Consider the following 72,089-nt stretch of genomic DNA (forward strand, 5'->3'; position numbering starts at 1 on the left):
TTGTGCACAAGCATTGATTCCTTACGAAAAAGGGTTTTCTCATCACAGGACTTAGTGATTATATCACACTATTTCAAAGGGTTCTTTCAGGCAATCTAGGTACCAAAAATGATGAAGTCTTATCATGAAAAACGGATGTATGTCCACTTGATGGAACCTATAATTGAATGGATTACTAGATGCATTTTCAATCATGTAGATCAGGAGAGGATTATTCAACTTTTAAGAGATTTTGGGGTTCAGCCAAATGAGTGGAAACCAACTCAAAGCATCCATCCAGTTTCTGTTTTGGTGCATTTCTTGTTGAAGCAGAGAATGTTGAGGTGAATGTTTGTGGAGGCGAAGAATGTTGAGCCCATCATTGCTTATCAATAGGTTTTGGAAGGTTTCCATTCCATATTGGACCTCAGAGGATAAAGTTCAGGCTAAATTACAACTTGTTGGTGTATTTGCTCTCACCCTAGCCACTACAGGAATCAGTGTGGGATTCAATTTTCTTGGGCGTGATTTTTATAATGCCCTTGCAAGCAAAGATCAAGAGTAGTTCACAAAACAACTTCTGTATTACCTCAGAGCTTTTGCTGGAGGAGTTCCGGTGAGAAAATTGTTGCACCCTTGTAGGTGTTTGTACTGAGAGATTATGGAAGGGAAACACTTGGACTGAGATGGTAGGCATGGATGTAAAGATACTATTTAGGCAACTATTTTGAGAACTAAAATTTCTATAAGACTCAATCACAATCAATCATGGATAACCTAGATCAGAGGATTGTTGATGACCTCAGTTCTTTCACTAGGACTTCTCTTTCATTTGCATTAACATTGTTTACGGCAGCAGTAGACTTGATATCATTCAGCAACATATTGTTTGGAATTTATCCACCTTTGTTTGTGGTGCTCATTGTTTATTCACTCGGGGAAACAACCATCAGTGTCCTTGCAGGAAAGGGACTTGTAAACCTAAACTTCATGCAAGGAAAAAAAAGAGAGAGGCAGATTTTCGTTATGGGCTAGTGCGCATCCGAGAAAATGCAGAGTCAATTTCTTTCTATGGAGGTGAAGAGAATGAGATGCAACTGCTTCTCCAGCGCTTCAAACAAGCTTTTGAGAATTTAACTCAATTATTGATTTCATCACGGAACTTGGACTTCTTCACCAGTGGATACCGATACCTAATTCAAATTTTACCTGCAACTGTTGTGGCTCCCATGTATTTCTCTGGAAAAATAGAATTTGGAGTGATCAATCAGTCTTACTTTGCTTTCAATCATGTCTTGGGTGACTTCTCACTAATTGTATACCAGTTTTAGGCTATCAGTGCTTTCTCAGTTGTCATTGATCGGTTAGGTGAGTTCAGTGATATTTTGGATCAAAGCAATAGTATTTTGATAGAAAACTCTAAACCAAAGATAGATTTATTGAAGGTTGATCAGTTTTATGGAACTGCTTCAGAATGTAATGGAGCAGATACTTTTGAAGTTTGTCCAAAACTTTTGGAAATTGAACATTTAACATTACAAACACCACAGTACTATTAGCTCTGCCACATAACTATGGTCTTTGAAGGTCAGGGTTAGACTTGATTGTGATTGGTTGTGCTCAAAGGAGGCCTATGATATTCGTCCTCACCTTTTTCCTTACCCTGCTTTCCTGTCCTTTTTGGTTAAAAACCACGTAAAAAACCTTTTTTTTAGACCCCGAGCACTAAAACCCAAAACCTCATGAAACCGCGCCCATACGACTGCGTGCCTTCGTAAATACATCACCATAACCTCAGTCGTTGACCTTCCCCGCTGATCTGATGGCTCCTGTCACGCCCAACCAAGGAATCCACGTGATTAAATCCCCGCCACCCGATCATCTTTGCCGGAGATCCAACGATAGTCGCTCTCCCCGCGCCCACAAAGCGATGAAACGTTAACGCACGATGGACAGTGGTTTTCCTCTCTCCTCCACCGCCATGCGTCACTCACTGAGTGGAATCGCACACCTTTGTTGTTTTACCGCCCGACGATCAAAGGCTTTGCGATCAATACTGCTTATTGCTCTACCTCATGACCTTGCCCGATATCCGTTGTGCACTTTCGTCACCTGACGACCATTGGATATGTCTGCCTGAGATCCAACGGCCCACGTTCATACCGCTCCCACCTCTTCCAATGCCCTCCGCCAAGCCATCTCCGCCGTCTATCCTTCTGATCCGATGGCCGATCTTTCTCCCTCATCCAGCTCATCCATTCGCTACATAGCCCACGTTCCTTGACCACTCCATGCACCTGAAGGACGAAGGTGACCGGCCTATCAGTACCAGTTGCATTTGCTCCTCAACAACCACATTTAACAGACAGTATGGCCGAAGAGAAAAAGGACAGAGCATGAGCATGTAGCTGCATTTAGCAGTTATGGAACTTCATGGATATGGACACTCTAGCTGCCTGAGAGGATAGCAGAGCACCCGAGAAGATCAAATTCACTCACTGAGACAAGTAAACGCACTTAGAGACTCCATCAGGCAACTAAATGCGGTTGGTGGTCAATTATGACCCTTCCATACCTAAAATGGCCAAGTGCCTCTGTAATGAAACTCTATATATACCCAAAAACAAAATATAATCGGGGTTGATGGTTGATGCTTTGATGTAAGGTTCAACTTCTGGAGACTGTAACTATTTTGACACTTGCAGCGTCTCGTCTTCATTTTCAACTAATACAAGATTATTTTGCTGTTAATTGCTCACTTTCCATTTATCTTCTCTTCTAAGTTGTGCCTGATATGCTGTATGCTTAGACTCTTAATGTTTAGCATTAGAGTAGTTGTCATCCTATCTTTGTGTTAAAGTCTTGTATGTATCATTGTATAAGTCATTCAGGTTTCTAGTCATCTGGTGCTAGAGAGCTGTCATCCTGTCTGTGCATTAGTAGATTAGATTTGCAGACTTCTTATTGGTTGCAACGAGCCATCACATGGTCTTGTGCATCTGCTGGTGTGGTTAGTATTCTCCATATTCACCCAATCTTAAACTATGAGTAGTTGGTGGTCTAAAGCCTTGTAGTTTGAGGGTGTTCACGCTTGTCTGGAGTTAAGAAAAGTAGAAGTGGTTATCTGGCTTGGACAAGCATCATTCCTCCCATTCATCCATTTTCAACAATAAGTTGAATTTATATGTTACCCGGCATCTTTGAGCTACAACCTAGGAGAGTTTCTTGGAATCCTAACATAATTGGTGCCATTGTCGGGGAGAGGACATTGAAGCCTAGCTTCCCTGGGAGAATGACACAGTTCCAACTTTGATGATAGACAAAGTCTGGATGCACTTATGGTTGTAATCATCTATCTGGAAACTCTACTGGAGGAACAACATTTGGTAACTCCACATCATAGTTCTGGCTCAGTTTGTGAGGCATACTCGGAGAAATCCTCAGAAATCACCAGCTGACCTAGTGCCTGACCTTGAGAAGATTGTCAAGCAGAGAAAAACATCACAGAAAGGAGCATTAGGATTAGGTAAACCTAATCAATCTTATGTATCTCTGCAAGAGAGGCTTATAGCTGAGAATGTACAGTTTGAAGATATAGAGCCTAGCATTGTTAGTAAAGAAATACCCTCAGAGATTCATAAAGCTCCCTGTTCATTTAGTTCCCCTTTGGATCTCAGTCCAAAGAAAGTCTCCCATACAGTCCATCATATTTCGTCATCTCTATTATCTATTTCACTGCTCCCTACCACTTAAACTGCCAGTATCCTTCCACCTACCCCAGTCATGGTAGGCCAACAAGCACCCACAAAGATGGAAAGAATCATAGCTGCTAGGTATGGACCCTTGGTCTTGCCTGTTCCTTTGAATTCCATGCCTGCAGGAGAGTATTATAAATACATGCCTAAGTTCACAGGTACAAGAGGGAGTAACTGCTGAAGAACATGTTGAGTATTTTTATAGTTATGAGGATAACCTAGATATCAGTGAGGATGATATGTGGATGAGAGTGTTTGTCCAGAGCCTTGATGGTGAGGCTAGAAAGTGGTTCAGAGAATTGACCCCTAGGTCTATAGCAGACATTGAAGCATTAGATGATGTGTTTTTGAAATAATGGGGAGATAAAAAAGATCTGCTATACTACCATACCGAGTTTGTAAACCTCAAGAGGGAAAACGGGGAATCATTGTCTGATTTCAATAAAAAATTCAATCGTATGCATATTAAAATACCGGCTGAAGTAAAGCCTACTCCCACCTCTGCCAAACTCACCTATGCCAATGCTTTTGACTCTGATTTTTGCCTATTGTTGAGAGAAAGAAGATGTGCCACTCTAGCTAAAATGCAGGATTTTGCCCTAGAGGTAGAATCTAACATCATGGCTACCGAAAAGCTCAAAGGTCATGCTGATAGAAGGAGGTAGAGAGGTGAGGCTTCTTCTTCCTCTACTTCGTCTTTAGAGCCTAAGTTAGACAAAATGACTAGAATGATGGAGTCATTAGCTGCTGAAATATCCAAGCTGAAGGTTGAGCAAAGCTCTGGAAAGGCAAGGATTTTAAACACATTTGCTCCAAGAAATCCAAATCCATTCAGAAGAGCAAATGAACAATTGTAAATCATTCAGAGGGGTAAAGAAGCTGGTGAAGAACAAAAGGTTAAGGCTCCTTTCCAAAACGTGGTCATGGAAGAGGAGCAGTTTGAAGAAGAGGATGAAATTCATTGCATGGAAAATAGAGGCAGTGCTGCCTTTTTGACATTGGCTGCCTACGAAGAATCATTACTCCAAGACCAGACCAGTCAAGAGTGGGACAGAGAAGCTGTTCTGCAGACTGATGAACAACAAAGGTATAATTTGAGGTAAAAAACAAGCAATGTCAAGGAGAATCCTGTCCAAAGAGCTAGTGTCCCCACAGAGCATCAGAATATCAAACAGAAGAGGCCGACAGCTAACCCAGTCATCCTCAAGGCACCAACTCAAGAGGTAAGAGGTCCTGACAAGTCCCCTTCCCCTTTTAGCTTTGAATCAAAAGTCCAAAAATTAAAAATATCTGTGCCTCTGATAGAACTTGCAAAGAGTGAAGTTTTTAGAAAGCCTATCCTTGATGCCCTTGAGCTGAAAGCCTCACAAGCATCTCATGACTATGTAAATTTGCAAGATGATAAGCTTACAGTTGTGCTTAGCCCAATGACTGAACCTTCTGATAATAGCTCCCCATCATTCTATGTCTCCTTGACCATTCATGACAAAACCCTCCATAACTGCCTGCTGGACACAGGGGCCAGCCACAATCTGATGCCCAAAGCTGTCATGGAAGAGTTAGGCCTTGATATCACCAGACCATATCATGATTTATTCTCATTTGATTCAAGAAAGGTAAAATGCTTAGGATTAATCAAAGACCTAGCCATTACCCTAACTCAGCTGCCCATGAAGAGCATGATGATGGACATTGTGGTAGTAGATGTCCCTCCTAAGTTTGGCATGCTGCTATCTAGAGGATGGATTAAGAGGCTGGGTGGAACATTGCAGAATGATTTATCTTATGCCACTATCCCAGTTTTTGGAGGGGAGAGCAGGAGATTGTACAGAGAAGCACAACTGGCCTACAACATTAGTGATGAGAAGAATCCTTCTAATCATCCCATCTACACTGTGGATACTGATTTTGGAGCATGTATTCTCCAAATTGAAGAATCCTAGAAGGCCTCGTTGTAGCTCAAGGAACCAATAGTCCAGGCTGAGGGAAAGCAAGGAAGTCAGGCTTGAGAGATGTTCTTTGATGGAGCATGTTCAAGGAAAACTGCAGGAGCAGGGGTGGTGCTGATATCTCCAAAACAAGAAAGCACACATCTGTCTTTTAAGCTAACTTTCCAAGTCACCAATAATATAAGAGTATGAGGCTCTGATATTGGGCCTTAACGCAGCTAAAGATAGAGGAATGAGAAAAATAAAGATGTTGGGAAATGCTGATCTCATCATCCAACAAGTAAACAAAACATTTCAAGCAAAGCACCCAAGGTTGAAAGCATATAGAGATGAGGTATGGAGACTCAAAGACCCTTTTGATAATTTTGGTATCTCATACATCCATAGAGTCAAGAATCAGCTTGCTGATTCCCTTGCTATGTCTGCTAGCATGTTTATTCCCCCCATGCCTCCCAGACTAGTTTATGAAGTTCAGATGAAATATAGACCATCCTTGCCTGATAATGTTCAGCATTGGAAAGTTTTTGAGGACGATGATGAGGTGAATAGGTTTCTACAAGTCATTGATGAATTCTCTGAAATGCAAATTGATCAAGAGAATGAAGCCTTGGAGGAAAACCGCCAACCCCATCTTAAAAACAAAATTGGAAAAAACAGCATCGTCCAACTGCCTAACAATCACATATCTAAAGGCCTAGTTCCTTTAGAAAAGTTGTTTGACCAGAATGATGTGCCTTATAAGGCTACCCAAAAAGAAGACCAATCCGTAGTTTATAAGCACAACATAGGGAGCCCAGAACATCCAAGATATATAAATCTGTCCACTCATTTTTTGCTGCCCAAAGTTCTGAGTACTGCAATTTAATGAAGCAATTTGCTGATGTTTTTGCCTGTGAATATAGCGACCTGAATACTTATGATAAGAAGATCATCCAGCATAAAATTCCTCTAGAGAAAGACACCATCCCTTTCAAGAAGAAGCTGAGACCCATAAATACTTTGCTCCTTCCTATGATTAAAAAAGAGATCAAGAAGTTACTGGCTACTAAAATCATAGTCCCTCTGAGATATTCAAAGTGGGTAGCCAACTTAGTAGTAGTGAGGAAAAAGAGTGGAGAAATCAGGCTCTGCGTTGATTTCAAAAACTTAAACAAATGCTCTAAGAAAGACAATTATCCTCTACCCAAGATGGAGCATTTGCTGCAGAAGGTCTCAGGAGCCAAAGTGATGTCTTTCTTGGATGGATTTTCAGGATATAACCAGGTTGCTGTACATCCAGATGACCAAGAAAAGATTGCATTCACCACTCCTTGGGGCACTTTTATGTACTCCAAGATGCCTTTTGGGCTGATGAATGCTGAAGCCACCTTCAGAGAGCCATGGATAAAGCATTTGTGGGAGAGAAGGATAAGTTTGTCCTTGTCTACCTAGATGATATAATGGTGTACTCTAGCAACCATCAAGACCATTTGCAGCATTTGAAGAAAGTGTTCCTGAAATGCAGAAGGTTTGGGATATCAGTCAATCCTAAAAACTCACAGTTTTCTCTACAAGAAGGCAAGTTTCTAGGACACATTGTTTCTGCTGCAGGTGTCAAAATTGACGCAGAAAGAGTGAAAGCAATACAAACCTTGTCTATCCTAAGGTCAAATAAGGATATCCAATCCTTTCTAGGCAAGATAAATTTTGTAAGGAGGTTTATCCCAAGTTTTGCAGAACTTGTAAAACACATCACCTCCATGTTGAAGAAGGGGTCAGATATCAAATGGACTGATGCAACAAGAAGATCTTTTGAAACCATAAAGAGGGCCATTATGGAAGCTACTACTTTGATCAACCCAGATTATAGCAAGGAATTCCATATATTTTCATTTTCTTCAGGTGACACCCTTGCAACAGTTTTATTGCAAGCAGATGAGGAAGGTTCATAACATCCAGTGGCATTTTTCAGCAAAACATTAATGGATGTTGAGCTGAGGTATGATATCATTGAAAAACAGGCATATGCTCTTATCAAATCTTTGAAAGCTTTCAGAATTTATATTCTGTATTCCACGGTAATTGCATATCTGCCCTCTGCTTCAGTTAAAGATGTCCTAACGCAGCCAGATGCTGATGGAAGAAGGGCTAAATGGATTGCAAATCTTATCAAATTCAACACAGAACTGAAGCCCACCAAGCTTGTCAGAGGTCAGGGTCTTGCTAGATTAATGGCTAAAGAAAATTGCAGAATGCTGGACATGAATTTGATAAGCACGAATTCAGAAGATGGTCAGACAGAAGAGGAAATAGTTGAACCAGGGAAAAACCAGTTATTGGTACAAAATCTATCTTCTTGTGAATGGTATTCCACAATATCTCAATTCTTGCTGAAGCTAGAAGTTCCACCAGGCCTTAGTTCAAGCCAAGCCAGAACTATCAAGTTTAGGGTAGCCAAATACTACATTCATCAAAATCTGCTCTACTGGAGGGACCCCTCTTGGATTCTTTTGATGTGTTCGGACAAAGAACAATCCATAGAGGTTATGCAGTAGTTTCATTCCAGCTTATGTGGAAGGCATCACTATTGGAAAAATATAGCCCACAAGATCCTCAGGGCTGGTTATTATTGGATCACCTTGTTTGCTAATGTCTTTTCATTTGTTAAATCTTGTGACAGGTGCCAGAGGTTTGAAGGAAAACAGCAGTTGAAGTCCCTGCCCTTAAAGCCAATACATGCTAGTGGCCCATTTCAGCAGTGGGGTTTGGATTTCATAGGAGAAATTAATCCACATTCCAGTGGCCAGCACAGATGGATCTTAGTAGCCACTGATTACTTCACTAAATGGATTGAGGCCATCCCTACCAGAAAGGCTGATCATCATGTGGTCATGAAGTTCTTGAATGAAAATATTTTCACTAGGTTTGGCTGTCCACATAAACTAGTTACAGACAATGCAGCAGCCTTCAGGGCTAAGGAATTGGTGGAAATTTGTGACTCTATGGGCATTAAGCTAATCCATTCCAACTCATACTACCCTCAAGGCAATGGCCTAGCAGAATCTTCCAACAAGAGCCTAATATGGATAATTAAAAAGCTGTTAGAAGGCAACAAAAAGAATTAGGATTCTAAGCTCAAGTATGCATTGTGGGTCGATAGAGTGACCGCCAAGAAATCCATAGGGAATTCTCCATTCAAGCTAGTATATGGCATTGAGGTTGTATTCCCAATCTAGTTAACCCTCTCTGTGGCAAAGTTCTTGGAAGAAGAGCAGGATGAGGTAGAGGACATGGCAAAAGAATCACTGACTTGGCAGAAGTACATTAGATTCGAGAACAACAGGTTGAAAAGTCTGCAACAAATCAAAAGAAAATCAAGGAAGCCTTTGACAGGAAGGCAAAAGCAGATAATTTTCAGGTTGGAGACTTGGTTCTTAAGTGGGATGCACTGAAAGAGAAGAAAGGAAACCATGGGAAGTTTGATGCTCTATGGACGGGACCTTTTGTCATCACTCAGATCCAAGGAAACAATACTTTCATGCTGCAAAGTATGGAAGGAGATAGTTTTTTATGACCTAGTTAATGGGTGGTTTTTGAAAATTTATTTTGTTTAAGGTTTACAGGCCTTAAAGTTGTAAATATGTTGTTTTATTAGTTTTAGTGTAGGCTCAATTAGACTCCATGCCCAATGGAATACTAGGAATTTTGGCTGATATGGTTTTTGTAAGAAAGGCAATGATCTGCAGTTCTTGAGACCTCACAGGGAGGATCTCATCCCCAAAAGGAGCCAGTGTTAGCTCTGCCACATAACAATGGTCCTTGAAGGTCAGGGTTAGACTTGATTGTGATTGGTTATGCTAAAAGGAGGCCTATGATGTTTGTCCTCACCTTTTTCCTTACCCTGCTCATCCTCCCTTCATCTCCCTTTCCTGTGCTTTTCAGTTGAAAACCACGTAAAAAACCTTTTTTCTAGACCCCGAGTGCTAAAACCCAAAAACTCATGAAACCGCGCCCATACGACTACGCGCCTTCGTAAATACATCAGCGTAAACTCATCTGTTGGTTTTCCCCACTGATCTGATGGCTCCCGTCGCGCCCCACCAAGGAATCCACGTGATTAAATCCCCTCCGCCCAATCATCTCTACCGAAGATCCAACGACAGTTGCTCTCCCCATGCCCACAAAGCGATGAAACGTTAATGCACGATGGAGAGTGGTTTTCCTCTCTCCTCCATCGCCACGCATCACTTGTCCAGTGGAATCGCGCACCTTTGTTCTTTTACCGCCCGACGATCAAAGGTAGTGCGATCAATACTACTTATTGCTCTACCTCATGACCCCGCCCGATATTCGCCATGCACTTTCATTGCCCAACGACTGTTGGATACATCCGCCTGAGATCCAATGACCCATGTTCATACCGCTCCCACCTCTTCCAATGCCCTCTACCAAGCCATTTCCGCCGTCTATCCTTCTGATCTGACGGCCGATCTTTCTCCCTCATCCAGCTCGTCCATTCACTGCACAACCCACATTCCTTGACCACTCTGTGCATCTGAAGGATGAAGGTGACCAACCTATCAGTACTAGTCGCAATTGCTCCTCAACAACCACATTTAACAGACAATATGGCCGAAGAGAAAAAGAACAGAGCATGAGCATGTAGCTGCATTTAGCAGTTATGGAACTTCATGGATACGGACACTCCAGCTGCCTAAGAGGACAACGGAGCAGCCGAGAAGATCAAATTCACTCACTGAGACAAGTAAACGCACCCAAAGACTCCATCAGGCAACTAAATGCGGTTGGTGGTCAATTATGACCCTTCCATACCTAAAATGGCCAAGTCCCTTTGTAATGAAACTCTATATATACCCAAAAACAAAATATAATTGGGGTTGATGGTTGATGCTTTGATGTAAGGTTCAACTTCTGGAGACTGTAACTGTTTTGACACTTGCAGTGTGTTGTCTTCATTTTCAGCTAATACAAGCTTCTTTTGCTGTTAATTGCTCACTTTTCATTTATCTTCTCTTCTAAGCTGTGCCTGATATGCTGTATGCTTGGACTCTTGATGTTTAGCATTAGAGTAGTTGTCATCCTATCTCTGTGTTAAATTCTTGTATGTATCATTATATAAGTCATTCAGGTTTCTAGTCATCTGGCGCCAGAGAGTTGTCATCCTTTCTATGCATTAGTATATTAGATTTGCAGACTTCTTATTGGTTGTAGCCAGCCATCACATGGTCTTGTGCATCTGCTGGTGTGGTCAGTATTCCCCATATTCACCCAATCTTAAACTGTGAGTAGTTGGTGGTCTAAAGCCTTGTAGTTTGAGGGTGTTCACGCATGTCTGGAGTTAAGAAACGTAGAAGTGGTTATCCAGTTTGGACAGGAATCATTCCTTCTGTTATGCTCCTATACCAATAGGTGTCATATTTCATGATTGAATTGATGAGCTATGAATATGTTCATACCTTTCTTTGTTGCAAAGCTTTTCCATATAGTCAAAAAATCAAAATTTTTTGAAAAAATGTAAAGAGGGTATACCCTAAAAGAAAAATCAAAGGGTGAAAAGAAATAAAATGGTCAAAAAAGTGAAGAAAAATGAACCCCACCAAAAGAAAGACCAAGGAAAGTGTGCAAGTCTAAATGCCACTACTTTTTACTCTTATGTAATAATCAAATTGTGTGCAACTTGTAACTTATGCCACAATTGGTGAACAGTCAAATAGTTTAAGCTTGGCTAGTTCATATTTGAATTTCATGTTTTAGAAGTAGAGAATAAAATCTGACCAAACTGTTTAATCTTGGCAGATAAGTAGATAGGTAGAGTGAATAAAAGGAGCTCAACAGTTTAATCTGAGCCCTTGGATGTAATAAGGTTAGACTTAGATAGATTTCTATATGTAAAAGAAAAAGTGTGATAAGGGTTTGCTAGTCCAAGTGCACCCTAATAAAGAAGAAAATTTTTTAGGCTAAAGTAGGTAGGGTAGGTAGATAGTGTTGTAGAATTACTTGTGATGGATAATGTCTCTAAATGTGTTAATTTTTACTTTTATCACAAGTGCAAGGCAGACATTTCACTTGAGGCAGTTCAAGCAAAACAAGGTCAAATAATTAACTTCCCTTCACATTTTTCCCTAAAGATTTCACTAATTCCCCCTGAAGTATTAAAGTATTTGAAAATTAAAGGGGCTCAAAGCATCTCTCTGACTTTTATAGGGACTGGACCCTCGGCCCAATGATTCAAAAAGCTTAAGTACTTAAAATTATTCATAAACTATTCATTTGACTTCAGGAACTCATTTCCTAAGTAAATTCCTACTTTACTTAGGAAAATACATAATATCACCTAAAAAACCCCTTTTCCACTTTAGCCTAAGTTTAAATGTAAATCTCTAATGTTTACTTAGCGCTCATTCTCATTTTTATGTCATATTAACTTTAACACATATTATATAAATCCCGCCTTATTTTACCCTTTCCCGTAATATGTAAATATACATAAAAAGACCCCAAAATCTTATATAATCCTGCCCCGGTTAAATATAACCATAAATATGCGTCAAAAGGATTAATTGGAATTAATTAACCCTCAAGGTTAATTAAGAACCACCCCCCGACCAATCGCATTGACCCCGATATGATTAAAATATTGTTAAATATATCGGGCCCGCCACAGGTAAAATCCCGCCGTACCTCACTTCCCGTCCACCGCACGATCGCTCCCCCATCATCCGACGGTCGTCGCTGATATCGCTCCCCCCTGGTGACCGCGCTTTAACGTGCGATCACCAGGCGGTTTTCCGCCCGTACCTCTGCCACGCATCGTGCATTCGATGTGATCGCTCGCCCTCCACCCAAAACCGCCTAACTCCAAAAGCGGTGCAAGCACATACCGCTTACCGCCCCTCCATAAAACGACAAAATGTCTTTTCGCCGCTTACGTCACCCGCCCGATAATCCAAAAAACCCCCGCCAACCTAGATTTTGCGAATAAAACCAATGTAATGTCATTTTTCACTGTTATATGCTGTGACTATTTTCCCATGCAAAGCGACGTCCCCGTCAACTGCCAAAGCTTTTCAACCGCCACCTGGTCAGAAAATTTGTAGTGACGCTGTCCAGAACCTGTCATCCATCCCGCCATTGCATTCTTCACTTCCCCAATACAGGTATTTACCCATTTTCACTGAAACCCTGCAAGTTTTGGTTTTATACTGAATATTCCACAGAAAGGACCAATTTCGCTGTACATTCAAGTCATTGTTCACTATATAGGTTCCCAAACCTGCTATTTTCACTATTTTTCATAGAAAACCCAAGTTCCATTCCTGAATCCACAAGAACCAATGATGGAAACTCCTATAGCTCTGAATGTTGTACCTATGAACGCCCCTCACAAAGATTTAGATTATCTTCCCCTAGCCGATAAATATTTTCAGATAAAAGACTTATCAGGTAATGAAAACCACCTTAAGATCTTTTGCCAAGCTAGAGACAGCTATCTTAATGGCTCTGACATCTTAGGACTGTGGGAATCCAACCTTTCCATGTACTTCCTCCCCTCAGTCCATGTTTTCCCAGATATCATTCATCACTGCTATGCTAATTATGACCCTACTCAAAGAGCAGTCCTGTCCCCAGGTCAAGAAGTCCTTTTTCCCATAACTGCTTAGTCCATCAATGAAATGCTGCAATTCCATTCTAGTCATTCTCTCACTCCCCTTTCTATGGGATACTTACTTGAAAGAGCTCCCCAATTGTCTCAAGTTGAACTTACTCACATCTGTTAGATGTTCATGGACCCTAAACATCAGCCTAAAGGCCCACCTCCTTATCTATAGGTTCTCTTTACAGATACAGGAAGGATTATTATTGATATGATAGCCTCAATCATGGGATTTAACTCCAGAGAATATGTTGATGAGATAACCTTGGTATTATTGTCTATTTTTACTCCTGGACAACCCCCTGCTGTTAAATATGATTATGCCTCTTACATTGCCAACAAAATTCATGACCAATTCCTAAAACTGGACAATGAAGGAGTCTTCAAATACACTACTTTCATTTATCATCTTCTGTTGTATTATCAGTCAGACAACTTCCCTTTCCCTGTCAAGAAACTTGATACTAGAGGCAATCCAAGGTCTGTCATTTTTTGGAGCCCCATTTTCCATAGATCCCTTGAGACCCCTTACACCTACAATGAGTTCATTGACCTATTTGTCCATCCAGAAACCACTTTACTGACAGGAGTTTCTCCTCCTAGGATAAATGGTGATATGAAGAAAATCCTCCAGCTCTCCAAGCAGTACAGGATAGGTGACTGGTACCTATATAAGAATCACACTGAAATCATAATCTATGGATTTGAACTTTGCCCTTTCAAGCTGCCAAAATATGTTCCAATGAGACTCTTTGCATTGGAATATTTCAGACAAATGATAAATGCAAACCTAGTCCATTTATGTAATGCCAACAAGAAAGCTCAGCTTAGAATAAAGAACCAACTAGGCCCTTTTGTCTGCAACACTAGGGAAGCATGGAAAGAAGCATAAATTTTTTTAGAACAACAACTTAAGTTACAAAAGAGTTTTGAGTGGAAACCATATGATCCTAACAGTTTTATATGTGATAGGAGAATGAAGAACAGGTTTTCCCCATATATTCACCATAGAATTCCAAAAATTGAAAAATATGCAAATAAGGATGAATGGAGGGAAGGTACCCTAGTAGAGCATGATAGTGAACAGGTCAATTTTGAGAAAGTTATGAGAGATCTTGAGAAAACACTTGACTTGGATTCTTTTGGGCAGGTATCATTTAAGTTATCTCAAAGGTCAGGAGTTGGTGCCTCCAGTGCTGGAACCTCTTAGCAACCTTCACAGGAAACAAGTATACCAGCTACAGGGTCATCAAAGGGCAAGGAATTAGAGACTAGCTTTCAACACACTGAACAACCTACAATGTCCAAGCAACCTGAAACTTCCAGAGAACAAGCTCAAATACAGACTCCCCCCACTCAGGTCAATATAGGAGAGCCTCCAATTCTGCAAACTCTTGTAAATGAGGAAAGAAACAAAAAGAGAGACAGGGAAAAAACTACCCCTGCCAGTGAACCATCAGGGCAGCCTGGAACAAAGAGACAAAGATTAAATCCCCTTTTAGAGGAGGAATTTGCAGAAGAAAATACAGATAGTCAGAGGGAAGAAAGAGTGGAAAGCCAACAAACTTTCCCAACAGGAGGAAGATCCACTAGCTCTTAGAGGTGGGAGCCTCCATTCTATGATTGATCCATGAATAAGGGCTTGCCTTCTGACTTGAAACGAGGTGTTTCACAAACGTAAAGTTAGGGTTCTCTCCTTTCTTGGAAGCATCCCGGATCGAGACGCGAAGTCCATCTCCCGAATTTTGATATCTTCAAAAAGATCTCTGCCTCATGGGGAAAGCAAAGCGAGGTGTATTTGGTTAGGTCGGCAAATTCAGTCACGGAGGTAGTAAAGAATCAGCAGCAACCATTCTACCAGCAAGCAGCATGGGTAGAAAGGCAGAAAATCATAGAGATATCTTCTTCGAATCCACCAGGGGCTGATGCCTCAGACATCAAGAAAACATTCATAGAAATAAAATCCAGAAATGATCCATTAAGGCTGCAGGTTTATAACAGATATTTGAAGATGGCTCCTACAAACCAACAAAGATTGATGTCAGCTTATGACATCAAAGAAGGCAAGATGATAATGAGCTATTTCAAGCCCAAGGTGCAGCAGCCTAGCTCAGCAGCAGATTACCTTAGAACAAATTTCGAAGTCATGGCAAAGGATATTCATCCTTTGGATCAAATTGAGTTGCATAAGCAAAAGGGAAAAATGATTTACTCAACCTTGACTGGCAAGGCAATGATGGCCCATAGGTTACAAAATTCTTTGGACAATACTACTGCTCAACTACACTTGGAAAAAGCCTTCTCTCAGGCCAAATATAACAGAATAAAGTCTTTGGAAGAAATAATTATTGGATTAGGACATGATTCCAAATATGTGAAATGTGTAGAAGCACTAATAAAAAAGAAAGATGAAGATATTGCTACCCTAAGGAAGCAATTAAAATTGCCACCTTCAAGGCACCCACAGATTGATGAGGTTATAAATAAAAAATCTGAAGAAGAAATGATGGATTTGCTCTTAAAGCTTAATGAAAGACTGAATGATACTGAACAAGCACTTGAAAAGGCATTGAAGGACAAGCAGGGAGAGTCGACCTCCCAGCCTCCCAATGTAATCCCAGTAGTATCAACAACAGTCCCATCAACTCTTGGAGCAGCATTGGCACCAAATATCCCAGCAGTCACAACAGAGGCAGTCACAGGTACAACAACAACAGGAACAACACAGGGCAGCAGTGCTAATTTGAGCATAGAAGAGCTAATAAAGGCAATGGAAGACCTGAAACTACAAGTTTTAGAACTAAATAAGCTAAAGGAGCAATATGCCAAAATGGAACGAAGCTATGATCTCTCAAAGGTAAATGTTGCAGAAAAAACAAGAGAGATTAAAATGTTAGAAAACAAAATAAAATCATTGGAGAAGGATCTTACATTTGACAAGCCTCTAACAGAAATCAAGAGAATTCTTTGGACCAACATCACTCAATCCATAAATGATGTTTGGCCATCCATCCAAGTAATCTATGAACAGATTGATCTAGTTGTTATAGCTCCAAATCTCACTCTTATGGTTTGTGATGCTGCACTTATGGCCTAGGGCAACCCCTCCTTCCAGACCTGGTCCAAAAATTTAAAAAACAGTGTTTTATTCCCTGTACGCGACTTTGCCCTGTGTTAAACGCGTGTACACGCGGGTCTGTCATACCCAACCCGCGTGTATCTATTAAAACACTTAAAAAAATATAATTTCCTCTTTTTCGGGCGGTGATCGCGGGTTTACCTGCTGGATCACCTGTTAGTGCCCGTGGCCCAACTGTTCCCAACCAACTCCTAACTAAAAAACTACTTTGGAGAGGGTATAAAAAGACATCAAAGGGAAGGCCAAGGGGAGAGAGAAAGGAGAGCAAGATTATTATGCTGAGATTTTTCCCTTAGACCAGGTCTGAAGTCCTTGGTGCATCCTGCACTTCCCCCATTTTGCATAGGAAACCCTTGTTTCCATGTGTATTGGTGATCATTCACCCTTGACATCATCATTGAGTAAGACTTGGAAGGAGCTCTTGTTGAAGGCTGGAGGCTGGAACGAATCCGGGAGGAAGCTTGCTTGGAGCCTGCTGAAGGTGTTCAGGTGATATCTTTCCGATATATGTACTTTATTTGCCTTTATATATAAAGAAACACGTCTTTGTTCCCAAATAATCTTTCTTTATGCTTATGAGATTCTTGTGGTGAATTCTTATGAAAGTAGTTACTTAAAGATTATTTATAACTAACTTTATAGCATAAAGATGATTTATACATAAACTTCTATACATGTACTGTTGAGTTCTTTGATTTGTTTGTCTTGCAGGTCAGAGAAAGAAGAAGGGAACTCCAAGAAGGGTTTGCACCCTAACGGTCTTCTCGGACGTAGGACCTTAGGTATGTACCCTAAACATTAGAATTTGCTTAAAAGTAAAAAAGATGGCTGTGTGTGTGTGTTTCTTTGTATAAGCAATTTTCAGTCTGGTAGAGTCTCAGCCCAAAGGACTCTAGGGGTACTTTCCCTTCAACCAGAATTGGCGACTCCGCTGGGGACAACACTCTTGTTGTTCCTAGTTTGGGTAGTCCTCAAGCCAATCAAGGCTCAGTCCCTCTGTTTGTTGGTTCTGACTGTCTGATATTTTCTTGAACTCCAAGCTTTTACAGTTTTTCAGTTTGTGTTTTTTTATTTTTCTTGAAACACTTCATATACGCACTTTTTCTGGATTACAGAAGCGTATATACGCAAGTTGCACTAAGTAAACCCGCGTATACGCAGGTTTCCTTAGTTACAGTAGCGTGTACACGCATTCTGCAAGTAATTGCAGGCGCGTATATTCCATAATTTTCAAGATTTATAATTTTTCTTTTGGCTGAATGTCTGTCTGGTGGTTTGGGTCAGTTTAAAGCAGTCAATTCCCAGTGACAGTTCTCTGTTTAACAGGGGGCATCTTGTTTCGAACTCTCTCTAGGAGTGCTAGTCTTGTTTTTCGTTGATTGCAAGCGTCATTGATTTTTGACACACAAGGTTTCTGTTTAAGAATCTTGATTGCTCTGTTTCGGCAGAGTGGGAAGATTGTCTTAAAATCTTTGTGTCCATTTTGTTTTCATGACATTTGTGTTTGCTTAACGAAATCATTTTTATGACCATTTGCTCCTTCGTTTCGGGAAAGTTGTTTGTTACCATTTCCTTGAAACTTGTCTTTTGATTTCTTGGACTTTCATTGCTGCTTTTGATTGTCAAAAGCGACTTCGAACACATTTTATTTTTGTTGAGTTCTCATCATTTCATTGGTGTCAATTCACAAAAGTGTTTGGTTGCTTGTTTATCAATCATTGGTGTCAGTTTTTTTTGAGAGTTTTCCTTTGAAAAAGACTTTTTGGTTTGATTGAAAGAAAATCTTTTGAAAGTTTTTGAGTTTCGCTTTCTTAAACTTGCTTCTCATCTGATTTCCTTTTTGCGAAGTGAAAGTGCTTTTTTTTTTTTTTTTTTTATCTTAAAACTTGTTTTTATTGTTTGGACGAAATGATTAGTAACAAATCATCTTCTATCTAAGCATTTCAGTGGCAAGACAAAATTTGGTAAAGCAGCAACTTTCCTTCTTTGTTTTTAGAGTAGTCTTTGAATCGTGCATCCACATTTAGTTCTTGCATTAGGGTAAGATTTGCATCTCTTTTTAGGCATATTTAGTTTTGTTAGTTTTTGTGAGTGTGGAGTCTGAAAAGAAAAAGAAAAATTTTTTTTGTTTATATTACAAGTGCCTTCTGAACCTCATAGAAATTGCTATTCATCGAAAACAAAAGTGCATGTGCATGTAGCTAGGTTTTATTAATTTCTTTTGCGTCCATAAAACACCACAAGTTTCACCTCCATTACCTTTGACTTAAAGAACAGCCTAATAAAATCAAGCGCTTAATTAAAATCCACTAGAACTTTTTGTTTTAGTTATTACACCAACAAGTTTAGGATTTTAGGGCCTTGGATTAGGCGAGTGGAGAGTTAACTCTCCAAGGCCACACAAAACGTCAAACATAAGAGTCTGATTAAAGAGAGTAAATCCAATAGCGTTAGGGAGACCAGGAAAGCTCCGGATCTGGGAGTTAAGCACGAGGGTCTGTGAAGACAGGGAAGAGAGATACCCCCTCTCCTACTTGTCCGAACTTACCTCACGACTGTTCCGCCTGGCTTCTGCGACGAGTTGGTACCCATAGTTGCCTCTCCTAGGGATCTGCATAGGTGGCTGCGGAGGGGAATCCCGTGGCACCTGAGGTCGACGTTGTATCACTCTCGACAGTACTTCCGGAGGGCACCCTTGCGAAGCTTGGGGGCTTGCACCGGCGCAGACTGTTGTTAGGAGGTCAGCGTAACTTCCTCTGATACCTTCGCTGATAGGACTGGGCCCTCATCATCCCAGACTATCCTCGGAAGGCCCTTTGATTCACTTTCTCGTATTTTGGTGTCCGGTCTCAATCACCCGGAGCGGAAATACTTGAAAGTTGTTTGACTGGCTGTATCTTTAGGAACTTTTAGTGTGTGCTCTGTGCTCCTAGTTGGCCTAGCTTTTAATTTTTTGAGTCTTTAGATAAGATCATAACAAAAAATTCAAAGTGGCTGACCGGTCTCCAAGACGGTCTCGAAGACTTCGTGGTCTCTCGCCACCTAGTTTAGAGCCTTCTCCTAGAAGGCGCAGAGGGAATACTACCGGTGGGGTCCGTCCCACGCCGGCTGACGCATCGGGGATTGATCCTCCTCTCGGGGATATTAGCGGCCAAGCAAGGCCTGGTACTTTTGAACAAGAGAGGGACGCTCCAGTCTTTTCTCAAGTTCGCTTTCAAGCGGAGGATAACGTAGAGGTAGAAGAACTTTCAGAATCATTAGTGATTCCAAATTCGCCACTACCATCTAGTTACCCAGACGTATTGCAATACGTTGGGCCTCCATTATATAGACCAGCGAGTCCAGGTTACGCTACGCGCTTACCATTTATGATCACTACTGGAAGCATGGCTTCCACGAGTGCTGCGACTATGCAAACCCCAACATCGGTGCAAGGGGGAGGAACCATTTCCATCCCCTCCGCTTCCTTGTTTGGATCGTTTGCTAGCACATCTTTGGTTGGGTCTACCTCCATTCCGTCCACGAGTGGAAATGCCCAAACCAATGCTTTTAGTACTGGTTCCTTCCTTTTTGGCACCCAATCACAGGGTATTCCGTCAGTTCCGTTCAATGCCGCTACGTCCATGATGGGCGGATCGGCTTCATTTCAGGGTTTTCCTTTTGGAAGTGGTCATATTCCACATTCCAACCCAACGGTAGGATCCATGCCTTTTTCTTCAATAGGACAAAGCAGCAATCCTTTCCAAGGTTGGAATAACCCTGGGGCTAGTAACGCAGGAACTGCGAATCCATTCATCGGTCAACAAGGAAGTAGGCCGTATTCCACGGTTAGCATGTTTCAAAGTATTCCTCCCCTCGCTTCGGCTTGGAACCCATATCAGGGGTTATCGACTCCTTACAATTCTATAGGAGGAAACTTTGCAAGCTATGGAGCTTATACGGCAGGAGTTGGTCAAACTCCGAATTTTGCTGGACCACAAGGCTTGCCCTTTGGTTCAGCTGGTTCTACTGGTCACTTGGGGCAGCCTGGTGCCTCTCAAATCCCAGGACAATCTTTTCAGAACTTGGGGAGTTCTGCCCAGTCTGGGTGGAATCCCCTAGGTCCTCCTAGGCTTCCATTTCTGGCAACGTTAAACTTGCCAGATCTCACTAAGCTAACGAACGACCCTATCAGATACAATCCAGCCTGGCCTCCGGTCCCAACCAAACTCCCTTCGGACATCCCAAAATTCGAAGGGAAGAGTGGTGAAGATCCGGGCGATCATGTAACCACATTCCATTTGTGGTGCTCATCTAACTCCCTCATCGAAGATTCGGTTAGGTTGAGACTTTTTCAGCGCACCTTGACTGGTAATGCGGCTAAATGGTACATAGAGTTGCCAGGGGGCAGCTTTACATCGTTCGCAGACTTAGCTAATATCTTCTTGAATCACTTTCAGTTGCCTGTCCGCTATGATGCCGGAACTGAACTTCTGGCTACCTTTCGTCAGGATAAGGCAACCCACATTTCTGATCACATACAGGAATGGAGACGGAGAAAAAGGCTCATTAAAGCCGAAATCCCTCCGGAGTACCGTCTAGAGTGGTTTTTGAAGTCTTTGCAACCTGAGATCTCCAAGGATGTCTCCATGTCTGGGGTCTATTCTGAGGAGCAAGCCATTTTCAGGGCCCAGCAGTTAGAACTGATCTACTCTCAGTCTGGGATCCTCCAAAAGTACTTGCCAGATGCTCCTGGATCTAAGGTTGATTTAGCTAAGCCAAAGCCAGGTCCGCATGCGGATGGTATCGTGGGGTCTGTAGACTCGACTACAGTGAACTTGTTGAATCAATTGCAGCAGTTGTCATTACAAACTGCTCCTAACAACCAAGTCACAATGTCTAATCCTCCGGCTTCCCAAAATTCTTCCATTAACGCCGTCCAATCCAATAACCCCAAAGGAAATCAAAATTCCGATGGGAAAAAGAAAGGACGTGGTAAAAAGAAGAACTCGGATGGGAAGCCCGATGCAAATAAATCCGGCAACAACGCTGGTGGTGGTAAGGGTGAGTCGAGAAAGAAAGTCAAGTTTCCTTGCAAGTTATGCAGTGGAGACCATCTAACTCATCTTTGCCCTAAAATCGAAGACGCTCAGCGCTTGTTAGCACAGCAAGGGACTTCTAGTTCGCAAGCTGTGTTGACTAACCCGTTTCCCCAAGGGCAGCAACTTCTTGCTGGCGCAAATTCGAATCCTGGTACCTCCTCAGGGGGCAACCAGGAAGGGGAAAAAGCATCAAATGTTTTTATGATGGGTTCAAACGTTAACGTGACTACTCGGTCACGTGATTATGGTGAAGCCGAAACATCTAAGGATAAAACGGTTCCCGGAAGTAATGACCTTCATATTGAGCGACCTCCTGTTGAGACTGTACCTAGGATACCGAAAGGTTCCGCCAAACGCGCGACAATTAACCCCAATGCTAGAGCTGCTCAAAATTACTCCATTGTGGAGGATTTGGCTCAAAGCCCATGTGCTATGTCCGCTTTGGAAGTTCTCCAGTCGTGTCCGTCTCAGAGAAGTGCTTTACTCTCCGCCATTGGAGCAGTCGATTCAGCTAACTCTCTAGTGCTCTCTTTTGACATGTCAAATGTCAAAAAGAGACTCCCTCATCATATGGCTTTTCAAGTAAAGTCAACATACCGGAAAATCAATATTTTTCGCACCGTTATAGATGAAGGAGCTTCCACATGCGTCATGTCCATGTCTTGTTGGAAGGCTATTGGTTCACCTTCGGCTGTTCCTTCACCAACCGTCTTAACTGCATTTGATGGCCATTCTCACAAGCCGCATGGGATTATCCCGGCCTTTCCTATATGTGTTGGAGGGAAGGTCGTTAATATCGAAGTTGAAGTCGTAGATGCTAACCTAGACTATAATCTCCTATTAGGAAGGAACTGGGTGTACGAGATGGAAGCCGTTGTTTCGACTTTGTTTCGTGTCATTTGCTTTCCTCATGAGGGGAAAATCGTTAAGGTTGATCAATTGGACTATGCTCCAATCGATCCTCAAGCAACCTCCGACTCTACTGTTCCTTTGGTGGATAACCCTCGCCCGCCGACTGAGAATTTAGGAGTAGGGATGTATTCCTCATTGATGGGTACGTTTGATCTTCCCTCTCCTTTTGCAAGAATCAATGCTATTTCATCATCCAAGGAATCTTCTCGAGAGGGGTTCTTCCGAACTCATCATTTTTCCGACCCTTGGACCTTGCCTTCACCTACGACCACATTAGTTGAAGGGCAAGTTAATGGAATGGCGTTTCCTATATCTGCAGCTGAGCTTAGATATCAGGCTATCGTAGACTCTGCAGATAACCATTCTACTCCCTTTTCCGAAGAGGAGCTAGATGGTCATGTGGCCCCCGCTTGGAGCTTTGATTCTAACTCTGCCTTGGACTGCTTAGATTCGGTTCTACCTTCTGAAGAAGCAATCCTCGAAATTATGATGGGTATAGATCGACCTTGGGAAGACTTACACCATCGCTCATATTTTCTTCCTCCATTGCAGGAAGTAGAATCTAGATTCTCCGAGCTCGTTGGTAGTGATGTTTGTACGGTATCGAACCCTTTGGCTCCAACACACACACGTGCTGAAGGTAATATGTCGGTAATCTCAAAAACGATACCTATAAACATCTCTAAAAATCCTAACATCATCGAGAATATCTTCATCGGAAGTGAGTGTTCCCCTGAAGAAATTCAAATTTACACCGACCTATTCAAGGAATATCGTGATGTATTTGCTTGGTCTTATGAGGAAATGCCCGGCATTGATCCTTCTATAGTCCAACATGAGATCAAGACGTACGAAAACGCAAAACCGATTCGTCAAAGGCTTCGGCCGGTTAACCCTAGGAAAGCAGCGGCTATCAAAGCTGAGGTTGAGAAGCTGCTAAGGGCGAGTTTTATATACCCTGTTCCTCTTACGGATTGGGTTTCGAATCCAGTCCCTGTGGACAAAAAGCAAGGAACAATCCGCATATGCATCGATTTTAGGGACTTAAACAAGGCTTGTCCAAAAGACAATTACCCCACGCCATTTATTGATCAAATTATTGACGAGTGTGCGGGTAATGCGATTTTCTCCTTTATGGATGGTTTCTCAGGTTATAATCAAATCTCTATTCGTCCTGAGGATCAGCATAAGACTGCCTTCATATGTCCCTGGGGTACCTTTGCATATCGAAAGATGCCCTTCGGTCTTAAAAATGCTGGAGCCACCTTTCAGCGGGCCATGTCTTACGCTTTCCACGACATCAAACATATCATCGAGGCATACTTAGATGATCTCGCTGCTCGTTCTCGAAAGAGAACTGATCATCCTAGTCATCTTCGATTAGTCTTTGAGCGATGTCGTTTTTACAAAATCCGATTGAATCCTAATAAGTGCGTTTTCGCTGTTACATCAGGTCGGTTGTTAGGGTTTATAGTTTCCAATGAAGGGATTCGGGTTGATCCCTTCAAGGTTGAGGCAATAGTTCAGTTGCCTCCCCCGTCTTCAATTCGTCAACTTCAAAGTCTTCAAGGGAAGGCCAATTTCTTAAGAAGGTTTATAGCAAACTATGCCGAGATCACTAAAGGGTTCATGCGTTTGCTACGGAAAGGAGTTCCATTCCTGTGGGACGACTTTGCGCAGCGGTCGTTTGATGCTTTGAAAAAGGCATTAGTCTCTGCCCCGCTTTTGAGTCCACCGGATTACGGTAGAGACTTCCTTTTATATCTCGCTGCAGCAGAATCTTCCATTGGTATGGTTCTAGTTCAGGAAGACGATGCTCTTGTCGAGCACGTGATTTATTATTTGAGCCGAGGCTTGATAGGCCCTGAACTCCGCTATTCTCCTATTGAGAAGTTGGCCTTGGCAGCAGTCCATGCTGTCCAGAGGCTCCGTCATTACATTTTGCTACGCAAAACTTTTGTCTTAGCGGCGGTCAATCCATTCCAATTTGTCCTCAGTAGGCGAGTGATTGGGGGCAAATATAATAGATGGATAGTCATTTTACAAGAATTCGACCTCGAGTTCTTGTCCGCCAAGTCTAAGAAATCTATGGTCTTCGCGGAGCTAATTTCTGAGCTTCCTTGTGGAGAGGATGTTGTTTATGAGGAAAGTTTACCCGACGAACATATATTCCTCATCTCTTCACAAGACCCTTGGTATGGAGATATCATTGTTTATCTCCAGACTTCGAAGTTTCCCTCTACTTCCTCCAAGGATGAACGTCGCAAGTTACGTCACCTGGCTAAAAACTATGTTATCATTGGTGACACTTTATACCGTCGAGGGGTTGATTCAATTCTTCGACGTTGTTTAACCTTAGAGGAAGCAGAGTCTGTTCTTAATGATTGCCACAGTGGAGCTTGTGGTGGTCATCTATCCGGGCTTGCTACAGCCCAGCGCATCTTACGTGCCGGCTACTTTTGGCCTTCACTCTTTAAGGACTGTGTGGAAGCGGTAAAACGCTGTCACCCGTGTCAAATTTTTACTCGCAAGATGCGCGCGCATCCAGCTCCCCTTTTTCCCGTTGTCACCGTCGGTCCCTTTACTAAGTGGGGTATTGATTTTACGACTTGTAATCCGCCTTCAGCGGCAAATCACAAGTACATTATCGTGGCTGTAGACTACTTCACGAAGTGGGCTGAAGCCATGCCTACTTATAAGAATGACAGTGACACGGCAGCTTTGTTTCTTTTCAATCAAGTTATCTCAAGATTCGGTATCCCAAGAGAGATTGTCACTGACCATGGCAGTCATTTCCAAAATCAGCTAATGTCTGAATTGGCTTTTAAATTAGGTTTCTGTCAAGAGCATTCGTCTCCTTACTATCCTCAGGCCAATGGACAGGTCGAGGCGGTCAATAAAACTCTTAAGACGATACTCCAACGGACAATCGATAAAAATCGGTCCAATTGGCACATTATGTTGTATCCGGCTCTTTGGGCATACCGAACCTCCGTTAAAACGGCTACTGGTTTTACTCATTTTCAGTTAGTTTACGGGGTGGAATCTATCTTTCCGGTTGAATGTGAAATTCCATCTCTGAAATTGGCTGTCGAGCTTCTTCCTGAGACTTCGAGTCTCGAGGAGCGCCTAGTTCATCTGGAACATCTCGATGAGCAGCGTCGAGATGCCGCCACGACGAATGAGGCCCATAAGAAAAGGGTCAAAACTCAGTATGATAAGTCTGTCAGACCTCGTGTTTTTTCTGAAGGTGACCTTGTCTTGGTCTATGACCAAGATAAGGACGCCTTGGGGGCAGGCAAATTCAAGCCTATGTGGTACGGTCCTTTCATTATCAAACGAGTCTTAGAAAAAGGATCGTATGAGTTAATTGATTTCGAAGGAAACAAGCTGGCGGAGCCCCGAAATGGGCTCTATTTAAAGAAGTATTTTGCTTAGTTTTACCAGGCAATGGCTTCTTTGTATTTTATGTATATTTGTACATATCTTATCGAGCGTTTTTCTGATATCAGCACTTTTGGTCTGCTTTGGCAGGTGTTGATGGATGATTTGGTTTATTTTGGATTCGCCGATGGTGCTAGTCGGCACACTCGGAATCTTGCTTCCGCAGCTTGGGTACTTTATTACCCAACTGGTCAGTTGATGACATCGAGAGGCGTGTGTATCGGTCCTGCTTCAAACAATATGGCCGAGTATACAGCTGTTATCAATTTATTATCCGAGGCAATCTCTTACGGGATCGACTCGTTGGTAGTGTATCTTGATTCTCAATTGATAGTGTCTCAGTTAAATAACATTTATCGGGTTAGAGATCCATCATTATATCGCCAATATTTAAGGGTGAGGTTGTTGCAAAGATCATTTATTTACATTAATTATTTGCACATTCCAAGATCTCAAAATTGGTTAGCTGATTCTATCGCTAATCAAGCATTAGACTGGCATATCAATCATTCATCATCATAAAATCATGCATCAAAAAGTCAAACTGTATATATATATATATATCATTAAGCGTCTCGAGTGTACATATGTGTGTCCAAAAATATACAAAATTGGGACTCAAATGCCCATAATCATGTCAGGCATATCTAATGCCTCGGCTCTGGATGAGCAGCTAAATAACTAACTATAGCATTGGCCACGCGCCGAAAAACGCGAACCCAGTCACGTGGCATCCCAACCACATGACGCTGCATATCTGGAGGAAGGTCCTCTATCTCGGCCATCGGTACTTGATAGCTCAATCTCGCCAAGTGTCGCTGGACGTTGGCGAGGGTCCTTTCCGCATCCGCAGCCGCCTCTTCAGCTCCTCGGCCACGCCGTCCGTGCCGTGGGAATCCATCTGGTCACACAGGCCCAATGTCTGAAACATGATCATCATATCAGTCATTTGAATCTCATCAAAAAAATATATTTTTCAAAGTTCATCATTATGCTTGAAAAATCCTAAAAATCATAAAATCATAAAAATCAAAAAAATCTTACCGATCTCGCCCCATGCTGCATCTGGTGGCAGCACTAGGTCAGGATCTCCTCGGAAATCCAGTCCAGCATAGGGGTAGTCGTCTATGGCGATGATCTGTTGCTCCCACCAAGCAAAAAAGTCGTCGTCGAATGCATTCCTGGGCACTTCCCCCCCCCCCAGACGTTTCATCAAGTCAGCCCACCGGCCCATACGTGGATCACGTGGACTACTGATGGGAACTGCTACCCTGGGGCGGAGTGCAGGAACCTTCTCGAAGAAAAATGTGCATAAAATGGTTCCATACCCAAAGTTCTTGGTCTGTCCCTTCCTGATAGAAGCAAGCTGCTCCTTCATGTTGGCAAGTAGAGGAGTACACCAGTCAAACACCGTGGTGAGACAGTCCACTGCTACGCTCATGTTTACTCGTGATGCCTGATGTAGCGAAGATGACCCGTTCACTCGAGCTATGGTGAACAGGATTATCCGCAGTGACAAACTCGCCACGTGTGGGATCGAGATCTGACTCCCGACCTTCCGATGACCTGGGCAGTAAAGTTGTACATAGTCGTCTACGCTGAGACTATTCCGGGTCCTGCCCCGGGAGTGGACTACCTCTCCCCTTCGGGAAAGGCCCGTGATGAAATATATATCTTCCACTTCTATCCTGAGTGGCATTTGATCAATCATAAAAGCTTCTTCCTCGACATCCCAGTAATCAATAAGTCTCTCGAGCAGACGCACATTTGCTTTCATATTCGGCAACTTAAAGAATTTTAACAATCCGCATCCCCGTAAGGCATCTAATGCCTCATCATTCTCCATAACTTCATTATCTACAGCTGAGTGCTCTCTTTCACGCCATGTGAGAGTCATCCTGGAAGAAAAAATCAATTTCATCCATTAGTTTTTCGTATAAAAATTTTTCGCTGCGCACACGCGGTTTACCCTATACACAGTCGCGTGTAGGGCCGTCGTATACGCGATTTATATACATCCAACCCGCGTGTACGCCGCAGAGCAATTTTTTGCAAAAATCTAACGGTGAAACATTAATTAAACTTCCTAAAAACTATCACAATTGATTGCAAGACAAGTTTAGTGCTTACCTGGAAGTTTTCGGCAAGTTTGAACGGTTGAATAAGTCACGGGGAAAGTTTGCTCCTTTTGCTCCACAATTTGCTCTCCAAGTCAAACGGTGAAAATGGTAAGTCCAAAATTTCTTTTTATAAGTTTTGAAAATGCAAAATTTTTTCAAAATTTTATTTTGTTTGGTTTCATGTCACTTTTAACTTGGGAGCTTGGAATGTCGAGATTGAGTTGTTTTTCAGGACATTTTGGACATTTTTCGACGGTTCGAGGCGGTTCCATGACTGCTGACCCGTCATGGCAGGTATCGTGTTCTCACTGGCATATAGGTTAGGGACACCATTTTTCCGTTGCATTATGCATACTAGCCTCCATTTGACCGATACATCTGCCGTAGGGTCGACCCCATCATGTTATGGTTCGCAAGCCATTTTCACTCGCCGATTCTTTAAATCATGACATGATGGTAGAGCCATCCTTTTACATGGGCATCCTAGTTAGCACCTCACTGACATTTGTTGCCCATGCTGCTTCGTTTTGAGTAGGCTCGGGAGTCCTCTGTAGTCCCGCCATGACTTATGCGTTGAAGACTCATTCTTCTTTGCTTCTTCGCTTTGTTCTGGCCTTATACCCTAGAGGCTCCTATGTGTGTTGAGTTGTACTTCTGCATTGCATGTTGACCATTTGCACCTTTTGGCCTATAGCCGGCTTCACTTGGACTCGTGTTTAAGCCCACTTTTGACCATGGCGTCTGCAAAAATCAACCTTGCATCCCCTTGACCTCTGCAGCTTGACATACCCAGATCCGTGGAAGGAACATACCTCTGAGTGTCACTGACCAGTTTTTCACCTCCCTGCATTGAGCATAGGAACGTTCCTTTCCCAGGAACTAGAGCATCTGTTTCACCGACACTCGTTCTTTCCACTGTACCATAGCATTCTTTTATTCTTTTTCCGGCTTATCAGAAAAAGACAAAAAAATTAAATATTCCAAAAAGAGCGGGAACAGGGATATTATTTCCATTTATTGTTGGCAGCTAGAGTCAGTCGTGTCGCCCTTGAACAAAGCACTCAAAACAAAGTCTCCTCCGCATGGGTGGGATTTAGTTTGACTTAGGTAAGCCATAACCTTGTTATCGAGTCAGTTCTCCCCCGATTGGTTATCTCTTCCAATCATATGGAGGGTTCGCTCGTGCCTCCTGCATGACGAACTTATACAGATTCATTATATGCTGCCACATAGTCACATTGAGTCGTGCTTTTGTTCAAGGGAAGTTACCCTGAGTCGGCCTTTCTGCGGTGTCTCTTGACTCATTTTTCAGTCGGCCATCCCTGGTTGTCAGTGTCATGTCTATCATCACATCAGTTATATTGGTCCTTCACTCGTGCCGGTTTGAGAAGGTCCCCATTGACTTCTTGCTGGCGGGTCTTGTCCTTATCGACGACGACACATTGCTCTGAGGGCAGACCTAGAGACCGCACCCTGGCCCTATTTTCATTATTGATAGGTCACCTTGTGCTCAGCATCGATCAGTATCATGGGTCTTTGACTGAGTGGTTTCCCTTGTGTTCGACATCAGCATACATTATCACACATTGGGATTCGTGCAGTACCTTGGTTTCCATTTGACCCTATTGGTGGATACCTCGCCTCTGTGTCAGCTTTCATTATTGGTTGGTTCAGAGGGTTTCTGCCGTGCGCTAGCCACATCTTGTGTACGCCGGAAACGTACTTCGGTTGGGTTACTACATCTTTTTCGTCCGATTCCTTCCACATTATTGGCCTACGGGTTACACTCGCGCTAGATTGATGGAGGATGCCTTAATGCCTTCCTTCTAGCGGATCTTTCCCTATCGACTCCGACTCATTGCTCTGGGGCAAAGATCTAGAGTCCATTTGGCAGTACCTTGGGGTTTGCAGTCATTAGTGGCAGATTCCTCGCTATCGACAGTGGGAAACCATCATTGTCTCCTGATTGATAGATTCTTACAGGTGTTCGACTTCAGCTCATCTATTCACACTTGTTAGATTGTACTGGGTACCTTGACGCTCATTATCATTATCGGTGAGTAGTCTCGCGTTTGTTAACGGTATACATCAATGACCGGTAATCAAACGATTTCTCACATGGTCGACTTCAGATCATTTATTCCCATGGTGTAGAAATGTACCACGGCGGTCGGTGAAGACCTCAGGTTGTATCAGCATTCATTGGTTCACTTGACAGTTGCTCCTGTTGCTGCTAGTTGATACCATTCCACCTTATATGTTGCAGTCAGTCATGGCGACATTCTATATGCTGGCACCTGAGTTTGCAGTGTAGTACCATCCTATTCCATCATGTTCAGTTGGTACCTTATGGGATCAGTCTTTGATTTCAGTGATCCGTTGCATCTTTCAGCATCATTGACAGTTTTATATGTGATATTCAGACATGTACTTACTCATTATGGTCAGATGATCCATTATGTATTTTTACAGTCATTTATACTTGTATACTTAGTGGATCCGCTTGTACTTGATATGCGGACATGCTTTACTTTTCCTGAGCATGGGTATGCCCGCCTCAGACAGTGTTTCTTTCTGATCTCCTTTCGGTGGCTTGGCAGGCTGAATTCTGGTGAAGTCCTCCTCGGTTTTTCGGCAGAGTTCCTTTCCTTGTACTTACTTAATGTATTTCGGCCATCATGTTCCCCTTCTGACCTCATACATTAGGGGGCATCTGTTATAGCTCCAAATCTCACTCTTATGGTTTGTGATGCTGCACTTATGGCCTAGGGCAACCCCTCCTTCCAGACCTGGTCCAAAAATTTAAAAAACAGTGTTTTATTCCCTGTACGCGACTTTGCCCTGTGTTAAACGCGTGTACACGCGGGTCTGTCATACCCAACCCGCGTGTATCTATTAAAACACTTAAAAAAATATAATTTCCTCTTTTTCGGGCGGTGATCGCGGGTTTACCTGCTGGATCACTTGTTAGTGCCCGTGGCCCAACTGTTCCCAACCAACTCCTAACTAAAAAACTACTTTGGAGAGGGTATAAAAAGACATCAAAGGGAAGGCCAAGGGGAGAGAGAAAGGAGAGCAAGATTATTATGCTGAGATTTTTCCCTTAGACCAGGTCTGAAGTCCTTGGTGCATCCTGCACTTCCCCCATTTTGCATAGGAAACCCTTGTTTCCATGTGTATTGGTGATCATTCACCCTTGACATCATCATTGAGTAAGACTTGGAAGGAGCTCTTGTTGAAGGCTGGAGGTTGGAACGAATCCGGGAGGAAGCTTGCTTGGAGCCTGCTGAAGGTGTTCAGGTGATATCTTTCCGATATATGTACTTTATTTGCCTTTATATATAAAGAAACACGTCTTTGTTCCCGAATAATCTTTCTTTATGCTTATGAGATTCTTGTGGTGAATTCTTATGAAAGTAGTTACTTAAAGATTATTTATAACTAACTTTATAGCATAAAGATGATTTATACATAAACTTCTATACATGTACTGTTGAGTTCTTTGATTTGTTTGTCTTGCAGGTCAGAGAAAGAAGAAGGGAACTCCAAGAAGGGTTTGCACCCTAACGGTCTTCTCGGACGTAGGACCTTAGGTATGTACCCTAAACATTAGAATTTGCTTAAAAGTAAAAAAGATGGCTGTGTGTGTGTGTTTCTTTGTATAAGCAATTTTCAGTCTGGTAGAGTCTCAGCCCAAAGGACTCTAGGGGTACTTTCCCTTCAACCACTAGTGAAAGTAGCACAGGGAGAAATTCAAAAGACAAAAGCTCTGTTAGGACAAATGCCTGATCAAGCCAACCGGCTCATACATCTTTGAATAACAGAAATAAGGAACAACTGGAAAAAATTAGCATCTCAGACAAGACAGACACTATTTTGGAAATCAAAAGCGTGCTAACCAAGAAAACTTTGATGCAAAATTTAGAGAGAAGATGTCAAGATATGCAAGTGGAAATTAATTCTTTTATGGAGAAGTTCACTATTTTGCAGAATAAAGGGCTACCAAGTCCTTTGGTGATTAATGAAGCATATAGATTATGTAGACAAATTGAATAAGTATGTTGGCAGTCAAGCTAGTTCATCAACAAGTGCGTCAGGAATAAAAGCACTCCCCACAGGCCAAGTTCTCTATGACAGCTTAGAGAACTTATTCTATGTTAAGCATGAGATAAAGCACTTGTTCCCAATCCAACCTACCTTTTTCAAATATACAAAAACTAGATTTTGATTTTTACTACAGTCGATGAAGATAAAGAGGATGAAAAGAGATCAACAGATAAAGAGTATCAGGTGCAGGTAAAGTGTATCAGTAGGAAGGTCAAAACAGAGCAGCCAACACATAATTACACCAAGGACAACAAGAGGCCAAATCATAGGGCCTAACTCCAGCACATTCTCAGAAATAGGGACATCAAACCATTTGGTTGCCTTATTTTTCATCTACGAGGTCTTCTAGCCCTATTTTTTTGAAGGATATGATTAGTCACCCTAGTTTATATCTCACTCTGTTATGAGATATTTTTTGTAATTTTTTTTTGTATAAATACCCCCTCAATTGGAGTATTGAGGGTGGATTCTTAGACATTGCTGTAATATTGATTATTTTGGAATAAAGTGCTGTTGGACCAACTTTTGTATGGCTTGCTGGATAAAGAATTGAAGCAAAAGACTTTTCACATATTTCTTGAAGCAAACACCGGATCAATATTGTTATAGACATTTTTGGGCTATGCAACCCCAATCATACATGTCCATAAACCAAGGGCTCCTAAGTCCCTAAAAGTGTTGTTTCATACCCTAAAGGAACAAGGTCAGCTGATTACATCATTTCCCAGAAGTTCTCCACAGGAAACTGCTAAGAACTGGTCAATATTGGACCATACTGATTGCTTAGTGCTGAGGGTGAGATGCATTGCACCTACTACACACAGGGGGTGTGATGCATACTGAAAAGTCCTTCTATAGGGTGCGATGGATGAGAGTAGACAAATGGCGGAGGCAGTTTGCTAAGTGGATGATCTTGGAATCTTCCAGAAACTTTCCCAGGACACTTGTCTCTCTGAATTCGCCCAGGTATGAGTAAGAGATCATGAAATCTCCAAGTGGAACCAAGAAATATCAGAGAGAAGACACTAATCAAAATACTAGAAGCTGACTCACCCCCCTGCAATCATCTATATATGGATCCCTCATCCAAGAGATCCAGAGGCTGGAATTTTGTATCTTGTAAGGAAGTGCTGTTGGTTTCTTGTTGGAATATCATAGTGTTGGGTGATCTAAGCTTTTCATGAGGTGAAAGAAGGGCTTTCATGCTGGAGGATGACGTTAGGTCAGAACAATTGGTTGTAATCATCTTTGTTTATTCTTGATATTAATAAAGCTATTCAAGTTTTCCTCCACATTCTTGTATGTTTGATGATATATGCATTTGTGTGGTCAATATATATCTAGTCCTATATTTTTTATGATTGTAGATCTCTGTTCTTCGATAGTATTATGCTGCTTTGATTCCACAGGTGCTCTTTGAAGTTGGGTAGATGAAGGAGAAAGTGGCAAGGATTTGTCAGAAGGGAGAGGAATCGAGCAAGGAACAAAGCGCAAGACTGAGGTTGGTGTCCTTCATTCCTCTCTTATCTACTTCTCATAAAGGAAAACAAAAGTAGTTTTAGTTTGTTTGTTTCTAAGATAGCTACCAGTCTTAGTGGGACTAGCAGCTCCGAGTGGACACTAGATTTCCCGATAACAAAATGGCGACTCCACTGGGGAGTGAATAGATTGTTTGTTTGTCTATATTTGTTTGTTTTATAAACTTACAGACGGAGCTTGAAGTCAAGCCAGCTAGCCTTCGAACTGCATTTGCTATGCAAGTGCAAAGTAGATCAATGCTGCTTCAGTCTATCTCTGGGTTTTGTTTATAAAATGAATAATCGATTTGCAAACCTTCTAATTTCCCTAGTGGTGGCTCTAGTAACCTCATTAGATTAGCCCCTATGATTTCTATTTACTGTACATCACTTACTCGGCCTAAATCCCTGAACTGAGCTGCAAACTGTGACCCGGAACCCAGTTGAAGTCTTGTCCCTGGACCATCGCACCTTCTACTCTTGGGAATCTAGATGCATTGCACTTCCCATGTGCAGTAGGTGCGCTGCATCGCACTTTCCCTGTGTTGCAAGTGCGCTGATCAGACAAGACCTCTTCTGCCCTCAGATTTTGGTTTCTGTGTTCACTCTCTTCAGCTCTATTTAGGAGTTTTGCTGTCTGTGATCAGTGTACCACTGTGGAAACCCCCTTCCTTTCCATCATTCTGCCTCCATTGTGCAAAGAACTGTGAATGTTTTTGTGTATTGTGCGCCATTTTCAGTTCTCTTTTACAAAGAAGTAGCGTAATCGAACTGTCGTCTTTTGATTTGAAAGTGTCGCAAGTGTCGTTTTCAGTCAAAGAGAAGAATTTTATTGTTTTTGATGGTCGATTATATAGTTACTCTTGTATTTGATTTGAATTAGTAGTTTTTCAAGTGTCGAAAGCAATTTTCAATTCAAAATAACAAAGGGTCGTCATTATCTTCCTTTCATTTTTGAAGAGACATTTGTTAGTACTGTCGCTTTGAAAAGATAGTTCAGATTTGTACTTAGCATTCTTCTTGTCATTCACACATTAAGAAAGCTGAAAACAAATACATGCATGTGCATTTTCATTTAGACTGCTTGTTGGTTTGATTTAGGATAGTGCATCTAGTGTGTGCTCTCTACTCTATGTTGAAAGAATATCATCTCTCTTTCTTTAGTAGCTAGGATTTTCATTGCAAAAAATAAGATTAAACGATTGTTTAACATCTTAGATTGCATTTTAGGAATTATATCTACATCACGCGGTGAACCTGAAAGAAAAATTTCTTAAGAAATATCAACTTAAAATAAATTCAATGAACATAAAAATGCTTCGGAACCTAACGCACAACATCTAGAAGTCTAGGCTAGAGACGTATTCCGGTGTCGTAAAGCCTGGTAACTGTCGCTTTCACTGTTGGTTGGGTGATTCCTCCTCTTTGAGACGACAAGTGCCAGTACGGACTTGTGCTCCCACGTACCGTTGAGTAGATATTGGGAGACCACAATAGGCTTTATCCTTTATCCATAGGAAGCCGTGTCTGCCGCCCTATCGATCGCAATGCACTGAACACAACATTTGGGAAGATTGACTACCGTACCTAAAAAGTATTCTACAGTTTTGCGATTGGTTTGGTAATCCCTCTGTCTAGATTTCCAGAGTATTCTCTTTCGTTCATTTTTAGACTCCTTAAAGGAAAAGGTCCATCTGAGCACTTGTCACTTTAGGCTCATTAAAAATCGAAGGCGACTAGAGTCATCTTTTGTTCTTTCTCGACTCTTAAAAATTGAGAAAACAAGTTGTGTCAAGGCGTCTAAAATTTATTTTAAGCAGAATAATATCACCATTCCCACGTTGGTCTTAGGTTGAGAAAAATGGGGTCCACCAACCAAGGATTTTTCCTTGGAGGAAATCCTGGTCCTTTCTCCTCTTGGGGAGATGTTGGTGCACCTCATATGGACACATTGTCACTTCAAGGATTGACGATTGGCTTGCCAATATGGCTCTTCTCGACCTCCGTCGTTTAGAACAACGTGATTCCTGAACAATCGAGTCAACAAATTGATGATACTAAAGTTACCCCCCAACCTTCTACTTCATCTGATTCTCCCTCTCCTCCGTCCTCTTCGCTTGATAAAGCTGGTAAAGCTAAAAATCAAGTAACTGAGAAGAAGAAGAAAGGGAAGGAGAAGAAAGAGAAGAAGAAGAAAGGGAAGGAGAAGAAAGAGAAGAAGAAGAAGGAGCCAAAGGAAAAAAGGGGTAACCAGGCATCGTCTAGTGAAAATCCACACACTGCACCGTCAAAGCCTAAATCTCCATGTGTCATTTGCAAAGGAGACCACTATCATCGAGATTGTCCTTGCATCCCTCGGATCTTAAGGGACTGGTCTCGTCGATTGCACAATCCATTGTCATCAACCTCTGAAGATCATGTTGAAAGTACACCATCAACTAGTGAAAGCGAAGCATTTAGATAGAAAAAGAAATGTAAATTTCCTTGTAAACTATGTGAAGCCGATCACGCCGTCCACCGTTGTTCTTTCCTAGACGAAGCTAAAAGAGTTTTGGATGACCGTCCTACTTCACCGCTATGGCTCCCTCCTAGATACAAGAAACTCTTTCCGAGTCCATCACTAGTTGAAAATCCGACCGAAACGCCATTATGGTCAGTCGAAGCATCTATCATTGAAGATAAACCCGCTGAATCCATACCAGACGAAAGTCAAAAGGTTGAGGCGGCAGTCGACCCAGTCTTGTCTTCAGAAGGTCCATCTTCAGATGATACAATCACCGAAGAGAATGAGAATGACACCGTTCAAATTATTTTCGTAAGCATAGACTCCGATGAAAATGGGGTCAGTATACCTGTTCCTTTACCGCAGGAAGGAAGTTCTTTAGAGTCATATCCAGCTGTCTTTTCGGTCCCACCTCCAAGTAACCTAGTCATTTCCTTCGATTGGAATCTACTAGGCAGACGCCGTGTACTGGCTAATGTACCATTCCAAATCATTGTACAAGCTTAAAAAATGATCATGGTCGGTACCATCATAGATGAAGGGGTTTCTGTGAGTATCCTTTCCTCAACTGCTTGGGAAGCGCTTGCTTCGCCATCGCTCCTGCCTGAGATGAGAAATCTGACAGGCTTCAACAAAGGAACCAATCGACCGTTAGGGATCCTTCCCAATGTGCCCATAACGTTGAGAAGGAAAACCATTAATATGAACGTAATGGTAGTCCGAGGACCTCTAGATTATAATCTACTCCTTGGACGCGACTATATTTATAGCATGGGAGCCATTGTCTCCTCACTCTTTAGAGTAATGTGTTTTCCACACGAAGGCCAAGTGGTCAAGCTTGTAGACCAGCTTTCGTTCCTCGGTTCACACATAGCTAATAGTCAAATGCCATCCCTAAATGGTCTTTTCACACAAGGAATGTCTCATCAATCTCCAGTCCATCCACCTAAAAAGCGCGAGTGATTCAGGAGGACATGAATGAAACCCAGGGGGCATGCACCCTGGTCTGCTTCGGCAGGGAAACTCTAGGTATAGGGTAGGTTTCAACGAAGGATATATGACTGGTCTGATTCCCGTCCGTATAGGAAGAGGGGATTAGACCAGATAAAATACCTCCGTTAAAAGGTAGGCCTTTCCCGACAGAACAAACGTTTTGTCTGTAAATTGAGGGGTAACCTACAAACTCTACTTCGCTATACCTGGGGGCATGCAAACCTCTTGTGGGCAAGCGAGAAACAACCAACTAACGTTAACTCTATGATTCCATTGACTTCAACTGCCTAGGTCGGGTGAGTGGTCAAATCGACCATTCATCTTCGCAGGGGCCACCATGGCACTGGAAAAGTAAAGGAAAAAGTTTCCTACCTAACCTTGGTAGTGATCTTGGTAGTTAAGTAGAGGGGCATAGTTGGTCGTTCCTAGCTTGCATGCGAGAGGTGCCAAAGCATAGTTTCGAATGGTGCAAGCTCCCTAAAAATTGAACCTATCGATGAGACATCCTTATTATATGACTGGCACGAGCAGTTTTTATGTGGAGTTCAAGCTCGTTAAAAATTAAACATAAGCAATGAGCAAATGTTTTCCCCAGAGTTTAATCTTATTAAAAGATGAACCAATTTATGGTAAATAACCATTGTGAATGCATTATCATTAGCTTTTGAGCCTTGGTTGTGAGGATTGAACGAGTTTGAAGACTCCGGATCTAGTTTCATCCATCCGGGCTACGATATATTCAGGAAAATAAAGACATCAAATGTACATTGTTGCTGCACAGATGATCATCCGAATCAAAGGATGATGACTCTATTAGAATCATCAGTCTCTCGCACAGACGGTTGTTTGTCTTATGTACATGAAAATGAATTTATAAAGCTGAGCATGGGAATGCCCGCCTTAGCTAGATCATGAAAAATATTATGAAGATAATGTATTGTATTGTATCTTATTATAGGTCGCCTTCCAGCTCGAAAAAACTTCGGATCCTCATGATAAAGCATTTCACCCGACATCAAAAGATTAACGACCTCATGCTTTAGGGGGCAACTGTTATAGACATTTTTGGGCTCTGCAACCCCAATCATACATGTCCATAAACCAAGGGCTCCTAAGTCCCTAAAAGTGTTGTTTCATACCCTAAAGGAACAAGGTCAGCTGATTACATCATCTCCCAGAAGTTCTCCACAGGAAACTGCTCAGAACTGGTCAAAACTGGACCATACTGATTGCTTAGTGCTGAGGGTGAGATGTATCGCACCTACTACACACGGGGGGTGCGATGCATACTGAAAAGTCCTTTTATAGGGTGCGATGGATGAGAGTAGACAAATCGCGGAGGCAGTTTGCTAAGTGGATGATCTTGGAATCTTCCAGAAACTTCCCCAGGACACTTGTCTCTCTGAATTCGCCCAGGGATGAGTAAGAGATCATGAAATCTCCAAGTGGAATCAAGAACTATCAGAGAGAAGACACTAATAAAAATCCCAGAAGCTGACTCACCCCCCTGCAATCATCTATATATGGATCCCTCATCCAAGAGATCCAGAGGCTAGAATTTTGTATCTTGTAAGGAAGTGCTGTTGGTTTCTTGTTGGAATATCATAGTGTTGGGTGATCTAAGCTTTTCATGAGGTGAAAGAAGGGCTTTCATGTTGGAGGATGACGCTGGGTCAGAACAATTGGTTGTAATCCTCTTTGCTTATTCTTGATATTAATAAAGCTATTCAAGTTTTCCTCCACATTCTTGTATGTTTGATGATATATGCATTTGTGTGGTCAATATATATCTGGTCCTATATTGTTTATGATTGTAGATCTCTGTTCTTCGATAGTATTATGCTGATTTGATTCCACAGGTGCTCTTTGAAGCTGGGTAGACGAAGGAGAAAGTGGCAAGGATCTGTCAGAAGGGAGAGGAACCGAGCAAGGAACCAAGCGCAAGACTGAGGTTGGTGTCCTTCATTCCTCTCTTATCTACTTCTCATAAAGGAAAATGAAATTAGTTTTAGTTTGTTTGTTTCTAAGATAGCTACCAGTCTTAGTGGGACTAGCAACTCCGAGTGGACACTAGATTTCCCGATAACAAATATGTCCTCTATACCTTATGTTTTAAAGTTTTCCTTGTTTATTATATCATCCATGTTACACATCTGAATGATAAATGAAAAATATTAATTCAGAATATGCTTGATTGCACTCTGTTTTCAATCGTTATTGTTCTCCATGTTTTCTTTTGAATTAGTATAAACAGTGAAATCTTAATTGCTCCTGTTTTCTAGTTCATTCATTTTGATTATTTATTAAAGAATTCTTAACTGCTCTTTAGTAGTAATCATTCAAGTTCCCTCTTTAAATGTGCTGAAGGATTCTTAACTGCCCTTCACCCATTTTAAACCCATTCCATTTATCTCAAGTTGCCATTTGTTCCCTGTTTGACCATCTTGCCCTGTGAAACCATCTTTTGTTAAGAAACCAAGTCCAGTTAAGCCATCTTCTTTGACTCCATTAGCCCAATGGCCTAAACTACTCAATTTTACCCCTCTGCTATTGAATCTCACCACCCCAGCTAAAAAAAACTCCTAAACTTCACAACTAGCCTAATATCTTTCAAAACCAAGCTAAATCATAAAGAGAGAGCCCTCTCTAGATATAGATTGGCTAGAGTCTGTATCTAAAAGTTGGTTTGTGGTTACCTCGGACCCCTTTCCTCTTCTCAACAACTTCTAGGAAAATTTGAGTGATAACACCTTCCATTCATCCATTTGCAACAATAAGTTGAATTTATATGTTACTAGGCATCTCCGAGCTACAACCTAGGAGAGTTTCTTGGAATCCTAACAAGTACACCATGACTCTTATTGAAGACTTGTCATTGGTGGTAAATAAAGGGGATCACTTACTAATAATGGGTCCAAGTGGAAGTGGAAAAATGTCACAGTTGAGAGCTATTTCTGGTATATGGTGTTCTGGTAAAGGCACTATTAGATTCCATATAAAACAGAGCAATAAAGGATCTGATAGATCTATTTTACAAGGAGAAATTAACAATGATGGCCTAGTGAATGGAACAAACTATCGTACAGAAGACAAAGAACACCAACTCGTAGATGGAACAAAAGGAAGTTCTGGGGCAATATTTTTCCTTCCTCCAATGCCTTACATGGTTTTAGGAACACTGCACTAGCAACTGCTTTATCCTACGTGGATTGAAGATCTTATTTCTGTGTCAGAATCATATTCTCTACCATTTTCATTGAAAAGTTCGAGATTGACAAACACACGATGTGAACTTAAACCTATTCCAAATGAAGATGAGCTTGTTGGGGTATTGAAGGCTGTATGTCTTGATCATCTAATCACACGCTGCAATGGTTTGGACTCCAACGTTGATTGGTCATGCGTACTTTCGCTGGGTGAACAACAACGACTCGCATTTTCTCGGTTGCTACTTGCACAACCAGAACTTGCTCTGTTGGATGAGTCTACAAGCGCGCTAGCTGAAGCTAATGAGGTTCATCTGTACAAATAAATTGCAGCTACAGGAATAACATATATAAGCGTCGGGCATAGAAGAACTCTACGCAATTATCACAAGCAAATTCTACGGTTGGAGAATCGTGCATTTGATACATTTGAGCGTAACTGGATACTTGAAACCATTGATCAAGATAAGACATATTTGACAAAGTCAGTTGCATAAATGTTTTCCTTAACTAGTCATGGCGTTGATGGTACTGCAGTGAAGTTGATTCTCCTCTCTGGATGAGCTAGAAGCAGGCATGTATGACATTATTTATGTCTGTTCAGAGACACTTCTATGAGTAATTGGGTCATTATAGAAGCTTGCAGAAAGTCGTGGTATTACTCTGAAGCCGATTGTAGCACCAAAGCCGAAGTCGAGGAAGATGAAGAATACATGAAGAAGCTATTGGAGCCTCTCAGCAAAGAGCAGCTGATGGACATCATTTCTGAGAACGCCAAGAAAGACCCTCAACTTGTAGAAAATATTTGAAAACATGTCAACAAGGATCTGACACACAGAAAAATCTTTTTCTGCAGTCTCGGCTGGGACACTACGTCGGAGGCTTTGAAGTCCATTTTCTCCCAATACAACGAGCTGGAAGAATGCACTGTCATCGTGGACAAGGGAACTGGGAAATCCAAGGGTTACAGATTCGTGACCTTTAAACACATGGAAGGCGCGCAGAAATCCCTGAAGGAGCCTAGCAAGAAAATTGATAGCAGGATGATTGCTTGCCAGATGGCTTCCGTTGGCCCGGTGCTAGTGCACCCTCCCACCGAGACCATTGGGCAGAAAATCTATGTGAGCAATGTTGCGGTCGATATGCCGGAAGAGAAATTTCTAAACTTTTTTTTTGAATTACGTCGTAATCAAGGAAGGGCCCTTAGGGTTTGATAAATTGACGGGAATATCCATAAGCTTTGCACTTTCATTTACAAGACTGTTGAGGGTGCTAAGAAGGCTTTGGAGGAGCCGAAAAAAACTGTAGAAGGTCATGCCATGAACTACAAGCGGGTAACAGAAGGTAGCAAGCAGAGGAACATACATACCCCTATTACCATCTCATTGGACCCCAATGACCTTGTGCTGACCCATGGTGCAGTTTCGATTCTTGAATCAACCGTGGAAGCACACCGTGTTCTTGGCAGCACATTTCCTTTTAATCAGGGTGGTGCTTCCGAGTTCAGTCAGGCGTTTTAATGCTATTTTGGCTGGTCAGAACCAGAACTTTCTTGGGCTGGATCACTCGCTTTTTACGTCTGTTAATCCTACCTTGGTATCGTCATTCAATCCATCTTTGCTGTAACAAGCGGCTGCATTTTCGCAATTTGTTCAGAGCCCGCTTGGATCAGTAGGGTCGTATGGAGTGCACCCGAGCTTGGGGCTTATGGGTCTCAACATGGCGGTGTTGGAAGGGGCAATGCAGTTAAGGACACACATGGCAGTGATAAAAGAAGTTCTAAATTGTCTGTAGAATAAAAAAAATCATTAATTTAGTCTTAAATGAAATCAGTTCCACATAATTTTACAATAAAATTCTTACAAGTAACTTTGAGGGTTATAAACTCTTTTAGCGGAGAATTGGGTCTAGTGGGTTTTAGGTCCATATTTTGAAACTAGCTCTGATACCATGTGTGAGGCTCCATCCTAGGGTCCTCTAACAAAACTAAATCTCTCTAATTTTAAATACAATAAAATGAGAAATAACTTATTTCTAACTAAACATTTAATCGATGATAATTTACCATTTAAAATTTATTTCCCACAATTAAATAGTAAGCATTTCATTTCAATCACTTACATGAGTAATATCTAAACAGAGGAATATCTGTTCTGATAGCCTGATTGAGATGCCCTTGAGCTCTTGTTCCCATTGGGATGCTCCTCTTGACTACAGACAGGATTTACCTCCCAACCAACTAGGAAGTATTTCCTAGCTTAGGAAACCTCCACAGGTTCCTTAGTCCTCCGAGCCCAAGTCCAACCAGATGTAGTGTGTCCAAGATAAACAATACTCACCTTCTCCCTTCTCCACCTTCATATAAACAAAAATCCTCCAAAACCACAACCAAACCAAAACCCAAAACCAAGACCAAAAGATCCCCTCTCCTCCCATCATCCTTCCCCTTTTATGCCTCCTTCTCTTCTCCACCTCAACCACCTATCATTAATGTCATAACTACCCCCTCATCCTTACATTTGACTTATCTTCTCCCTAGTAAATTTGAGAGGACATTTTGGGGATGAGATATGAATATTTAATTTGGTAATTAATTAGAGAGGACCATGCCTTCTCCAAAGTAAATTTGAGAGGACATTTTGGGGATGAGATATGAATATATAATTTGGTAATTAATTGGAGAGGACCATGTCTTCTCCCAAGTAAATTTGAGAGGACATTTTGTGGATGAGATATGAATATTTAATTTGGTAATTAATTGGAGAAGACCATGTCTTTTCCCAAATAAATTTGAGAGGACATTTTGGGGATGAGATATGAATATATAATTTGGTAATTAATTGGAGAGGATCATGTCTTCTCCCAAGTAAATTTGAGAGGACATTTTGGGGATGTGGATATTTAAATTGGAATAAATTAAAGGAAACTATATCCTATCAAAGTTTAAATTTGAGGAGGTAAGTTGGGAATTGAATAATAACAAAATTTATAAATTTACAATTTCACCAATGTATGTATGTACCAATGTTTCTTGAAAATTATAAGTCAATATTTTAAGGTAATTTAAACGCTAGTAAAATTTGCATGATAAGATTAAGTAGGGTATTACATATCTAGAGGAAATCACATAGAAGTTTGATAATTATAGGGTTTGAAACAATTTAAATTCATCACATATAATTCATCAAAACTTTAATAAGTCTTCAAGCTTCTTATCTATCTTAGTTGTGGGATCTTATGATTGTTTCATCTTGGCTGTAAGGGTTTTTCAGATATCTGGTGCAAGTTGATATCGTTTCTCACCTTCCTATGTTTGGTTTCCTGATGGGTGTTGGTTGCAGAATTACTTATCGTTTTTACAAGGTATTACAGGGAGTCTATGTATTCTTTATGCTCTTCTACTAGAATGTTGATGTTGCCTTTGGAGTATTTGTAGGATACTTTTTTTTCCTTTCAAAGGTTTTGGTGGAGTGTATTTCAGATTCCAATTATCTGGTATCTATTGGTACGAAAAGATTGAAATTCATTTCCATATACATATCTTCAGTAGCCTATCATACTGATATTGAAACTAAATCCAGTATGTTATCAACATTATAGTTGAATTAGATAAACCATGAATTGCTGCAAAAGTTATACTATGAAGTTAATGGTTATCTTATAGCAGTACTCATTCTTAAAGACTAGTATGGAGATTCATGTGCTTGTGTTTGTGCATTTGAAACTTCCTATTGGTTGTAGGAAATAATCTGAAATTGACTACGTAATGCCTATAGGTAGGAAATGCTTTGACAGGGAACCGAAACAAACATAATATTGGTGACATTCATATATTTCCAAGGCATTGGTTCTATACATTTTTTCATTAGCTCAATGTTTTGCATATGCAACCACATAATCTCTGAATTAGCAATTGTATTGATTTCTTAGTCAGCCCTTGATCAATGAAATTATTTACAAAAGTTCTATTTTTCCATGCAACAATCGTTACTAGATCTTCACTTTCTCAGAATTGGCATGTTGTATAATTTGTTTTTGCCAAAAACTTAACTTGGCAAGCGGTTTGGATCAAGGGTTTAAGGATCATAGCATAATGAAGTGATTTGTTTTTTTTTGTTTGTTGATGCTAGATCATAAATTAGATCTGAACAGTAGAAAGTAAAATCATGATAGAATCACTACTGAAACTACTAGGTAAATCTGGGATAGTTTTGGTCACAAATCCATTTTCAAATTAGTCAATGATCAATGGTTTAATGGTTATAGCATACTGAACGAATATATTTTTACAGGCCATCACTTCAAACTTTCTTTGTTGATGTTAGATTGTAAGTTACATGTGAACAATGAATACTGAAGGTGAAATGGTTGCATATGTCGCCACCATTTAATATGGCCAATATAAGCGAGATTTCACAAAGGATAGAAAATTTCAACATCCAATATTTTGTGTTTGTTGATAGCTAAGCTCATAAAATCATAAAACATTAGAAACATATTTTCTCTCTTTTTACTAAGGACATTCTTAGTATATCTTATGATAATGCTACAAACCACCTCTACCATTTACATGACATAATGTAATATAAGCATACTATTTGATTAGATTGATGGTATTCTTTTGAAAATCTTATAGGAATGTTGAAATTGACAGGTGAATTATATAACCAAGAACTTATAAATGCATAAATCGTTCCTTTGGAAGTATATAAACATAATAGTAAATTATAAAACCAACCAGGTTGGTTATGATTTTATCTAATGTTTATCTATATATTTGATCTTATAAGGAAAATTCATGTTAAATTGTGGCGGGATTCATTGGTAAACCATGGTTAAAATAGGTACAAGAAGAAGTGGGGCAACTAAAGAGCAAACCATGGCACCACCACAACAACCGACTCCTACCTCCCCACCCAATGATGGGGAAAACATCACAACACCAAAACAGATACCAGCTGGAGAAGTGTTGAACTTAATGAGATCGTTCCAACACATGTCTAAGGAATTAATAATTCGTTTGGAACGAGAGCATGGAGGACCTGCCATACAAAACAAAGTACCTGAAAACAATACAAGAAATGATGTACGTCGAGATTTGGAAAAGGTAAAATTTCAAGAGTTTTGGGGGTCCATAGATGGTCAATCTGCAGAGGCATGGTTAGAAAACATGGCTATGTGCTTTACCCTGAGAGATTACACCTCAAATATGAAGGCCAAGATGGGTATATTCCAGCTAAAGGGAAACACACTACTTTGGTGGAAGACATTATTAACCCAATTAGGGATGGATATATCAGAAGTAACTTGGGAACTATTTGAAGAAAAATTTAGAGAATGTTATCTGTCAGAGAAGTTCCTTGAGAGCCAACTAAACGAATTCAATGCATTAAAGCAAGGGAGTCACTCAGTACTAGAGTATGAGGCTCGTTTCATGGAATTACTCCGTTATGCCCCTCACTTAAACAAATAAAAGCTCAAAGTGAACAAATTTGTGTATGGATTAAATGTTAACATTCAGGCCAAGGTTAGAATCTTAATGCCTTGCACCTTGCACGATGTAGTTCAGTAGGCAATCATTGCAGAGGAGGAGATCATGAGCAGTGGACCTAGTAAGTCAACAAGGCCCACAAGATCAGGAGTACTAAGTGGAAACAGTATGAAACACAGAAATTTGCAAAGGGGTCCTGTGCTAAATCATCAAAAGTGGTCAGCAGGAAATCAAATAACACCATATAGGCATCCAACTCAGCATTCGCATAGGGTACCTCAACAAAATCATCAACCACAACAACACTGGCCTATGTGACAACACCAAGTCACACCACCTCAGGACCGATCTCAATGGTTTGGATTTTCCCAGTAGAGTTCTAGGCCAACTCCCGGTTCAGTTGGTAGTAGGAACCAATCTACTAAGAAGTGGTGTTGGACTTGTGGAGGTCCTCACTACGAGAGGGATTTCCCTCAAAAGATAGGTAATACCAACTCAACTAAGAATTCAACTACATTGGGGGATCTGGGGAAGGCTCATCGCATCCATGCAGTGGTGAACAATCGCCAGGTCGAACACCAGTCCACTGTGTTGGAAACCTCAGGTAATATTGATGGTATGAGTTTTTTCATTTTAATAGATCCAGGAGCTACTGATTCCTTTATTTCTCTAAATGAATTATCAAGGATTAAACATAAAGAAATTGCACAATATGAATTTAGGCATGTAGAAATGGCATGTGGTATGAAAAGAAATGTAGGAAGGATGGTAAAGGATTGTGAGGTGGACTTGGGTGTATGTAAGACCAAGGTATCCTTGTACTCTATACTTTTACGAGTCTATGACGTAGTTATAGGAATGGATTTGTTGGAATGACATGGGGCACTCCTGGACTACAAAGATAAGATTCTACATTTCATAGACGATGACGGCCAAAGAAAATCATTAAGGGGAAAGAACCGAGGGGTGTCCCTGAGGTTCATCTCCTCCATGCAACTAATGAAATATAGGTGAAAGGGATTTCAAATATTCTCATTGCTCTAAATGATAAGGGTGATTCTGAAAACCTTGATAAACATCCATTTCTTGTTGAATTTAAGGATGTATTTCCCGAAGAACTACCTGGGTTACCCCTAGAAAGGGAAATTGATTTCACTACAACCTTAAACCAGGCACTGAGCCTATTGCAAAGGAAACCTATCATATGTCGGCTCCAGAGCTAAAAGAATTGTAGATCTAATTAAAGGAACTGTTGGACTTAGGGTTCATATGACCTAGCATATCTCTGTGGGGAGCCCCTGTGATTTTCGTTAAGAAGAAGGGTGGGTCTTGGCGACTGTTCATTGACTACCGCCAGTTGAATAAAGTGATGCTAAAAAATCAATACCCTTTGCCAAGGATAGATGAATTATTTGATAAAATGAGGGGGGTGATTGTGTTTTCAAAGATAGATCTGAGGTCAGGATATGATCAGTTGAGAATCAAGGAAGAAGATATCCTGAAGACAACCTTTACTACAAAATTTGGGCATTATGAATTTGTAGTTTTACCCTTTGGACTGACAAATGCCCCAGGTGTTCTCATGAGTTTGATGAACGGAATATTTTGGGATTACTTAGACAAGTTTGTAAAAGTATTTATTGATGAGATTTTGATCTACTCAAAGACCCCAGAAGAGCATGACGAACACCTAAGGATAGTTCTATAATGTCTTACAGAAAACCAATTATACGGGAAATTTGTCAAAGTGTTCCTTTTACCAAACCAAGATCCATTATCTTGGACACATTATCTCTGGGGATGGTATCGCAGTGGAACTGGTAAAGATCGAGGCCATCATGGAATGGCCAACACCAACTAATGTTCATGAAATACAAAGTTTCATGGGTATGGTAGGGTATTATCATAGATTTGTTGAAGGGTTTTCGAAGATAACAAGTCCCATTACTGAGCTCCAAAGAAAGAACAAGAAATTCATTTGGACTGAAAAATGTGAAGAGGAATTCCAAAGGTTAAAGGTGTTATTAACAACAACACTAATTTTGAAGGTGTCGGATATGGAATAAGAATTTTTGGTTTGCACTGATGCCTCCAAGGAAGGGTTGGGTTGTGTATCGATGCAAGAAGGAAGAATAATAGCTTATGCATCAAGGAAACTGAGAATCCACAAAGAAAAATATGCAACCCATGATCTAGAAATTACAACAATTGTTTATGCACTAAATATTTGGAGACACTACCTTCTAGAAAGGAAGTTTTATCTTAGGACTGACCATTGTGGGGTACAACACATATTCAATCAAGACCACTTAAATGCAAGACAAAGATGATGGTTTGAGCTAATTAGTAAATATGATTTTGATATCACTTACATAAAAGGAACGGTAAATAGGGTGGCTGATGCTTTAAGTAGGAGGCCTCGGATATTTCAGTGATTCTCTTAAAGAAAAATTTGAGGGAAAAACTATTTGATTTACAATTAAAGACACCTGGTACTAGGAGGTTAGAAAAATTTTGAGGAACGAAGAAATGAGGGTTCAAAAATATGAAGAACACTCCCCTGATAATGATGGGATACTACGATTTTGGGGAAGGATATATGTACCACCGAATGAAGATATCTTCCAATTAATATTGAATGAAGCACATCACGTAGTATACACGGAACACCCTGGTGTTAAGAAGATGAGTGCATACCTGAAACCACTCTTCTTTTGGAAAGGGATGAAGAAGGACATCGTAAACTTGGTAGCAATATGCTTAGAGTGTCAACGAGTAAAAGCTAAACACAGACATCCAACAAGATTATTGCAACCCCATGAGATACCAAAATCTAAATGGGAAGTTATATCAATGGATTTCATTGTGGGACTACCAATGACCTCAAGAAGACATGATTCCATATTTGTAGTGGTGGACACGTTGACCAAGAGTGCCCATTTCATACCAGTTAAGACTACATATAAGGCACTAGAAATAGCCAGAGTTTTTATTGATGAGATTATGAGACTACATGGATTGCATAGGAAGATCATATCTGATAGGGGAGCAGTGTTTACAGGAAGGTTTTGGACTAGTTTCCAAGAAGCCTTGGGAACCCAGTTGAACTTCAGCACTGCTTATCACCCTTAGACAGATGTGCAGACAAAAAGGACTAACTAGATCCTCGAAGGCATGCTCCAAATGTATTTGATGGACCAATAAAAGAGATGGGATCAATTTTTAACCCTTGTGGAATTTTCTTACAATAATAGTTATCAGAGTTGCATCAAGATGGTGCCATTTGAGTTCTTATATGGAAGACCTTGCAGAACACCTCTCAGTTGGGAACAACTAGAGGATCGAGTATTAATAGGACCAAAAGTGGTGCAAGATATGGAAGAACAAATGAATATGATTAGAGGAAGGCTAAAAGAATCACAAGATTGACAAAAGAGCTATGCTGATGCTCATCAGGTAGACTAAAGTTATGAAGTGGGAGATAGGGTATTCTTGAGAGTATGGCCCTAAAAAAGCTCTATAAGATTCAGAAAGGGAGAAAGATTGTCTCCACGGTTTACAAGACCTTTTGAAATCTTAGAAAAGAAAGGGCCAGTGGCATATAGGCTTGCCTTACCTCCATCTTTAGCTCGTATGCATGATGTGTTTCATGTTTCTATTTTGCATCATTATCTTTCAGATCCTTCACATGTCATTGCATTTGGTCATTTGTAGGTTTTGGACGAGGGAACAGTGATGGTCGAACCAATTTTCATACTAGACCAGCGAACTTTGTAGCTTAGATGATGGTTAGTAGACTAGGTTAAGGTCCAGTGGGACAATTATAGTCCCAGTTTAGCTACTTGGGAGGAAACCAAGGAGATGCGTCACCGTTTTCCTTACCTATTCCAAGGACTTCGAGACGAAGTCTATTATTAAGAGGGGGTGTATGTAGTGCCCCACTCTAGTTGACTCATAGTGATATGACATTAACATTTATTTAGCCCTAAGGCCCACACTTTATTCTTTGAGGACCTCAGGTTGAGGATCTAGACACATGACTCTATTATTAGTGGTTTTGATGTTTATGTATGTTTTCCATTGATATTATGATGAAGATAGAATTAATGGTTATGTATGTTATCTATTGGTATTAAGATGATTGTAGCATTAATGGTTATGCATGTTCTCTATTGATATTATGATGATTGTGGCATAAGTGGTTATGTTTGTTCTCTATTTGAATTTATGATGATGATAAAAGTAAAGGATATGTATGCTCTCTATTGATATTAGGATGATGATAGCTTTGATGGATGGGTATGTTTTCTATTGATGCTACGATGTTGATAGCTTTGATGGATATGTATGCTTCCATTGATGTTATGATGATGATAGCCATGATGGATGTGTCCCCTATGTTACCCACTTGCATTAGTTCTGGTTCACAATGAACAATGATGTGAATGACTAGATGATGGTAATGATGCTATTATGATAATGACTAACACTGAGAAACCTTGTTACTAATGATTATTGACTATGGTAGGAAACCACTAGAGGCACTCACATATGACGAGTTGACGACACCTAGTTTGATGAAAATTTATATTATTTTATCTTTGAAATTCTAAGTCAATTTTGAAACCTGTTATATATGTTTATCTATATTCTGATGATATGTTAGTGGTTGCAGGCACAGATTGGTTGTTTGGCCAAATGACTCACATATAGGTGATGCGGTTGTATAATTGGATGGAACTGCGTGGGAGGGGTGGGATAGTGTCCCTGATCTCACCCACTAGCACTCCCGCCGCGACTTGGGCTGGAAAGGTTGAAACACCTTCACCTTGAAGATCTTGATGTCATGAGGGCAGGTCCCAAAGTTGGGTCACTCATGAGGATTTGACCAAGGGGTGTGCATTAAGGCGGATTCCTTGATCCTCGACACCATTAGTCTCACTATAGTAGGCAACATAAGAGATGATAGTGGTCTCTGTCATTGCACCTATACTTTCCCCTCGCGGCCACTAAATGCTTGAAGGGAAAGTGGCGTGGCACCCTTGGAACTTCAAGGGAATTTCTTGAAGGGCACGACTAACTTGGCACCCTTTTCATCACAAATAAAATGTTAGGCATGACACCCTTGGAACTTCAAGGGAAGTTCTTGAAGGTCACAACCAAATTTGGCACCCTTGGAATCATTAAAAATAAATAAATTAATAAATATAATCAAGATATGAAAACCAGGTAAATTCACATCAAGGGTAAATGATGTTAGAAACCAAGGTAATTAAATTAAGAATAAAACTTGGGTTACGAGGATCATAGGAAGAAATAAAATATTTTACCTTAAAAACTCTACCTTTCCCATGTTGGAAAATATTAGGTAGATAATGTAGTTTAATAAAGTAAAAAGGGGAAAGAGGGACATAAATGTAAGGATAAATATTAATCATAAAATAGTTAAACCTAATTAAGAGAAGAGGATGGTGAATTAAAATAAGATTAATAAATTAAATTTTAGAGAAATTTAGAGAACCTCCATGTGGCAACAACCAATATAAGAATATCCATCTAAGAGATAACTTGAGTTGAATTAGGGAGTAGATAGGAGATCAAATCTTGACTTATCAATTGGATTTAGTAATGAACACAAATTAAGGAGTAAAAAGGGGGATCAAGAGACAACTAGGAGAAGAAATAGGAATCTTTTTGAGGTGAGGAAAAATATTAGTTTTAAATTAAAATTTAAGTAAATAATTTTGGAGACCCTTGATGTGAGAGTGACACATGGGTGGGTGAATAATCAAACTATTGAAATGTAAAAAATAATTAATTATGCATAAAATTCCAAGTGTCACCTATGAGGACTCCTATAAAAGAAGGGGAAATCCATGGGAGAAGGGACTTTTTATTTACCCTATTGTTGGCTGGATGAGACTATGTCAGAGTAGTGACTACGAGCTATAGTGAGTTTGGTGAGGTAGAGGACTTCTCAGAGGGGACTCTTGAGCCAAAGAGTGCTCTCCTCTACCAGCTAATACATTCTGCCATCGTACAACCCCATTGCATCTCGGAGGTCCGCGGGGAAGAAGAGTACCCAAGGAGTTGGCTAGGAGGTCAACCGGTGGGTCATTGCATTCGGATTAACCACGTCAACATTCACACTTGGATGCAATCGAAAACAAAGGAGGGCAATATTAGCAAGTCAAGTTGGAATGTTGCCTCTTGGTGAACGGTACCTATGTTGTTACAATATTCTTTTGTATGAATTGATTATGGCTTTAGTTAATAACATGTAAATTAGATGGTGTGTTCAATGAAGTGAAATTAAGGAAAGTTTCATATAATGCCTAATGATTTTTGAGTTCCCAATGCTATTTTCTTATGGTTGTATTTTAGTACTCTAACCAAAAAAAATAAATTAAATAAATAAATAAATTGTATAGGGTTGGTCCCTACACCATTTTTCTCTAGTTTATTGCACAACATAGATTTTAAACTTGGGATTGTATCAGACGTAAAGGTTATGAAGGATGCCTTTTTTCTTTCTTTGTTTCTAGGATGAAGAGACATCAGATCACCTTTTCCTCACTTGTGAATTTGTGTCTGAGGTATGGTCTATATTTCATTGCATCTTTGGTACTAATTGTTAGCGTCAGTCTTTGAAGCCTTCCACTAGTGATCAAACATGCTCTTACAAAGTGGTCTTAGGGTGTCAAGGTCAAATTTTGTCATTTCAGTGAGTCTTCAAATAAAATTTGGTCACTAGGTATTAGGTCTAGGATTTGTTTTCACTTCTTTCAAAGTTGTCCAAATGTCAGTCCATGTCACCATTCAGATGAGTGTACCATCATTCAGAGAGTTGTCATCATCATTTCAGGTTCCAATGGGTCATTTTACACCTTGTTCGTGCTTGAGTTGTACTTAGGTAAGGCTCATTTCCCTCTCCTAGGGTTTTGAAGGTAATTTATCTTGGATGGTCAAATCATCAACAAAAATTGTATCCTGATGCTCATACATCTTCCCCTATCCTTAATGTACCTTCTTAAGCACTTCCCATCACTGATATCCCTCAAATTCATCATTTTCCCACAAACCCTAGCTTCTTGCTACAATTTGACAATTTTCTAGGCTAGGCCTGTGTTTTTCCCTTTTGGACCCCTTCCCCTCACTCAATATTTGAAATTCCACTTTCCATTACTTCCTAACATCCCTCCCTACTTCCCAAAATTTTCTCAAGAATTTAGAAGCCTCTTAGCCCCTTCATTTCCCTTCATTTCTACAAATCCCTTGTTCCACACATCAGGATAGGTTTTACTCAAATGATGTTTCTGAGCAAGAAAAAAAGAATTTGGAAAACGTGAGAGAGGTTTTTGTCCATAATAGGCCAAGGAAGAAAAAAATCCTTCACTTTTTACACAGGTGTCATGGTTTTAGAGAAATGTCAAAAATACAAGTTGCCTCAGGAGAGTTAATGCACCTTTGGAGTGACCTTGGGAAAATCACGATTTCTCCTAGCCTGGTTGGCCAAATGACTTTTTTGATGCATCAAATGATAACTAGACACAAAGATCTTTCCAATGAGCTATCATGAGCTCAATTTAGAGTTGAGGAAGACCTTCACAAGTTGACTGCAACAACACTCTGCATTTAGGCAGCCTCATTTTGCACATTTTGACCAGTCTTAGGAGATTTGACTTTTGATAGGTCAAATGAACTCCAAATTGAAAAATTCAAGATTTTTTGGAAAGTAGACTAAATAATATTTCTAACGAGCTATCCCGAGCCCAATGTGGACTCTGGGAAGGCCTCCAAAAGTGGTCTTCAAAAAGGTGCTGCGCATTGGATGGTTCCTCTTAGTGCAAAATAACATTGGTGTTGTGCATTAAATTGACGTTGTGCACCTGTTGGAGGGTGTTGCACACCTATTGAACCCTCCCAAAAACTGATCCAAATCACTCCAATTTGCCTTAATTCTCCAAATTTTCCTCTTGACAAGTAAGTAACACAATTATTCTTGTTGAAAAAGGGTTTTTTGCATCAGTCTATGGTAATTGTGTTTATCAAAAACCAAACCCTAGTTTTCACCAAAGCCTCTCATAAAATTTAAAGCTCATTCAAAGATTGTTGTCATATCTCATCCATTGGTTGTCCCCCTAAACACTATTCCCTCTATCCTTTTACACCCTACTCACTCTCCCCTTAAATTTCATTCCCTCATATAAATCTCCCTAGATCTCATCCCTTCATACCCTATTCCCTCGAACCCTAGCTCTATCAAATCTCACTCATATCCCTATTTCCTCTCACTCATTCCCTTTCTTTTGAAAATATCTTCATACTCATCATTCACCTACATTATCTTTCTTTCCCCACAAGCATATACAGTCAAATAAGACAATGGATAGTGATTATGAGACCGGGGAAGAGACCCTTAGTGATAGTTCTAGGGAACTAAACTTGCAGCAGAGGAGACCTCACAAAGGAGGAAAGATAAACAGGGAGGAAGTCCATCAACCTCAAAGAGTTACTTGCTTGTCCCTTTGCCATCACATGTTTCCAGCATCAGTCTTGTTATGAGTTCTGTGAAATGGTGGAGAGGGTCAAATATCACCATGAATTAGCAAGGCTATTTGTGTCACACTTGGACAATAATGAAGTACAACTTGTTGGTGTCACTTTCACTCTGTCACCTGCCCTCATTTTAGAGGCTACAAGCATACCAAACATAGGTGAAAAATGGAAGAAGGAGAAGAACAAATTAAAAATTCTTACTGATGCCTTCTTAGCTCATCATAGCAGTGCTTGAGGGTGCTCTGTACCAAATTTGGGGCAATTTTGAGAATTTTTTGTCATTTTCAAATTTTGAAATTAGAAAAACAGGAAAACCCAATAGGTGATGAGGACCTCCTTTTGCAAAATTGTTTGCATATTTGGGATCAGCATGGAAAAATATGAAAACCCAAAAACTTTGAGAAGTCTTGGATGAGATCTTGGCTTCCAAAAGAGCAAAAAACACCCAAAAAATGCCCTCTCTGCCACTTTTTTGCCACACTGGAAGAAGTCTTGGGAAAATCAACTTTTGGAGGGGCAAATGACCTCCAAATCAGGAAATTCAAATTGTTCCAGAAACTAGACAGGTAGGGATTTCCAACAAGCCATATTGGGCCTGATTTGGATGAGTGGAAGACCTTCAAAATGACCTCTAAATTGGCGCTGCGCATTAGATGAATTTTGCTAGTTTTTACTAGGAATACCAAATTTTGCCTGGTTTTCTCTACAGTTGACTTTTTCTTTCTCTCTTGGTGAAATTAGCATGGTAAATGATGTAAATTGATGTAATTATGGATGTAAAACACTTGATAGGGTAGATACATCAAGTCAAAGGTGGTTTTGAGCTGAATGAATTGGTTTCCTTGGTTTTAGAGGCAAGTTGTTCCACTGCCTACTTTTGTGTTCCTAGTTTAGATATGGTTGAAACCACCACTTTTCTCATGGATTCAACCCCTGATGGATAGCTTAGATGGTTTTGAGGTCTATATTATGTCTTTTTTTCAGTCATTTGAAAGGGTTGGACTCTTTTGGAAGTGGTGCACTCATTGTATATTTGTATTAGCAGATTGGCAAGGAATAAAACCAAGTTTTACAACTATTTTTGTGGGATTCTTGTGATATTGAGTTTATGTATTGTTTCTTCTTTGTAATGAGTTTTTCTGATGTTTTATATGTATCCACATCTCTCTCTCTCTTCTAAACTAAATGAATCAAGGTGAATAGACAAAATACACTAATTTACAGTGCTTTGTCTTGGGAATGCATTTGGTTTTCTGTGTTTTTCAACAGTTTGAAGAGGATTCATGCTCCTCATGCCCTCCTCAACCCCTCAGTAGTCTAAATCTACCATCTTAACCAATTTCTAGTACATAAATCCTTTGTCTACCTCGCCCCACAGAACATGTCTGTATCCCTGATTTGATTTCTCAGACCCAACCTGCCTACTCCATTTGATCCAGCAACCAATCATCAAAAATCAACCAAGAACCCTTGAGTTACTATACCTAGCCTAAAATCTAATTTCATTTCAGTCATCTCAAGCTATAATTGCAGTCATCCTAATTGAGATTGACAAGGAGAGAGCCCTCTCCCAACTTGGTAGGGCTAGCTACTAGGTTAAGCATGGTTTGTGGTTATCCTAGGATTGCCTCCCTTCAGCTTGAGGTTGATCTAGGCTCTAACATAGTGGCAACCATACTAGGGAACGTAGTTTTATGTCCCTCAACAAAATGTATCATGTTTAGATCTGATTGTTGATGGTGGACAATGATCATACGCCAAGAGGCTAAAATCATTCACCTGGCGATTCCAAACTAGTTTAAAGATAAGATCCAAGGACTCCACTGGAGGATGAACCTGAACAACAGAAACATGAAAGGACAATATGGAAAGATCAGGTATTCAAGTTGGAATTTCATCCAAGACATTATGTTCTTTGAGATAAATTATTTCTTCTCTTTTCCCGAGAATTTCAAGAAGGCTTTACGAAGTATACTGTATCTGAGAGAAGATCCTAGACCTACATTTGATTCCTTCCCTTTGAAGATTGTGAATACAAAATGTTCTTATGCCTTTGATCTTGATCAAGACCCTTCTTCTGAATCTTATGATGACCGTCTTCCAACTGATGAGCCTAAAGAGACCAAGACTGATTCTACAGCTTTTGTACATATTCCTATACTTTGTAAAATTCCAGATAGATACAAGCCTATGATTTTACCTCCTATATCCCATGCTTTCCCTAAAACTCATTACCTATATCTACCAAGATTTGATGGTGAATGCAACAACATCACTGCCAAGAGACATGTAATGAATTTTGAGTCTTTTCTTGACCTTTTTGGAGTTGATGAAGAAGATGTTAATATTAGGCCTTTTGCTCTTTCTTTGCAAGGCAAAGTCAAGAGTTGGTTCAAAACCCTGCTTGATGCGAGCATCTCAAATTTCCAGCAGTTTGTCAAAGTGTTCCTTGATAAGTGGGTGGTCAAACAAAACCATTTCTTGATTATAGAAGAGTATAACCAGTTGAAAAGACAGTCATGGGAGACAGTACAACTGTTTTCTACCAGATTTAACCAAGTTTATTGTTCGATGCCTATTAATATAAGACCTCCTCTTGGATCCGCTCTTTTGCACTACTTGGAAGCCTTTGATCCAGAAATGGAGTTTCAGCTGAGGGAAAGGAACCTTGCAACACTTGAAGAGATGCAAAACAATGCAGTAGATGTAGAAGCTAATTTGTTGATCAGAAGGGAAAGTTGAAGGAAGAAGAGACGAAGAACCTAGATCTAGAGGAATCGACATTTTTAGAGGTAAAGCTCAACATTTTGGTAAGTTCAGTGGAAGAGATGATGCAAAATATCACCACAAGGAATGAGTATTATGTTCAAGGCCATGGCTTGCTGATTGAAGAAGAACAAGTGGCTAATTCAAAACATTTCCTTTCTCATCCCAGTTGTCATAGATATGATAATGATTGTTTTATAGATAATCTTGGAGAAGAGAGATCTGTTGATCTGACATGTATTCTTGATGATGTGTTTTATACTCATGATTTCCCTAAGTTTGATCAGTATGATGATGATTATGTTCTCCAAATAGAAGCTAGTCTTGTAGAAAAATCAACAGCTGGTTTGTGGAAGGAGGAAGTTCACTTGTAGCTCGAATACAGTGATTAGCCGTTGCATATCAGCTATAGAAGTGAGGAGGAATGTGCAACAAATTTTGAAGTAAGTGAAGGATCTTTGCCTTTTTGTTTTGCTTCGTTTCAGATCATTAGAGACAACTTTCATGCTATCAGAAATCAACTTTCGATGATTTTCGATCTAGACCATCTACAGGGCAATGAAATCCTTGTTCAAGACTTGTCATATCCAGATTTGTAGCCCTCGAATGCCATTGAATGTCAGGTTGCAGATGAATACTTAGAAGCTGTAACATATGATAAAATGATACAATATGATTCCGTACCATTTTGTTTTGAATCATTTTAGTTTTTGAAGGGTCATTCACATAGTATATATTCAAATGAGAAGCCTGTAGAAAACCATGAAATCTCATTGGAATCAATAGAAAATGGGTTGCAACGGTCTTTTCAAGTTTTTCACGACCCAATAACTGATGTGTTGGATGAGGTCTATAGTCAAATCCCCTCTCCATTAGCTACCTATGAGCTTGAAACAAGTATTGATACAAACTTGATCTAGGAGCTGGTTTCTTTGTGATTATCAGCAGGAGTCTCGTCACAAAGCTCGGATGAAAGTTTGCATTCATGGTATGAGGAGAAGCAAAGTAATTGGATGAGCTAAGTCCCAGTGCACATGAATTTCAAGATCCTTATGCAGTATTTTTGGAGGCAGATAGAGAATCCATATTATTCAATTTGGTAAAATTTGGATCTATTTACAAGTTTTCATGGGAGTTTCTTTTTAGTAGTGCTCTCTTACGGTTCATAAGAAAGCATTTGCGAAGAATGCAAACAACAGCCAGGATCCTTACTTGGTTGCATTGGTTGTTTCATTTGACTTGATCAGGTGATGAATGGAATAGTTAGAGTATGTTTTATTGAATAAGCTTCATTTTGAGCATATTTTCCAGTTTGACAGTTGTGTTTTAGTATTGAGTCAGTTTCAAGTCAGTTTGTGTCTTTGAGTCATCAGTATTCAGTCGTGTAATTTCAGCTTGAATTTATTGACTCCATATTGCCCAATGGATAAGGCACTGGTCTGCTTTCCCAAAGATCTGCGGTTCTTGGCACCTCCAAGGAGATACCATCCCCATTGGAGCCAATGTTAGTATCAGTCTTTCAAGCCTTCCACCAGTGATCAAGCATGCTCTTACAAAGTGGTCTTAGGGTGTCAAGGTCAAATTTTGTCATTTCAATGAGTCTTCAAATAAAATTTGGTCACTAGGTATTAGGTCTAGGATTTGTTTTCACTTCTTTCAAAGTTGTCCAAATGTCGGTCCATGTCACCATTCAGATGAGTGTACCATCATTCAGAGAGTTGTCATCATCATTTCAGGTTCCAATGGGTCATTTTACACCTTGTTCGTGCTTGAGTTGTACTTGGGTAAGGCTCATTTCCCTCTCCTAGGGTTTTGAAGGTAATTTCTCTTGGATGGTCAAATCATCAACAAAACTTGTATCCTGATGCTCATACATCTTCCCCTATCCTTAATTTACCTTCTTAAGCACTTCCCATCACTGATATCCCTCAAATTCATCATTTTCCCACAAACCCTAGCTTCTTGCTACAATTTGACAATTTTCTAGGCTAGGCCTGTGTTTTTCCCTTTTGGACCCCTTCCCCTCACTCAATATTTGAAATTCCACTTTTTCTTACTTCCTAACATCCCTCCCTACTTCCCAAAATTTTCTCAAGAATTTAGAAGCCTCTTAGCCCCTTCATTTCCCTTCATTTCTACAAATCCCCTATTCCACACATCAGGATAGGTTTTACTCAAATGATGTTTCTGAGCAAGAAAAAATGAATTTGGAAATAGTGAGAGAGGTTTTTGTCCATAATAGTCCAAGGAAGAAAAATTTCCTTCACATTTTACACAGGTGTCATGGTTTTAGAGAAATGTAAAAAATACAAGTTGCCTCAGGAGAGTTAATGCACCTCTGGAGTGACCTTGGGAAAATCAAGATTTCTCCTAACCTGGTTAGCCAAATGACTTTCTTGATGAGTCAAATGATAACTAGATACAAAGATATTTCCAATGAGCTATCCTGAGCTCAATTTGGAGTTGAGGAAGACCTTCACAAGTTGACTGCAACAACATTCTGCATTAAGGCAGCCTCATTTTGCATATTTTTACCAGTCTTGGGAGATTTGACTTTTGACAAGGCAAATGAACTCAAAATTGAAACATTCAAGATGTTTTGGAAAGTAGACTCAATAATATTTCCAACGCGCTATGCTACATCCAATTTGGACTCCTGGAAGGCCTCCAAAAGTGGTCTGCAAAAAGGCACTGCGCACCTGTTAGTTGGCGCTATGCATTGGATTGGCGCTGCACATTGGATGGTTCCTCTCAGTGCAAAATAACACTAGCGCTACGCATTAAATTAGTGCTGCACACCTGTTGGAGGGCACTGCGCACCTATTGAACCCTCCCAAAAATTGATCCAAATCACTCCAATTTGCCTTAATTCTCCAAATTTGCCTCTTGACAAGTAAGTAACACAATTATTCTTGTTGAAAAAGGGTTTTTTGCATCAGTCTATGGTAATTGTGTTTATCAAAAACCAAACCCTATTTTTCACCAAAGCCTCTCATAAAATTTAAAGCTCATTCATAGATTGTTGTCATATCTCATCCATTGGTTTTCCCCCTAAAACCCTATTCCCTCTATCCTATTACACCCCACTCACTCTCCCCGTAAACTTCATTCCCTCATATAAATTTCCCTAGATCTCATCCCTTCATACCCTATTTACTCAAACCCTATGCTCTATCAAATATCACTCATATCCTTATTTCCTCTCACTCATTCCCTTTCTTTTGAAAATCTCTTCATACTCATCATTCACCTACATTATCTTTCTTTCCCCACAAGCATATACAGTCAAATAAGACAATGGATAGTGATTATGAGACCGGGGAAGAGACCCTTAGTGACAGTTCTAGGGAATTAAACTTGCAGTAGAGGATACCCACAAAGGAGGAAAGTTAAATAGGGAGGAAGCCCATCAGCCTCAGAGAATTACTTGCTTGTCCCTTTGCCATCAGATGTTTCCAGCATCAGTCTTGTTATGAGTTCTGTGAAATGGTGGAGAGGGTCAAATATCACCATGAATTAGCAACGCTATTTGTGTCACACTTGGACACTAATGAAGTACAACTTGCTGGTGTCACCTGCCATCATTTCAGAGGCTATAGGCATCCCAAACATAGGTGAAAAATGGAACAAGGAGAAGAACAAATTAGAAATTTTTTCTGATGCCTTCTTAGCTCATCATAGCAGTGCTTGAGGGTGCTCTGTACCAAATTTGGTACAATTTTGAGAATTTTTTGTCATTTTCAAATTTTGAAATTAGAAAAATAGGACAACCCAATAGGTGATGGGGACCTCCTTTTGCAAAATGGTTTGTAGATTTGGAATCAACATGGAAAAATATGAAAACCCAAAAAGTTTGAGAAGTCTTGGATGAGATCTTGGCCTCCAAAAGAGAAAAAAACACCTAAAAAGTGCCAGCTCTACCACTTTTTTGCCACACAGGAAGCAGTCTTGTGAAAATCAACTTTTGGAGGGGTTAATGACCTCCAAATCAGGAAATTCAAATTGTTCCAAAAACTAGACGGGCAGGGATTTCCAACAAGCCATCTTGGGCCTGATTTGGATGAGTGGAAGACCTTCAAAATGGCCTCTGAAGTGTCACTACACATTAAATTTCTGGCGCTATGCATTAAATGAATTTTGCCAATTTTTACTAGGAAAGCCAAATTTCGCCTAGTTTTCTCTACAGTTGGCTTTTTTTTCTCTCTTGGTGAAATTAGCATGGTAAATGATGTAATTATGGATGTAAAACACTTGATAGGGTAGATACATCAAGTCAAAGGTGGTTTTGAGCTGAATGAATTGGTTTCCTTGGTTTTAGAGGCAAGCTGTTCCACTGCCTACTTTTGTGTTCCTAGTTTAGATATGGTTGAAACCACCCCTTTTCTCATGGATTCGACCCCTGATGGATAGCTTAGATGGTTTTGAGGTCTATATGATGTCTTTTTCAGTCATTTGCAAGGGTTGGACTCTTTTGGAAGTGGTGCACTCATTGTATACTTGTATCAATAGATTGGCAAGGAATAAAACCAGGTTTTACAACTATTTTTGTGGGATTCTTGTGATATTGAGTTTATGTATTGTTTCTTCTTTGTAATGAGTTTTTCTGATGTTTTATATGTATCCACATCTCTCTCTCTCTTCTAAACTAAATGAATCAAGGTGAATAGACAAAATACACTAATTTACAGTGCTTTGTCTTGGGAATGCATTTGGTTTTCTGTGTTTTTCAATAGTTTGAAGAAGATTCATGCTCCTCATGCCCTCCTAAACCCCTCAACACTCTAAATCTACCATCTTAACCAATTTATAGTACATAAATCCTTTGTCTACCTCGCCCCACAGAACGTGTCTGTATCTCTGATTTGATTTCCCAAACCTAACCTGCATGCTCCATTTGATCTAGCAACCAATCATCAAAAATCAACCAAAAACCCTTGAGCTACTATACCTAGCCTAAAATCTAATTTCATTTCAGTCATCCCAAGCTATAACTGCAGTCATCCTAATTGAGATTGACAAGGAGAGAGCCGTCTCCCGACCTGGTAGGGCTAGCTACTAGGTTAAGTGTGGTTTGTGGTTATCCTAGGATTGCCTCCCTTCAACCTGAGGTCGATCTAGGCTCTAACATTAATATCTATGAACGAGAAAGTCTATACACTTTTTTGGAGCAATGGAATTTTTCGAATTTTAAGAATGCTATAATAAATCAGGCCTAGACTATAGCGATGTGTTTCATCCTTTGGAATTTATTGAAAAAAATAAATAATCATATTTTGGGAGAAAACAAAAGACCAAGGAGAGTGATCAAAGAGTTGGTTCTTTCTAATTTAAAAGAATCCCTTTTAGTGGTACCATGGTCCTTTGAAGATTGGACGACTGATGTTGTAGAAATAGAGATTTTGAAGAATTTAAACTTGGATAAGAGGATAATTTCCCTAGCAGATAAGCCATCTTTCGACCCAATCATCTCTTCAAATGACTCTTACACCCCTCCTCTAAGCAATTTTATTAAATTTAACTTTGATGGGGCATCAAAAGGAAATACAGGATTAGCAAGTTTTGAAGGATTTTTCATGATGATAACTCTTCTCCTTTGAGAGTATATGTGATGAACTGTGGGATTGTGAGAAATAATAAGGTTGATTTCATGGCTTTAGAAAAAGGCATTTAAATTTCCATTTAGGAGGGGTTCAAATTTTTACATAGTTTGACGATTCACAGATTTTAATGCAGTGTGTGCATAAAATTTTAAATGGTTAGCCTTCCTAAAAGATAATGAAGAATTGGATATTAGAGGGAATTGTAGATAATATATATGTTTTATTAGATACTCTAGAATATTTTTGCATTCAACATACTCGAAGGTTAGGTAACCAGGTCATTGATTTCCAAGCCAATATGGGATGTCATTACAAATATTTGGATTTGGATGCACAATAGCCCTTGACATCATGGGAAGTTGACATGAAGACTATCCAAACTTTGATATATGCGGAGAAACCTGTCCTCGATGAGGGTGTACATATGGAGTTTATGGAGACTTTGGGAAGGGAGTCAGTGTAACCCTTATTTTGAGCACAGGTGGCAGTGGATGGATGGAATTAATGCATATTTATTCATATGTGTGTTGTTTTGTGCTTTAAATGTTGGTTCAGGAGGATGGATGGTCATTAGCTCAAGCATATTGTGTGTGGATGCAAGGTCTTTACCTCGTCCTCTATCTTTTTTTGTTCCTTGTTTATGATTTGGCAGTCGATTCCTTGGACTGTATTTCTACAACTAGGCAACGGACTTAACTTTGTTATGGCTCAGGAGTGGAATGTTTGAGTTTAGTTGTGGTGCTCATTGTTATCTTCTCTTCAACTATTTTTTCTCAGGGTGAGTTCTAATTTTTTGATCTTCATTTATTACCACATTTTCTTGTTCTTGGGGCAGGTATTTTGGCAGTTTGGGTATTATAGCACGTTGTGGGTGACTTATATTCTTTTGTGGTGGATAATTCAGAGTAGTTGTGTCACACGGAATCAGTCAAGGGTGCGGACACAACTGACCTTCCTAGAAGTCTAAGACATTCTAATGACAAACAAAACAAACTGGAGCTATCCTTCTCTAAACATACATTATGATATGAGAAATCAAGTGTTTCGTTCTTACCTTTGTCCAAACGCTGTTGTAGAAGTCCAAGCTTTGTTGATCTGGATGAGTTCCTCCTTTTCTCCAAAACCTGCAATCACCAACAGTCAAACAATTAAATAGCACCTGATTATAACATAAAACAAAGCATATTCAACATATAGACCAAGGAGTACATGAAATAACCCATAAACAACAAGTTATTGAGAAGAATGGACCAATTTGCATTAAAGGTAATCAAAAGGAACCATTACAACCTGAGCCTTGGTGTTGTGCAAGCTCCTTCCAGGGTCCACAAGAGTCTTCCTCTACTTTGACAAAGCTCACCCACTTCCAAATAGAACAAGCAAAGATGGCAATCTCTCCTCACAAGCTTCTAAATGGGAGTCCTAATTCCTGCAGCATTTACCCTTAGAAATGTATAGCTTTCAACCCCCCCTCCTTCTGGCCCAATGCCTGTATTTATAGTACTCAAGAGGAGGTTAATCAGGTCCACCATCAATGGGATAGTCCCCTCTTTGGATGGGATCACTCCCTTATTGATGGGATAAGTTCCTCTTTGATAGGAGTGCATGAACCATCTGGAGGCGCCCAATACACGTCGAACAACCTTCTAGAATGCTCTAGAAATGACCACAAGTAACTTTTTAAAGATGAAACTTGCGCATTCTAACCTTTACAGGGGGACGCACCTGTCCCTTTACATACAGAGCGTCTTTGGACGCAGCTTTTGTGAACATTGGGAGCGTCCCCGCAGGTAAGGTTGAGAGAACCTGCGTCCCCAGAGATAAATACATTTATACAAGACTTTCTCTCTTTTTTGGAGTTTGACATGGAGAGCAGAGGCATAAGACTTGCCTAAGAGGGTAGCATGACTGTTGATTGAGCCATACTAACTGTAAATAGTCATGGTGACATTTTTTAGTGTAACAGATTGCCCCCCTAAAGTGCGAAGCCTGGAATAGATTAGGGTTTGTAATATCTAGGAAGGGTGAAGCGCTTTATCATTTCAAGGATTATCCCGTGGAGAGCTTGGTCAGAACCTGCAATTTTCAACACAAAATACATGTATAAGATTATATCATCACTGAGGTAGGCATTCCCATACTCAGATCAAAACTTTAACTAACAGACTAACTATTCTGATACAGGAATGATTTTGCAGTACATCACAATCATAGACTTTTGTAGACACAGTATGGACGCAGCCATCTGTTTATGATTAGTCTACTTAGATAATGAATACAAAACTCCTCGCAGCCTGGATGGTGGAAACTAGATCCAGGGTCTTCATTTCTACTTCCCGAATTGGTACGATTCTAGCCATGCGAATAAATGAGTTGATGTCGAACATGGTAGAAACCACTTGATTACCAGTCAATGATGTAAACTGTTAACAAGCGTGAGAGAGACCACCAGTAATGTCAATGGTTCTCAAAGTACCCAGTACAATCCATGAGATGTGAATGAATGAGTTGATGTCGAACATTTCACGGAATCCTTCGATCGAAAGTCAATGATGTAAACTGATGTCAAAGGCGAGAAACCTGCCATTGATGCATGCAGACTTCAAGGTACTGACGATTTCTAAGTCATCTCTCTAGATAATGTGCTGATGTCGATAGAAAGCGACCCGTTGCAGGCAAGCCCGCAACACGAAATCATTGTTCAAGTTGAAGAAATGTTGCTGTAAGGACTGACTCAGGGATGGTCAAATGGATGACAAGTATTTTGCAGATGAAAGTTTTGCTTGCAGACCTCTTGAACACATAACGACACGACAGATGGCTTGGTGACGAATAACTCAAAGTTAATCCCCGGAACCCGGTTAAAGACTTTCAAAGTGGTTTGATCAACTGTGAGGTAAAAGATTTTCCAACCCAAGTGAATGAAAAGTGTCGTGTTCAAGAGTGGTAATAAAGTTTCGTTTGAGACAAAAGGTAACAAACAGGTTCATTCTTCTCTCTTTTCCCCCACCATTTCTGGCAAGTACCTCTTTATTTTTAACAAGCTTGAGGAGGATAACATATGCTTGATTATAAGCTCATCCTTCGGATGAGTCCAACCTAGTTTTGATTCGAACCCTAGGAAGGAGTGGTTCGTTCCTGTTTGTAATTGAACAGGTCCTTTACTGTGAAATGTTTAACGAGCCCAGTATAGGAGAAACTCGGCGTTTTTCAATTTTAGAGAGTCTGAAAAACTTAAGAAGACTCCAAGTTGAACTTTTTCGTAGATTTGTGTCCCTCAAGCCCGAAAAAGTATAAAATAATACCTGGGGGAACCGCTTGATCTTGCGACCAAGGAGTACTTTCATAATTAGTGCCACTGACCTGAAAAGTAAAAAGCGATCAAGGACACGTCGTTTTATTTCCGTATCGAGTTTGAAACGACAAAAACCCGACAATCTTTTCCTGTTTTTACGGTCAGAAAAGAGCTATAAGAGGACCGTCTTTTAATTCCGTTTTAACGAGTGTAAAAGAAACGCTCGGCAATCTTTTCATGTTGTAGGAGTCAGAAAAGGGCTTAAAAGATGACTCTGAGGTTTCACTTTTTCGTAAGTTTTAACGAGTTCGAAAAAGGGATAAAAATGTACTCATGGTTTTCACTTTTTTCGTAAGTTTTAACGAGTTCGAAAAAGGGATAAAAATGTACTCATATGGCCGACTTTCAATTTAATTTACGAGCAGGAAAAGATGGAAAGAACTCAGCATTTTCATTTGTTTTACGAGAATGAAAGATGGAAAAATAATCTCGGGATTTTCATGAGTTTAACGAGTCTTGAAAATAACTGAAATTGACTCGAGATAGGTTTCATTTTTACAAAAGCTTGAAACAGAGAAAAACTATGCTTCGAAGTAGTTTCATTTTTACACAAGCTTGAAACAGAGAGAAAACTGTGCTTGATGCCCCCTAAGCATAACTGCTAGAGCGCACGCCCCCCATCTTCATTTCATTCAACCAGTTGGATGAAATGAAGGTTCAAGACGAGATCATTTGAAAGACTCGACCTAAAACTATAAGAAAATTATGCAAAACACTGAAATAACTAACCTAAATATCAAACTTAACATTTATGAGATCTAGTCAATCTCTCGACTCAAATCTGAAGGAGGATTTGTTTCATTTTTTAACGAGCTTGACACAGGAAAAGAACTATGCTCAGATCCGGTTTCATGTTTATGCAAGCTTGAAACGAAAAACTATGCTTGTTATAAGTTCACATGCCCCTAGCATAACGACGCTAAACGAGGTACATGCCTCCCAAGCTTCATTGCATTCAATGAGGTGGATGGAATGAAGCTTTACTTTCAAGATCTTGGAAAGACTTGCAGGAGTTGTTTCATTTTTTAGTGAGGTTGACACAGGAAAAGAACTATCCTCAAAACCTTTGTTTCATTTTTTAAACGAGCTTGACACAAGATAAGGAACTATGCTCATAACTACACTCTACAATCTACCTAACAAAAACTCTACTCTAAAAACCTTGATTCATTTTTTAACGAGCTTGACACAAGACAAGGAACTGTGCTCTAAAAACCTTGATTCATTTTTTAATGAGCTTGACACAAGACAAGGAACTATGCTCATGACTACGCTCTACAATCTTCCTACTTAACCTACCCTTGTTTCATTTTTTAACGAGCTTGATACAAGACAAGGAACTATGCTCAAAAAGTTCGCATGCCCCCAGTATAATGATGAAAAACGAGGTACATGCCCCCCAGGCTTCATTGCATTCAACCAGATGGATGGAATGAAGGTTTACTTTCAATATTTAACTTGAAAAGGGAGTTGTTTCATTTTTAAGGAGGTTGACACAAGAAAAGAACTATCCTCATACCTGATTCATTTTTTAACGAGGTTGACTCAGTAACAGGAACTATCCTCAAAAACCTATTTTCTACAATCTGCCTACATATCCTAAAATCTACCTGATTCATTTTTTAATGAGGTTGACTCAGTAAAAGAACTATCCTCATGCTAGCCTATTTCATTTTTTAACGAGGTTGATTCAGGAAAAAACTATCCTCGCCCCTGATTCATTTTTTAATGAGGTTGACACAGTAAAAGGAACTTTCCTCGTACCATCCAGTTTCATTTTTTAACGAGGTTGAGAGAGGAACAAACTATCCTCGTACCATTGATTAGGGCTTCCAACTGGAAGAAAGACATGTCAATGGACACACCTTGATCATGGCTTCCAAGAGGTCTTCATCAAAAGGAAGAATACTCCTCTGGAAGGAACACATGTCAAGGGACTCAACAGGGATCAGAACATCGCGTTCAAGTAATCCCATAGAGTTTTCCATGTCAATTACCGGATTTAAATCAACAGTGAGAGGCTCACTTACATCGGTAACTGAAAACATGGGACCAGTTGCCACATAATTAACCCGTGGCAGGGTAGATACCACTTTAGAATCGGGAACATTTAGGGGTGTCATATTATTGGTAGTTGAGACAAGACTAGGGAAAGAAAGCTGGTCTACAGTCACAATACTACCATTGTGAGGGAAAGACATCACGCGAAAGAGTGTCTATACGACAGCTTTCATTGCATAAACATAGTCTCGCCCAAGGAGTAAATTGAAATCCAAGGGACCTCGAACTACCATAAGATCAATACAAACAGTCTTACCTTCCAAGTTAATTGAAAACTTAGGAAGGATCCCTAAAGGTTCACTAATGGTTCTGTTAAAAGCTTTCAGATTCTGCGTAATTGGCGCAAGCTGAGGGGAACCCAAAGCTTTCCAAACATTTGAGGATAAAATACTAACAGAAGCACCCTCATCTACCTGAGTACGATGTATGTCCCTACCACCAGCCTTAACAATGATTTGGAAAGGGATGGAGGAAGGAAGACGAGGTTCTGTCAGTCTAGTCCAATCAAAGGAAAAGATCTCAGTGCTTGGAGGGGGTTCTGTAGAAACAGGTGAAATACCCCCCGATGTAGAAGAATCTGATGTAACAAGAAGAACCTGAGCGGTATGAAGTTCTCTCTCTAAATGGAAAGTGGGATCGGCCGAATGTGAAATTGAATCGACCACTTGATCAACTAATTGATCATCAACCTGAGTGACATGAGTTTCACTCTCCAATGGAAGAGTGTGATCGACCGTACTTGAATTTTGATCAATCACTCCGTCAGTTGATGGTAGGTTGGGAGAAAGTTTACGATAACCAGTTGGAAATTCTTGCTGTGGAACAGTAAGCTTTTCCAACAATGTTGAGGCTTCATCCATGTGAGGGCAAATGTGAGTTTGATGACTCCCTTTGCATAACTTACAAGGAAACCTAACTTTACCCTTTTTCCCAGGAACCTGACTATCACTGGTTGATGGATCAATAGAAAGTTGATGAGATTTTTCTGACCATACTTCCAAGACCTTTGGAATACTAGGACAATTGACAAGGAAGTGGTCACCCTTACAAAGCCTGCAAGGGTATTTGGGTTTACGGTGCATGTCGGAATTTTCCTCAACACAACTAACACTTACAACCATGGTTGGTTGGTTGACTTCTTTCTTATCTTGCTTCTTCTTCTTCTTTTTCTTCTTCTTCTTCTTAGCCTCCTGGTTACTAGCATCAAGGCTTTTACCAGGCGAAGAGGAAGAAATGGAGGAAGAAAAATTAGGCGAAGAAGGTAAAGGGTCAACAGAAGGTTGGTGATGTTGAGATGGTGAACTCTGTTGAGGTGAAGCATCTGGTTGAGATGGAACAATTGGAGTACTTTGGGCCAACGAAGTTGAAAATAACCATATCGGTAAACCTATTATAAATCCAGGTAATGACAAAGTAGCCATATAAGGAGGACCAACATTCCCAAAGTAAGGAAAAGTACTAGGATTCTCATTAGGAGGGGTTCCTAGGTTGATAAATTCTGGAACATTTGCCATTATATTCAACTTCAGTGAATTTTATTAACAATTTAAAACTAAAAATAACAATTCACAATTCACACCTAACAATTAAAATTCACAAATCACACCTATGGTCTCTAAAACTAAAAACAAACGAATTAACACGCGCTATCAAATCTAGGAGTCAAACCATACACAAACAGTAGCCTTCCGGACCGAAAACACCAGTTGGTGATGAAGCCCAACATCGCAGAATTTAGTACAGAAGTGGCGGGTGGAACAGTTACCCCGGCAACCTGCTTAATGAATAGACTGGACCAAGTTCCTCCACTTTAACCGTCTCGAGTGAAGTGAACCCCCCAGAAAATCCAAGTGAGTATAACCGACGTCTGCTCCAGGTACAGTGGGATCTTCCCTCCACCGTCACCTTGGGTAGAATCCTAAGATAATGGTCACTAAGGTTACCAACAGCAACAAATGCACCTGGGGGAACAGTCTACACTCCGACAGCACGCAAGGGCAGAGTATCAAGCTCAATCCCCTTGCCGGCTCCTTGACAATAATCCAAGGTTTACCGATAAGTGACCCCTGGCTCCTCGACAATGGTTAATCCGAGGTTTACCGTTTGTAATACATGCGTGTCTGGCGTCATTCCCAACGAGGGAGGATTGATCCCCTCACTGGTTCGGACACGAGCTCGTGCTTCTCCTTTAAGAGGAGCTTTCCCAGAGTACAAATGAAACAATTGGATGTATCCTACCACAAGATAAGCTACTTGTTTGGTTTTGCTGTCTTGGAGAGTTAATTACTCTCCTACTCCAAGACACTAGCCTAAGCTATGTTGGTGTTTCAGAGCCTTAGAAATGTAAAAATTACTAGATGAATTTTAATTAAGCGCTATGTTATTAAGGCTGTTTTTACTCAAATGGGTAAATGGAGATGAAACCAATGGTGTTATGACCCGACTCAACTGAATGCAATCGAATATGATAATGTAATCTTTTCAATTCGATGAATCCTAACTAAAGCAAGGAGAGAGTTTCCATTCACTTCCAACAATGCAAAAAATTGATCACTAAGAGAAAATATAACAAATTCTCTAATGCACTAATTTCATCAAGAAAAACTAATGCAAATCAATTCCAAACTCTTTTTTATTTTTATTTTTGTGTAAATTCAAATCAAAGAAAGCTGATCTAAATCTACAATTGATTTTTCAGAATGTAAACTATGCAATTGTAATCTATGCACAATTCACTTGAAAAGTATGCAAATGTAATCTATGCACATTTTTCATTCATATTCTGAAAATGAGAATTCTAATGATGCAAATGTGATCTATGCAAGAGAATCCTCAAACACAATATGATTCTAATGTAATCTAAGAACCAATCAAGTGCAAGTCGAGAAAATTGGGTGAGAGTTCCAAAGATCAAAAAATAAAAACACTCAAAGGCGATTAACACTCATAAGCAAAAAGATGCAAAATTGTGAAAAGACTGAGACAAACCACCAAGTAATGATCAAAGGAAATCAAATTTAGAATTTCTCAAAAAAGAGACTCAAAACACCCAATTGATGAAAGCTTAAAGTAGAAATGCCAATGGAACAAGTTCAGGTGAAGATCTTTGACAGGATACTAATGGATCTGGGCAGTAAAAACTAAGAAAAAGCAAAATCTAAGAGGAAAAAAATATAAAAAATGGAATTTTCTCAAATTTTAGCAGGGGACGCAGGCGACCCGTTAGCACAGGTGCGGGCCCGCTCTGTGCACACAGCGACAGTGCATCCAGGGACGCACTGTGCAACACTCAGAGGGTGCGTCCTACTGTAAAAATCAAGAAAAACTAAATCTACTTTACTGCTAAGCTAATCCACCCAAATACAAATTCACACAGTCAAAAACCAGAAAAATAAATCAATTTTCTCAGAGCAAAGTTCATACAAAGGAAAAATCATTCTCATTCATGGAATCCCCAGCGGAGTCGCCAATTTGTCACACGGAATCAGTCAAGGGTGCGGACACAACTAACCTTCCTAGAAGTCTAAGACATTCTAATGACAAACAAAACAAACTGGAGCTATCCTTCTCTAAACATACATTATGATATGAGAAATCAAGTGTTTCGTTCTTACCTTTGTCCAAACGCTGTTGTAGAAGTCCAAGCTTTGTTGATCTGGATGAGTTCCTCCTTTTCTCCAAAACCTGCAATCACCAACAGTCAAACAATTAAATAGCACCTGATTATAACATAAAACAAAGCATATTCAACATATAGACCAAGGAGTACATGAAATAACCCATAAACAACAAGTTATTGAGAAGAATGGACCAATTTGCATTAAAGGTAATCAAAAGGAACCATTACAACCTGAGCCTTGGTGTTGTGCAAGCTCCTTCCAGGGTCCACAAGAGTCTT

At 40.3% G+C, this 72,089-nt stretch overlaps 1 pseudogene; it reads left to right on the forward strand.

Moving 5' to 3' along the window:
- Positions 1-40,004: 40,004 nt before the first annotated feature.
- LOC149233878 (UBP1-associated protein 2B-like) lies at positions 40,005-42,158 on the forward strand (annotated as a pseudogene).
- The last annotated feature ends 29,931 nt before the right edge of the window (positions 42,159-72,089 follow it).

The sequence above is a fragment of the Pinus tabuliformis genome, chromosome 8 (assembly GCF_031772625.1).
Source record: "Pinus tabuliformis cultivar Carrire ecotype Pingquan chromosome 8, CPIR1, whole genome shotgun sequence".
NCBI lineage: Eukaryota > Viridiplantae > Streptophyta > Pinopsida > Pinales > Pinaceae > Pinus > Pinus tabuliformis.